The sequence below is a fragment of the Mercenaria mercenaria genome, chromosome 8, assembly GCF_021730395.1.
Source record: "Mercenaria mercenaria strain notata chromosome 8, MADL_Memer_1, whole genome shotgun sequence".
Classification (NCBI taxonomy): Eukaryota; Metazoa; Mollusca; class Bivalvia; order Venerida; family Veneridae; genus Mercenaria; species Mercenaria mercenaria.
In genome coordinates, this window is record NC_069368.1 from 64340888 (window position 1) to 64412976 (window position 72089).

Genomic DNA, 72089 nt, shown 5'->3' on the forward strand with positions numbered 1-72089 from the left:
TATTTATGCTCTTTTTTTAGTTTATGGACATTGATCATTGTCTACCTCTGCCTTCTAGTATCCTTTTCAAATCTCGTTAGTTGGCAATATAAACCATTAAAATTTGAATGTTTCATGACAGGATTTTATTCTTTTCTAAAGTAAAAGATGTTCAGTTAAACGTTACCTGGGTCTAAGCTTCTCTGCAATTAGGTATTTCAGTGAAGACAGAAATTGGTATAAATTCATATACACTTTAAAAATTGCAATTAAAGTGCACTATTTGTGACTTTTTTCTGCTCGGCTCTTGTTCTTGTTTTCAGGGACTTAGATGCTCTGTAATCTTATGGACCATTAGATGTAAGAGATGTCTTCTTTGGAGCCCTGAGTAACGTTGCACTTGTCTTTACCTTTCATGAACAGAAAGTAAAACAGAATCTGCGACTATTCTGCTAGGAAGTATTCTTTGCCTACAAATGATTTAAAATAGATTTTGTTTTAAATTTTATTTTACAATTGAAATAATTAAATTCTAAGACATTTTAGAATTAAATGGATTTATTATTGGCATATATTATTTTATGCATTACAAATGTTTAATTAATTTGGTATTGCAAATTGTTTTTGCAAGACGTCGGCATTTTAAAACATACTTGATAGATTTTATTAGTTGTTTGTACTGGTATAAAAATTCTAATTTCAAAGGTCATTCAACTCATTCATATATCAAGATCAATCTTAAAGTAGCCGAATATAGGACCTTTAATTTAGATTTTATCAAAGTAGCCGATATCAGACCTTTAATTTAAATCGTATCAAGAGTAAATTGTTTTCTAAACTACATAGTCGTTGTCAGTGGGTTAGGAAATGTCATCTTTATGTGGTAGTAATAAGGTAAGGTGACCACAACTGGTTGATAGTATCTATTTCATTAGCTGAAATGTCAAAACCCTGAAATTATACACAAATAGCAATCACATGTATTGAATATAGTAGAGATTAATGGGCTATACACATGACAATAAAATATACATTATCTCTCTTCATTGTTTCTTAAACTTTTTACCATACGAGGGAGTAATTTCGGTTTTCATTAACAAATTTATTATCTTCGATAAAAAGACTTAATGCAGATACTAGTTTTGATTAATTTATTTTGCCATAACTAATTACGTTTACATTATTTCGGTTCTATCTGTTCATTTTGAAGACCATGTTAGCGTTTGATATTTAGAATGTATTACATTAGGATTTTTATTAATATACTACCAACTATTGTTCCTTATGTCTTTTCAGTCACTGTATTTAATTGTGTATTTTAAACGAAATGCTTTTAAAAGTTTTGCTGAACAATTTGGCATTCCGATACAAGGTGTTATTTACAAAATTATAGCTTGCCATATAAGAATGGATGTCGACCTGTATTGACAACATTTTACCTCGAATGCCTAAACATTTTAATTTATAGAAAATAGCGTCTAAACTGCATGAAATGCCTGTCTTTTGTCAAGCATTGGAATATATACTATACTGTTAAGATCTAGATTGTGATAAATTGTTTCTTCGAAGTTATTGGAAACTGTTATCCAAATATGTTTCTGGTAAGCATTTTATTGTTTATTTGGAAATGATATGTAGGTACTCGAAGTCCGATCTTGTAAGTTATCATGTAAAATCTTGTCATTTTTTTAGATTACTGAATGTAATGATATCAGCCTCTGATTGCTTGGGTCGGATCGTTGATTTACCATTGCCTTTATATATAAGTAAGATGAAATGGTAAAATTCGTATTTTCCTTGATATATTTTAACCGCTAGCTGATCGTAGCTGGCAATATCACGGTTGAGAGGATGGGATTTCCCATCACAATGCCATTCTTTCAAAAGTCATTTAGCTCTTATATTCACATACTTCTATATCATTTTGCTCTTGCCATGCTCCTTATAACCAAAGATGGCACATTGAGATATCAATTTTATCAAAAGAAATATATACATGATACTTATGTTTTCAATTCTTTTGAATACAAGTTATTTCAGTATTTTTATCGGACATTACGATTGAGAACTATAAACGCGTTCACTAGAATTTATTAATTGCGGAGTTCTTTCAAGTTAACTGTTGTCAAATTGTGGTTCATAGTAGAGAATATTTTTTATATATAATGTTAATAAATAGATTTACATATGCAAAGAAGAATTCAAAGGTAGATATCATGTTGTTCAGAATATTAGATATGTTATATTTTATACAGATCACAGATAAAAGAACATGTTTAACTTGCGGTCACTACCTGCAGCTTTGAAATGCAACATCTCCTATACAGAATGTATCCGGGCACATTTTTGTTGTTAATATATTCAGTTTAGGACTTATAATATAGCAAATGAGATTAGATATCGAAAATTATAAAGCGGTATTGTTGAATTGAATATTTTAATGTGTATCATATGAAATGAAGCGAAAATTCCTTCGAACTTGCATTTAATTTTCGGTAGCATAAATAACTCTGTCGGGAGTGTATTTTGTTTAAAAAGAAGTATTTGTAGAGGTAAAATGTTCCTAAAACGCACACAATAACTTAATATCTTCCTTTCTATTTCCATTATTGAATATTTTAAGCATTTTCTAAATTTCAAACAAATTGGCAAGAACTGTGACGCGTGCACAACAATGTCTGATGCTATGTTACTTTATAAATCTTGATACAATTAATTGATGTTGCTTATGTATTTCATTTCATATTTAATACTAACACGTTCCATTTGCAGTTGACAGTTTCCAGACTGTCAAGTTATGTCAAAAACATGCCAATATGGTATACAAATCGTTTTATCCTGACATTTTGGAATAATGTTTTCTTTACTTTTACAACATCGTTAAGCGGTATTATCAATTTGCCATAAAAATGCAGAACTTAACCATTAAAATCGAGACTGTTGCTACTTTATTTAGAGTTCTAATGTATGTACGTATCGAAGGAATTCGTTACTTTCTTCTTAGACAAGAATAATCATCAACGTTTATACAATGTTCCTCGCAAACAATACTATAAAGTTTATGGTTCATCCAATCTATAGATAGCGTAATTTCGCTAAGGCATTCTGAGGAAAGAGTATATTTGCAGTGTAACGTCCTCCTCTTAACGAAATTTCGCTAAGAGCGAATAGGATTTAAATCCTTGGAATAAAGTGTAAATAGCACACGTTTGCTAGTTAGGGAATAATTGTATGTTAAAATAATTCGCTTACTCCAACACATGAAAAGCGGATTGGACAAGTATAACATTTTGAATGAGGAAATTATTTTCAAATTTGAGAATAGCGTAATTCCGCTGAAACGCTGCAAAAAAAAAAAAAAAAAAAAAAAAAAAAAAACCTTAGTTCACGTCATCCTTGAAAGAAAATTAATTGACAGGGAATATTTGGAGTTATTAACTGTTTACTTTCTTGCGATAAAATCACCATTTAAATTCTGTTTTTTTTTTCCCCAGTTAATTCTTTGTTTGGTCACATCGCAGAAATTAAGTTCATATGGCAATTTTTCAGCCTTCTTTGGTGGAGTAAGACTTCGCGTGCCCCTCTCTGCTTTTCAACAGTTATATCACACCGAATAGTTTTCGAGTTCTGGAATGTATTGTAACCATACTCTTATTATGATATTATATCCACTGCACTGCCAGGGTACAATTACATTGCTTATAACATCTGTTTTAGTAGATTATGAAAGTAAATGGATGAAATATGTCTGCTCAGTAATGCTTTTCAATGGTACAGGTCTGCACTTGAATTGTGGATAAATATATATTATTATTAAATAAAAGTGTATATTTATTACCTTTACTTCATCAGCGAAAAAATGTACATGATAACTACAAGAATAAAGAGATTTCGCAGCTTGGTATAAACACGTGCTAGTATATAGATATCGCTTAAAATGAGCTTGCCAATACGGGGTAAGATATGACAAATTAAGGGCCATAACTCCAATGAAAATTATAGGCACTGGCCAGTCATGTAAAGTTTGGTAAAAGCGGGCCCATTAGAATATAAAGTATTATAAAACTCTGATCACAAAACAATGAACTGGTGTGAATCCGCATTGCTGTTTCACATGATATGCACATTTAAACTTTGTGACATACAGAGAGACAAACGGACAGACCAAAATTTATGGGTCAGTCACTGCATTAATGCTAGATAAAACTTCGAGTGTACTTTTACATATACTTTCAAACCTGTCTATAAAGACAAGACTAGGTAGAGCCAAAATGTGGTCTTTATTTGGAGGTAGTCACAGGCTAAATAAATGTTAAAACTGGAAACAAAACATGTGGTCTTTAGAGTCAGGTGGCCTCTGTTCAGAGGTGGTCTTTAACACAGGTTTGTCTGCATCTCTTTTTAAGGTTATGCTTACTTGCACTACAAAAAAACATCCGTTGAATATAAAGAAAGAACAACATTTTGATTAAAAGCTCAAACTATATTTCATGTAAACTGCTTTTACAAACAATCACATTTTTTCTTCGAATACGAGCCATAATCCGGACTTACTAGGAACCATCTTCATGAAATCTCACTTTATACATTTCACCTGAAAAAATAATGCTGCTTTATTGTAAAATATAAAGAATGTAGATAAAATGACAACCCGTGTTTGTTCGTTTGTTTTTGTGTATAAACCACTTTTTGAACAATAATTATGTTAAACAAAACTGCGTTGGTTTTCTCCGTAAATGATAAGCACAAGAAACAATTTTAAAAGAAAGTAACACGAAAGTACTAGTTTAATATAGTACAGCCTGGACAGAATCAGCATGATTATAGGAAGTATGGTCTATCAATCGTGATGACCAAGGTTAATTGAAAAAAAAATCTTAGTAGTTTCCTATGGAAAATATAACACGATTAACAAATATTCTAGAAATATTTTTGTAATAAAATATCGGCGATGTATCATTTTCTCGGTACGGATTTACTTTACGTTACGTTACGTTTAGAGAGAATATGTGTTAAGTAGCCAGTTAGCCCAGTCGGTAGGTCCAAAGTTCGAGTCCCTAACTGAAGTCATACTTTTTGACAATTTGCTCAGAAAGTGGGTCTTTAGCATGTTTGCTTGGACAGTCTTGCAACGTTTGCAATATTGTATTATTTTGGAATTCGAGGACGAATTTACAATTTCTTGGAGGAGGTGGGGGGGGGGGGGGGGGCGGGGACGGCGGGGAGTGTCGAGGTACGGACTTAGTCACGTTAAAGAGAGTATGTCTCAGGCAGCCGGTCAGCTCAGGTTCGCGATCCGGGCAGACTTCACATTTCTGTCATCCTGGATTTATCACAGCATTTTTTATTAAACAAGGATTTTCTATTATTGAACCTAATGACCTAGTTTTTGAAGGCACATGAACCAGTCTGGAACCTGACCTAGATATTATCAAGGAGAACATTCTCACCAACTTTCATGAAGATCTCATGAAAGTATGGCCTCTAGAGAGGTCACAATATTTTTCTATTTTTATACCTACTGACCTAGTTTTGACTACACGTGATCCAGTTTCAAACTTTATCTGGATATCATCAAGGTGATCATTCAGACAAATTTTCATGAAGCTCAATTGAAAAATATGGCCTCTAGAGTGGTCAAAAGGTTTTTCTACTATTAGACCTACTGACCTAGTTTTTGACCAGAGTTGTCCCAGTTTCGAACTTGACCTAGATATCATAAAGATGAATATTCAGACCAACTTTTATGAAGATCCATTGAAAAGAGAGGTCACAAGGTTTTTCTATTTTTAGACCTACTGACCTAGTTTTTGACCGCAGTTGATCCAGTTTCAAATTTGATCTAGATATTATTACGATGAACATTTTGATCAACTTTCATAAAGATCCCATGAAAAATATGGCCTCTAGAGAGGTCACAAGGTTTTTATATTATTTGACCTACTGACCTAGTTTTTAAAGGCACGTGACCCAGTTTCAAAGTTGACCTAGATATCATCAAGGTAAACATTCTGACCAATTTTCATGAAGATCCATTGAAAAGTACGGCCTCTAGGGAGGTCACAAGGTTTTTCTACTTTTAGACCTACTGACCTAGTTTTTGACCGCAGCTGACCCAGTTTCAAACTTGACTTAGATATCATTGAGTTGAACATTCAAACCAAATTTCATTACATACAGATCCCATGAAAAATATGACCTCTATAGAGGTCAAAAGGTTTTTCTACTATTAGACCTACTGACCTAGTTTTTGACCGCAGTTGTCCCAGTTTCGAACTTGACCTAGATATCATAAAGATGAATATTCAGACCAACTTTTATGAAGATCAATTGAAAAGAGAGGTCACAAGGTTTTTCTATTTTTAGACCTAATGACCTAGCTTCTGACCGCAGTTGACCCAGTTTCAAACTTGACTTAGATATCATTAAAATGAACATTCAACCAAATTTTATTTCATACAGATCCCATGAAAAATATGGCCTCTAGAGAGGTCACAAGGTTTTTATATTATTTAACCTACTGACCTAGTTTTTGATGGCACGTGACCCAGTTTCAAACGTGACCTAGATATTATCAAGGTGAACATTTTGACCAACTTTCATGGAGATCCATTTAAAAGTATGGCCTCTAGAGAAGTCAAAACGTTTTCCTGTTTTTAGACCTACTGACCTAGTTTTTTATCCCAGTTGACCCAGTTTCAAACTTGACCTAGATATCACCAAGATGAACATTTTGACCAACTTTCATGAAGATCCATTGAAAAATGTAACCTCTAGAGTGGTCACAAGCACAGTTTACGCACGGACGGACGGACTGACGGACGCCGGACGCCAGGCGACCACAAAAGCTCACCTTGTCACTTCGTGACAGGTGAGCTAAAATGCGGATATTTCACAGATTCAAGCAATAAGAAATGAATTAATGCAATAACAATTACCAACCTTTCTTAACTTTCAAAATACTCTCAGCGCTGTACCATTTCCTGAACTGGTGACTCTTTGTTTATCGATAAGGCCTCCACTTCATCCCTATCACTGAATGTCTGTAAATACATTTATGTAACATTTGTTATAAGGTTACTATTAACAACTAAAAGATATAGTTTCCGATCTATATAGAGCTGCAGGAGACAGATTTCACATTTTACCAACCCTACTGTCTTTTATCGAATTACTCCGATGAACATATACCCCTCTCACCTTGGGATCGAACGGACTACCCTGCTTATCCTGAATCTGCGCTCTACCTACTGAAAGAGCCAGCTAACAGCAAAACATTTAGATCAAGTCATAAGACGGACGGGGGTGGTTAGCGGAAGCAGTAACCATATTATTTCATATTACATATCACTAATTAATGTTACATTAATGTTTACAACTTTGATCACCTCTTATTTTTTTCTGCCTTTATAAGCTCCCCATAATTAAAACCAGGTATTACAACAAGGAATGCACCAAACATAATGTCAATTCCCAATAAGCGTACCTAATCCTGTTATCGAAATTACATTGAAAAACAAATTAACTACTTATTTCCAGGTGAATTAAGATAAAAAATGTCTTATTTATAAGAAAATAATATTAAAAGTATCTGGCATTTGAATTCGCTTAAAAGTTGCAGTAAGTTCATTGTGAGTTGTTAGATTTTAATCAACATTCTAGTCATTCTTTCTTTTTTTTTCTTTTTTTTTCCCATTTCTAACATAAATTAACCGCTAAGTTTTAAACTTGTTTTATCCCTTTAAACTGCTTTCATTTTCCTCTCGTATCTAGACAAATCTCATCAAATGTTTATACAATATCATTATGAATTAGGGTTTCATGATATTAACGTACATGTAGTAACAAGTTGTAATAATGTAATTTAGAATCATCTATCGTTATATCCGTACCTTTTAACTTTTTCATCAATATTCCTGCGATCAACTAGTACAAACATTTTGTTTCCATTGACGTCAATATCCTATGATGTGCACATAATTCTTAGTTTAGTTGTTCGTTCTCTAAAAACATTATAAAAATACACACGCATGAAAATCAGCACTTCTGAGGAGTGCATATTTAAACATACCGATATTTTAAATACTAACGTTTTCGTTAAATTTACGTGCATTGCTAAACAAGTATTAAGTATGTCAGTTGTGCTATAGAATTTTCTTTGTATTATCAAAAGAAAAGGTCTTACATCATATGGTGCGCTTCTACTAACATATAATACTCTAAAAAGAAATGTAAATTTCACTCATGAGAATTCTTTTTTTGACAGGTAAAATACATTTTGTCAGCAAAAAAAAAAAACAAAAAAAAAAAACAAAAAAAAAAACGACGGTCTTTATAGAGCCTGTTAGTGTTCATATGTTGTCTTTAAGACATAATTGATTGTATCTAGAATTTATGTACATTTCTACACGCCAAGGTAATAACTTAAAGTATTATGAAATTATATAACCTTTTGTCCAAACATTCCAACTATTTAAAAAAAAAAGAAATAAAGATATATAACATATTTTACTTACTTTCAAGGTTTCCTCTTGCTTTAAATATGTACATGTCTACCATGTTACTTTCTGTATCTGAATCCAGACGTTCCTGAAAAAAAAACGCGCAACCTTTTAAAAAATAAACGGAAAACAGACATTGGCGCAACATTTCCTATTTGAACAGATGCAGCCATTCAGAATAATCAATTAAATGTCTACAAAGTGGCGGGTTTTTTTTTTCAAATAGAAACTTGACTAGGAAAGTTTTAAAAATAAAATTAAACTTGTATGTGAAGTTCTACTTTTATGAAATACTGTTGAAAACGGCAAAAAAAATCAAACAAATATTCAGTGCAGACTGCAAATAACAAATTTGAAAAATACATATTTCGCAGAAAAAATAAATGACCATGTAATATTAATTAAAATAATTTTCAGACTCAAGTAAAATATGTGTGGGAAACGCAATAGATGATTTATGAGCTGGAAATAAAGTTAGGTGTTTTGTGATAAGTATTAATAATGTGTGTATTTAGTAAAGTAATCGCTTTAGGTATAATATTGTTCAAAACCAGAAATAAAAAAAATGTAAGCAGCGAGAATTAATAAGTTTCAGAACTACTAAATTTACTCGTTAAGCACATGTCATAAAAATCTGTAGAAAATGAAATATTTGTAATTTATTTTTAAAAGTGCAATGAAACAGAATCAATATACTTCTCCATCAATCCATTAGCATATCCTAGGGCATGACAATCACAACTGAACTTCAACACTTAAGCCTCAGAAAAGTTCTTCTTGCTTCGTTTCTGATTTTGAAAACCTAGACAACATAATATAAATGTACAGTATTGTCAAACGTCTCTACAGAATACATGTATTAATTATAAGTGGTACAATGGACTCATATTACTGGGAAATTCTAGAATACTGAATAATATGTCTTAATACTTGTTCAACAAAAATTAAGTTGATTTGCTTTTATACTAACCAGATTTGAATGACGTTAATTCACAGTTGCACGACACAAAATAAAACGTAGTTTAATACATTAACATTTCAAACTCAAAATATTTTAGAAAAATTACATGAATTTTTAACATTTTTATACCTCACCTTGTATCCAGATTATTTCATTTTCACACTATTACGTTGAAGTTTGAGTGCGCGTTACTTATTTCCATTAATCTAGTATATAAGTGTGTAACTTTGATCCTAAATCACCGCCGGAAGCAGGCTGTAAATTGCAGGATATTGACCAAAGAAGCCACGGTATAGTCAACCTTGCCGTCTTTCCCAGGTTTGTGTACATAAATACTCTTCAATTGACATGATTTATGACGGTTAGAGCTCACTTTGTCCCAGGACGGCTAAAATGTAGCTACTCCTATAGACTGGCTCCTGTCCCTATGTTTGTTCTTATTTACATATATATGTTTATTCATTAAGAGGAAAGTAACTTCAGCAGGTTGTTTTTACATTGACATTTTTATTGCCCCTGGCTCCAAACATAGGTATGGTTCAGCCTTCAGATAAAAATGTGCTATTTTAGAGGCTTAAGATTTTCTTATTTTGCTTGCAGTATTTATATAAAAAATAACCATGCAGCCAGGGAGCCAGACTACTACTCCTACTGAAATGTCTCTCACAGAATTTCAGATCAGAGCGCGAAGTTATAACAACATGGAATTCCAGAGAGTTACAGATAGCATCTGTAGATTGGCCCTATCAAATTACCAGCATCCTTCTCCATGGTCAGCTTTTGACATTGAGATGAACATTAGGTCAGTTTATTTGTGAATTGGTTTAATTGCACGAGAATAACAGATTGCTCCAGGAAAAAAATACAACTGATGTATTACTTAAAATGTATTTTGAATGAAATGCTAAGGAAATTTAACACACTTGAAATTTAAGTATAGCATGTGAATCAATGAAAGTTAAACACAGTTAGCAGTCCATTTTGGAGTAACAGTAATAAATAGTTTAAAGGTCCAGTAGCACTTCGGATGTAATGATCACAAGTAGCATTTCTTTTAACAAGAAACTTAATCTTTCTGACGAATTTGGCCGATAAGATAATTGTAGTGCTGCCTTTTTAAGTTGAAATTATACAACAGAAATATAGCATAGTATTTTTATTCAATGATATTGCAAAAAAGAGAAATGTCTTCTATTCACTGTTTTCCGTGTAGAAACAACTAAAATGTCACAAAAATATATTGTAACATGTTTTAGAGTAAAGTAGTTTTTTTAACTGAAATGTATTAACAAAAAATAATCTTTTGTAAGTTATTTATAAGTGTTACTGGACCTTTAAAAAAGAAAACAATCATGTCATGATAATATGAAAACAAAGCACTGCGTTAATCGGGAATCAATCGGACTTCAACTCACCCCGTAACATTTGAAAAGAACTGCCTGATGATGGCAAGGACCGTGGTACACAATTTTCAAGTCGATAGTAAATGTCTCATTCGGTATATCGCATGTTACCGTAGAGGGATCGATCTCGATTTTCGTAGTTTCGCCCAGGATCGGTTCTCTATCAATTTAAAGGAAGATTTTGGAATAAAAAAAACCAACACTGCCCGTATTTGTAATAATAAGCAAGACATTGCGGTTCAGACAAGTTATGCGGACACTTATTCGGCACAAGGAAAAAGCGTATTCTTCCAAAAAAGTCCATAGACGCTCTGTACACATTTTTTAATTCGATAGACTAAGTATAAATCTCGATCTGTACATCGCATTGTACGGTAGAAGGATCGGTATGATCATTTCCCGTTTATTTTGTAGTATTGATCAACCAAAAAGCATGTTGTAAGGAAGTGGAGAAGAAAGATTTATAGATAAATTAGAAACTACAGCAGTAGAATACGTTCTTGTATGCGTTCAATACCAATATAATTTGATTAGGCACTAAGTTAAAAACGAGGATATGATACCATTTGCTTTTCCAGTATTTTCTTTTGAAAGCTGCATTAAAAATAATCTTGTCATAAAATTGGTGGATATTGGAACATACTCTCATCAGTATGTAAATATCGCGATACTATAAGTATATCTTGTAGTTACAGAGACATGTGCTTGCAGGCAACACTTTTACCAGAATATTCTAAGTACAAACAAGGGCAAAATACATGTACTGCTAAAATGTAGGTCAGAGTTATAAAACATAGTCAGTGGTCTTACATAAATCTAATGGCATTGAAGACAGGTGTGAAGTTTCAATTAAATATCGTTATTAGTTACAGAGATATGTACTCACACGCAAAACTTTAACTTAATTTATTTTCTAAGTATAACAAGAGTGCCAGAATGTCACGATATACGCCCGTCACAGCAAATATTATTTTTAGAAATTATTGTTATTCTTTTATTTTTCTAAGTCAACAAAAAAAATCCTAACCAGGTACAGATACCTTAAAATACACCCAAAATTTGAAAGTAACATCAATGTTGTACCACAGAAAAGTGGTCTTGGTTTTTCCCTACGATCAATTATAAAAAAGTTACAATGTAATTTATTTATAGTAACAGCTAAGGGAAGTTAATCGTTAAAGAGAGAAAAAAAATCCAAAAAAAAAAAAAAAAATTACAAGTCCACACAAAAATCCTTACCAGGTAGAGATAGCTCAAAATACACCTCAGAATTGGATCAAACATGCATGTTGTACTACAGAAAAGTGGTCTTGATTTTTCCCTACGACTTGTAATGAAAAAGTTACAATATAAGCTATTTATAGTAACAGCAAAGGGAAGTAATTCAAAAGAAGGGACCAGTGCATGACACTCCGTCTCATGATGGTGTACAATTGTGCCAAGTTACATCAAAATCCCTCCATGCATGAAGTAAAAATGCTCCGGACAAAGTCATTCTTGTATCTGACCTTTGGCCTCTAAGTGTGGCCTTGACCTTAGATCTAGGGACCTGGTTCTTGCGCACGACACTCCGTCTCATGCTTGTGAACATGTGTGCCAAGTTGTATCAAAATCCCTCAATGCATGAAGAAGAAATGCTCCGGACAAAGTTTTCAGTCTTGTATCCTTGACCTCTAAGTGTGACCTTGACCTTACCCCTAGGGACCTGGTTCTTGCGCATGATACTCCGTCTTATGATGGTGAACAATTGTGCCAAGCTACATCAAAGTCCTTTCATGCTAAAAAGAAGATATGCTCCGGACAAAGTTTCCATTCTTGTATCATTTGACCTCTAAGTGTGACCTTGAACTTAGACCTAGGGACTGGTTCTTGCGCATGACACTCCCTCTCATTATGGTGAACAACTGTGCCAAGCTACATCAAAATCCTTCCATGCATGAAGAAGATATGCTCCGGACAAAGTCATTCTTGAATTTTTCATTCTTGTATCATTTGGCCTCTAAGTGTGACCTTGACCTTAGACCTAGGGACCTGGTTTTTGCGCCTGACACTCCATTTTATGATGATGAACAATTGTGCCAAGTTTCATCAAAATCCCTCCATGCATGAAGAAGATATGCTCCGGACAAAGTCATTCTTGAATTTGACCTTTGACCTCTAAGTGTGACCTTGACCTTAGACCTAGGGACCTGGTTCTTGCGCATGACACTCTGTCTCATGATGGTGAACAACTGTGCCAAATTTCATAAAAATCCCTCTATGCATGTAGAAGATATGCTCCGGACAAAGTCTACGGACGCCGCCCACCCGCTCGCCCGCCCATCCGCCCGCCCGCCAGGGGCGTTCCCATAATACGTCCCGTTTTTCAAACGGGCGTATAAAAAGGAGCATAAATCTGCTAATATACAGGTAACAGTTATGGTACTTGGCCAGTGACCTCACATAATGACATAAAAGACATGTGTGAACTTTCCACCAAATGCATGCAGCAGCATCGGAGATATGAACTTTCAAGCAAAACTTTTACCAAAACATTAATGACGCGATTTTGACGCACGGAAGCTTTTTCTCTTATTCTTTTCTTCCAAAGGTGGAGCTCCTTGCCTACCTAATTGGGAAAGTGTAGATTTGATTGAGCATGCGCCAGGGATGAATATTCCTGTTTTTCCATAGGGGTTTTAAAAACGTTGTCTAAAACAGCGTGCACTTTGGTGACGTCAAACAGTACTGGCACTATTATGACGTCATAAACTATTAAAGTAGTGTAAGGAAATACCGAAATTTACTTGTCACCACGATCTATTTTGAACGTGATAGGCAAGGAAAATGATCTTACATGTCTGAATATGAAAGGCAGCTGTTTTCCTTACCCTTCGCATAGTTTTGATAAAAAAACTCGCTAACGCTCGGTTATTCATTCAACACTGTCTCTTGGGTAGGGAAAAACTGGTCTCACTCAGACATGTAAGGGTTTATAGTCACTATCTTCTAAATATCCCCTATCTGTATAAAACCAAAATACTTTGTCGTATGACCCTTTATCAAAATTTCATAATTTTTGCACAGAAAATTTAAAATGCCTTACGTGTGTACCAATCTGTAACAAAGGTTCCTTCAATGATCTCCCTCAAATGCTTTACACTTTATTACCAGAGCTGTTTTATTAAAGTTTTCTCACGACAAGGCACACAAGTTACAAAAATTAAGTTACGTGCCTTCTATCAGTATACCAAGTTGTACTAACTTTACCATATACTTTTTTAAGTTTTTTCGGGATATATAGTTTCTTACATTCTCATATCTAGGCAAAAATCAAAGTGGCATGCATTTGCACCTGATGTTGTTGTTTTATATATATAGAAAGTTTCATCAAACAAGTTCAACCCAATGCATTATCTATTTTTGTACACTTATTGAAACAATTAGACGGATATTCTGGCCCACGGACTTTAAGCCACCTGACGCAAGTTTTAGTCACATAATAAGAATCTGGGAATAAATTAATTTACCGTTTCATGTATCGCCTCCTGTATCAACATAAGTACCGATTCGTATTAAAAGTAAGACTATAAAACCCTCTGGTGAAACAGGTAAATATTTAAACTAATTTTCTTAGTTTTATTGTAAATTAATTTTTAAAAAGTACTTCCTCGAAAATAACAGTACTGCCATTTGTTTAGCACGATACATTTTGTTTCAAGAATATAACTGATAAATACAAAATAAAAATATATAATTACTCACCTGTTAGAAATAACAAACTTATTTTTTAGCATTTTAGAAATAATTTTAAAAATAGAAAAAATAGCATTTCCTTTATAAGAATTCTATAAAGTTCTGGATCCTGTTTCTGCTATGATTAGTAAAAACGCATAAAACATGTAATCAAAATAAGGTCAAACAGCAGGCATTTAACAAGGTGATGTCGGTCAGCACAGCAGGCCATGGAGATTTATGAGATAATAAAAGTTACAGCTATTTGCCCAGTTGATAAGCCCCTGGTAGATTTTGGTAACCTTCTCTAACATTTTAGCAGAACTGCAACGACAAATGGGTGGGAAGGGGGAGATTTAGAGTTATGTAAATGCGCCGATTCTCCTTAATTTCAATAGCAAATTTCATTAGAATTATCATTGAAGCTGAGGTCGGTTATTTGGCATCTACGCAACGCTGAAATAGGGGTTTCTCACATCATATTATGTATTTAAGAAACAAATTCGCCACGTTTTGGACAGCTGTTTAGTTTAGATATTGTTTTACTGGGTGTTAATAATCGACATTTCAGTGATTCTTTCAATCAGTTATTTGACTAATTATATTGATTTTCCAGTAAATATTTTTACCATTTTTTCGGCATAATGAAATAAATACTGTATTTCTTAGAAAGTTATATGAAAAATGTCCAACATTCGAAATATGTGCATACAGGTCTCAACTGACGCCTCATATTCATATATCTCGAGCTGATATTTATTCTTATTACATACACGTTTCTATTCCCCGTTAAGTTACACTGGTACCGGAAACGTCAATATGTTTCCACTGAAGCCTGAATTTCATATCAGGTGTGTGACGTAATTCAGTGTTTGTTCTTGCACTATTTATTTCTATTTACTTCAGTATTGTCAATCCTATTCAGGCTATTATACAAATGTATGATATTTACATTATATTTATACGTGTAGATGTGCATGTAAGAAAAAGGTTATTATCTTTGCATCGGGAAATATGCAGTCGTTCTTTAGCGGAAGAATATTGCGCTCCTAAAGTCGTGCAATATTTCCGCTGAGAACTCGTGCATATTCCCGATACAAAGCTAATAACCTATAAATATCAACCTCTCAGAAATGCAATATTTATATGATATCGACTAAGTATCATGAAAAGTATCCGACGCACATCTTGATGTTTATTTTTGATTGGGGTCAGCCAAAGATATGGAAAAAACATCTCGGAGAATCATAAGGATAACAGTAACGTACAAGTGTATGACCAATTCGTAACAGATCGCATCTGTAACAAGTGTTACAAATGAGATCGCATATGTCACAGAAATCAAGTACAGTTTTTAGACGAATGTGATCGGTGTTATCTGATCACATTTGTCACATGTCGTATTCGATCGGAAAAAAGGAACAAAAGCTGCATTTTTACATCTGGAAAACATTTGTAACATGTTTAGCTCACTTCTACGAAGTGACAAAGTAAGCTATTGTGATCAAGCTCTGTACGTCGTCCGTCGTCCGGCCGTCCGTCCGTTCACATTTTTCTTGTGAATACGATAGAGACTACATTTATTATTTGATTTGACAAAGCGTACACAGAACTTATATTTATCACATTTTTGATGTCGCAGGAGTGAAATAAAGTCATTACATAAAAAGATAATACACTGGTCACTAGTGTAATAAAGCTTTGACATCGACGTCGTTTAAAGTATAGGAGACGTCGGTCAAACTGACTTGTTTATATAGTAAAAGAACGTAGAACGTTTCATGTATGGACAGGAAAAGAAAACATGTGATAAAAAGAATATAACATTTGTGACTTTCCACATTGAATTTAATAAACTCGTTGAATAAAATTTATAGAATGCTCGACAGAGCCTCGCATTTTATCATTTCATTCAACTCGTTGTATATATTCAATATGAAAAGATACTCATGTTACATCCTCTATGTACATGTTATTAAATCTGTAATTTTTCGGGGCCATAACTCTATGCCATATAGCGTGATATGGCTACTTTGTGAGGGAAAAAAACTAGATTTTTTTTTATGATTTATAACTTCAATGCAAGTCTGGTCAAAATCAAATAATAAATGTGATCTCTGTCATGTTCATTATGTTACAATCAGCAAAATTTCAAAATTTGCCTTTTTAGAGGCCATAACTCAAGAACAAATGATGCTATATAGCTGTTGTTATAGTTAAATTTTAGCTATGATGGGTGTTCACATGACTAACATAAGCAAACTGCCATTTCAGCTATAACTCCGAGACAAATGGCAAGATATAGCTGTTTTAAAAAGAAGTGAGATCCTATATTAGTTTAATAAAAATCAAATAATAAATGTAGTCTCCATTGTGTTGAAAAGGATAAAATCAGCATGTGTGACCAGTTCAGGGGCCGTAACTCCAAGTGAAATGGTGTAATACGGGTTTTGTTTTCAAAGGAACCGGGATCTTATAGATATATAAGTTGTGTGCAAGTTTAGTCAAAATAAACAAAAGTATTGTCTCTATCGCGTTCAAAAGGCCAAAATCAGTACTAATTGCCAACTCAGGGGCAATTCGTAATAAGATATGTTTTTCGTTTTCGTTTTGTTTATCTTTGTCAATTCGCATTGCTTTAAACATCAAAATACTTATACTGACAACAACGGATGCATCAAATGAAATATGTCCCATTGAACTTTATTGGGCAAGTTATACCAAGGACAAGAACCTATATATATAACTGCACGAACGCACAAACTCCACATTTTACGGATATAGCTACAAATGTATGTCGCCACCGGGTTCGAACCAGTAACCTGAGCATGTGGGTCTACATTTCAGCTAGTCGAGGTACAGTAGATTTGGCTGAAGTTGTAGTCATATTATAGTGGTTGTGACATTTTCGTGAATTTCCCGAAAGTGTACATAAAGGCTGACCTGTGCATTTATGCATCTGAATTAGGGTAAGAAAATTTCATAATCAGGTAGAATAAGTCGTCTTTGAAATAACAGCGAACGGTTTGGGCCCTGATCAAACTGCGCGGATGCGAAGGCTGATCTGGGCCGACACTGGTCGCAAAGCCTCAAAGATTCCCGAGGGCCAATTTTCTCATGATGCGGCTCAATTATTTTTGTGACGTCATTGACGTCGATGACGACGGCGCTAACTTGTGATGGTGCTGATGGCAGTTATTTGTTAATGTTGCGATGACAATCAGCGGATTAAACATTTGCAGTATTAAAACTCAACATGATACATTTGTGCTTCTCATGTCAACCCCCATGATGGACAAACACATTCGTAACACATTTTACCTGTTACGAATGCGATCGCGTGCGTAGGAAATCTGTTACAAATGCGATCTGTAACGAAAGTGGTCTACGAATGTGTCCTGCATTTGTATATACCTTTGATGAAAGGACCCTGTCAACAGCTGCAAAGCAGAATATGAATAGATATGGAAAGAACCTTATACAAATAGTATAATATCAAGTACGTCGGACTCGCGTTTAGTGTAGTTTTACCTTCGCCCACACACTATCGGGTTTGACTCATGTGCTGAAAAGGACGGCTTATAAACAATTTATATAGTAGATTAGTGCATATTTTTAACTTACTACAAGTCAGTTAAATTGTAGGACGGCCTCCATGATTGACTTCAATATTTTTGCCCCTCACCGATGTAGGTCCGAGCCTTATTCGGGCCGTTGAATTCTTCAAGTGAGGAAGCCATCCAGCTGATTTACGTAAGGACGGTGGTTCTAGGACGTGCTAATCCGTAGTGAAATCATTCGTTGTAAAGCAGCTGGGCTCTTCCTTCTCAATGAAAGCTAGAAAGTAGCCATATGACCTGTATTGTGTCGGTTCGACGTTAAACCCAGAAAAACAACAACAACAACAAAACAATAATATTGTACGTATAACGCATTTTTTTTGCGTTATAACATTGGTTTCTTCGTGTTATAACATCTGCAGAATCCTAAAGGGTGTTTCGGTTACCGAGCCTGTTGAGCGAGGGTACTTAAATATCGTGAAGAATTCTGAGGATGTTATAACACGATGCGCTTACATTATTCTTGCAAAAAAATCTGGAAAAATGATTACATTATCTCTCAACGTCATTAAATTTTCATGAAATGCGCTGCAGCTGTTCTTTCATGTCGACGTCATTTTCTTTTGAGTTATCCGTTTTGGGGCCGTATTTTTTCATCTTGACGTCATTTTCTTTTGAGATATCCGTTTTGAGGCCGTATTATGTTTACGCTTTGCCACGGGGCGCGCATATATAAAAATGGTGTTTAATCAGCACGTGTGCGCAAGAATCTCTCTGTTAACACACGTTCTACCTCCTGTTCAAACTTCCTCGAAAATTGACAGAAACAGCATTGCATTTTTATGCTCGAATGAAAGTTGCCATCCTTATAGAATATGAATTTTCTCGATTAAAATCGTTGTTTTACGGGATTACATAAACGTGCAAAATACATAACCTAACTCAACGCAATTGAATGCCGTTATAACACTGACAACTGTATAAAGTCAACATTATACAATTATCGACTTTTTCATAGGTTGATATCAGGATTTATCAACCTGAAAAGAGTGAACTATAACTCTTTTAGGGTTGATAAATCCTGATATCAACCTATGAAAAAGTCAGTAATTGGTTTATTACATGAATAAATGTATAGTCAGTCTTGTTATTACAATTGTATATTTAATAAAGAAATAAGGAATAAATTTAGGCCAAATAAGGTTGATATTGGTTTTCCAAGCACCTACTTTGATCTTTTTTATTTTCGTCATTTATAACTCAAGATAAATTGATATGATATGTTCTCATTACTTTTCGAACCGTTTCCAGCCAATCAGAGAAGTCATGTAATAAACTAATGTATCATGTCCCGTAAATCTCATCTCATTGTCCGTAACTGGTGACATAGAGGTCCGTAGAAAGTGATATTCACCTAAAAAAGATATTTAACTGAACAAACCTAACCATTATATTGTTAAACTTATTTCATAGGGAAATCGTGTTTGCAAATGTTGTCGTTTGTAGTGTTAACATACACCTCTTAGTGTTGTGATATCTATTTTTCCGACAACATTATTTGCATTTTTAGTGCATTATGGACTTATTTATAGAACAGGATTGCCTGTGATATTTTTTCCGTGTGAATATTATTTGTTGTACAACCTAAAGTAATCTTAATGATATTAAACAGCGTATGAATATATGTTCAGTGCGCATATAACTGGTAAAACACATTCTTGTTTATGTTTTAGCTCGATGAAGTAAAATAGATTATGATACTTGTAGAGTAAGTTGTGCAAGAAAAAATATTGTCGGAAAATTGACGCCTGGTATACAGTACAGAGTCTCGATAGTTTATTTACATCTGTTGTTCATTAGTCTTAATACTGGCTCGATGTCTAAATTGCCATTTTACAGCAGAAATGATCGTTTTATTGAGATAAATGATAAGATCAGCATCAAGACAAGGTCAGATGGTCTGACGGTCAGTTTAACTGGTTTATTATCGTTTCTAACCTCCTTTCTTGCTGTTTCAGACGATGTATTATAGCCAATAACCATTTATAACGGAAAAGTTATTGTCTCAAATTTCCTGAATTCATTTAAAAAATGGGGACTTCATATACATGTATATATCATCTCGGATTTAACAAGATTTAGGTTTAGCAAACGTTTCCTTAGTGCATATGCAAAAGTTGAGTGTTTTATGAAAATCTGTTTTTAGCTTCGTGGTACAGATGTTTATTATAACAGCACTGATGTTTTAAGAATTTACTGAAGTTTTCATTTTTCTAAACTTCGTTTCCTGTAAACTTCAGAATTGTATTTTGGTCTCTGATATAGTCAAATACGGTTCAGATATAAATGAAAAAGTCAACATTGAAGACGCATAACGGGCAAAAACAAACTTTTAAATAACAGAGTTAGTTAAACTTTTACATTTCTTTTTCATTACATCACATTTCTTTTTCATTACATTTGGGTTTGAATATCATCTTTTCTGGTCCTGAAGTCTGAGACTTAAATGACTTCATTGCTAATGCACTCTGTATTACATTTGGCCGGGAAAACAATGCACGTGCGTTTCATGTCGTAAGTATTTATTATCAAATGTGTGCATGTTTTTCACGTATTATTTGCAAACAGATTTCAAAAGTTCTAGGCTTAAGTACAGTTTTAGAAATGTAGTTAGAACTTTTGACATGGCAGTAAGGATTTTTTTCAATTGACGTACGGAGATTGGGAGTGCCGCCTTCCACTAAATTAGCTTTATAAGTGTTAATTGGCATTGATACAGTAACAGGGCAAATATAAGAGAACGCGCGCGTTTTTTTATTGTGTTGCTATGTTTAAAGTGTGACCATAGCAAAAAAATAATTAAAGTCTCTAAAGTCGGCTCTTTCATAACATACAAGCTACTGACGGTTTTATTATGAACATTGATACATCATCATATTGAAAATATCTATGTTAAATATTTTTCTCTGTTAGTACGGTCATTCGCATGTCTGTCTGTCCTTAAGTCGTCAAATAATGGTAACTCCTGAGGTAATTTTAAAAACATATTTTACGTGAAACCTGGTACATCAGTAAGGGCCAAGAATTTGAATTCGAGAATTAAACGGATAGCGCTTGATTGGTTCAGTTCATTCATCCGCTCTTTTTAAACGTGATTAGAATTTGAATTACATAAACACCAACCGTAAATTCAATTATATCATATCAACCGTTTAAACAATGAAAAGAGACATGTTAATACATGGTTTTCTATTGTTGATATTTATTAGAAAATTGCAAAAAGAAACTAATTAGTACGTGTTATATTCTTACCATAATTTGCAGAAGTACTGCAAATAGTGAATTTTGCGGGCAGCAGTACCTGACATACTGCTACAAACATACGTAAATACATGCATTTCGCCAAGACAGGTAAAACTTCGTGATTTCGTTAAAAAATCATAAAATATGGAACGAAGAATTGTTGGGTTTTTTTTAAACAAAGAAAATGATTTGATTCATTTTTTATCAATCCTGATTGTAATTTGTAGAAGTATTTAAGTCCACAAAAGTGCGCATATGAACTTAAATCCGTGATAATCTGTATCAGCAGTATTTTAATATTTCAAATCATGAAATGTTATTTCTTGAACATTCATGTCAGTGGAGAAAATTATACTTATGTAAACCTTAGATATATAAGCAATAGTTTAATTTTATTACAAATTTTGTTTCAAGTGTGTAGAAGTGTTTACTATATTACAATAGTTTTACAACGCGAAAAGTATTTTCATATGATTATCTATTAGAAAAGAAAGTTTTGTTGTTAATTAAGAAGATATATTGATTTAATGTTGTCGAAAGAAGTCTCTAATAAATAGATCCTTAGTTTTCCAATTGTCGTGCATTTGTGCGTAAATCGGGGCCAAATTGTCATTATTTCGCTCGTGGAATGAATTGTACATAAATTAGGACAGTTTACTTGAAAACGAAAGTTGGGTGTTTATTCTGCGGACCGCTTTCTGAAATGCGGAAATATGGGGGTACTTGAGTTCAGTTGGCTTGCATTCAAAAAAAGTCACTGCATACTATTAAACACCCCTTTTCCTTTTCGTTTTCTTGAAGCAAATTTATGGATATCTTGTGGAATGTATGGGTATCTTGTGGAAAATAAGCTACGACCGAGTGAAAATCTAGAAACTGTAACAAAATTGTTTTGAAGTAGCTGAATTAATAAGAAACAAAGAAGAATTTCTTTTATTGGTATATAGCCTTTTGTATATCATGGGAATGGTTCAGTGATTTTCCCTTGAGTTATGGGCCTTAATTTGTGGCATATTATTATTTCTGCATAAGTGATGGGAGAAATATGTTTTTACCGTGTGTGAATGACAACACATTATTTTCATGTGTATGTTTTTATACTAATGTATTTTAGCTCGACTATGATGTAAGCTTTAAGCTTATTTGAACTAACTCGAGTCTGCTTCCAATATAAGCCAGTACTGGTGTCATATGAGAAGTCATGGTCGTGACCCCAGTGGAACCCAATAGGGCTCGAACCCATGAACCCTGAATTGAGCGGCCGACACCTTATCCAATAAAAAAAACACCACTTCAAGTGTATGGTGATACCACCGCATAACATTTACAACATTTACTCTAACCTTGGAATCCAGACTGAAATATGTTTTACTTTTTTCTATCTTAAAATATCAGGAGCTAAGTGAATGCATATTAATACCATTTAGCGCAAATTTAGTGGGACTGGAACTGCATAGATATTAGATATGAGCACGAACTATCAATGACCTCATAATTGGAAAAAAAGTTTATTTTCTGCTCATAGTGGGTGTTATAATTCCCTTTAATTGACTATAGATTTACAGGCCGTTGTGGCAAGTAAAGAATAGGACGTATACATGCCCTTGTTCCAAACGCCCTGTATTCCTATTTTATATTATTTAAGAAATGAAATTATTTTTTCGGAGATTATGCGAAATGAACGTAAGAATATGATTCACATATCAACAAATTACGCTACTGTTTTTAAAAACATTGTTCACTTGAAAGATACATGTTATATTTAACGTGTGTCAGTATGTATCAAGCCTTTTCACGTATCTACATGACATTGTATAAATTATATTATAAAACAAACCATGTTCGTTTTCAAAAGAACGTAGCAATATGGACGTCAAATCACATAGTTATAATTTGCCGATTTGCAGGCGCTTGTAGAAGGCTTCCATATTTAATCTATAATATATATAACGCTCTTCTAAATAATTCACGAGACGTGCAAACCCTCGCCGAGCTCTTATAATGATTATCAAAACATGATAACGTAACTTCAATCGTCCAACTATTTAGCGTGTGCAAAGTATAAGTCACTGTAGTGCTTCATCCGCTTTTATAATATGCAAAAAGAAATGATAGAAGCGATACAGCATATATCACTAAATCCGTTATACGCCTCATAAGATTATTTCATAAATGCTCTTATATCAGCATTAGCCTGGAATAATTTGAAACATCTGCTTCTCCGATTTGAGCCCGCCTCGGCGGGACGACGCTACAAAAGGAATCATGTATGGAAAACTACGACAAAGTCCGAAAATCTCCGTTGTGGAGGAAAGAAACTTGATTATAAGGTTCTTTCCAAGGGACACATTCTCAGCATTTTGACAAGCAGCTGAAATATGAAATAATTCTTTCAAGAATAACAAGTAAAATTTTGATGCAGAGCATCAAGTCGCCGGAGAGCTGTTGGCTAATATTTTGAACATTGGATTTGAAAACAGACTGAAAAAGCTATAACTGATATTGCGGTGCATTGCACACCGTTGAAAGGCTGAAAAACGGCGTATCCTTGATGAAAGTTACTTTTACACCGTAACTTTCTTACCATCTTAAAGTTTTTTCTTTGTATATAAAAACCCAGGCGCCAGCATCCTCAAAGTTAATAACGTAAATCTACGACGTCAAATATTTTTCACATTTCCAAACAATGAATACAAAAGATTTCTTGTAAGCGAAACATTTCAACAGATTGCATTATATATCTTTTAATAAAAGGCCCATAGTCTGACAATAAATTTAAAAAAAATCACGAAATTCACAGACTGTTCTTAAAGGTTAAGGTCAGTAATTTTGTCTCGTATAAAAACAACTTCAGGTCGTCTTTGCGTATCTTTATAGAACGTCATTTTTTCCCACACCTTATTTTAATGAAATTTTTATCATAAATTAACGACAAAAATGAAAAGAAAATAGGGGTTTGAATAGTTCCTTGTGAAATGCCAGTCAGTTGTGGTCTGCTACCCTAAAAAAGCACATAATTATTTGCTCTTTTTGATCTGCAAAACTTGCCATGTGGGGTTTATAAACATGAAAACCGTCTCATTTAATGCGGAATGTATTCGAGTAGTAAAAAAGTGCAAGTAAAGCAATAGGCTTTGAAAGAGAACAGCATGAATCCTGACCAGAGTGCGCGGATGCGCAGACTGGTCTGGATCCATGCTGGTCGCAAAGCCACTATGTTGATTTTCTCATGGCACGGCTCATATTTACAGAAAAACTGCCAATTAAGTAAAGTTGAGGATGAGAAATGTTGTTAAGGTAGTGGGCCCGGAAACACAATTGGCAAACTATAAACTCACTAAATAATCTGCACCTAAATAATGCCAAGTCGCTTAAGAACAAGAAAACACTCGGTTATTACCAAGTTTGAATACGGGCCCATCACCTCAAAATTAGCAAATTATCTAAAGCAAGACATTAGACATTATGTTTTTACAAAACACTGCCAATTAACTTCATTCTATCTTCACAATTCATAAGTTTGAAAAATTTAAAAGCATTAGGACGTTTAAAATAGTAGCCATCAATATATTTTTTTTCTAACTTTATTAAAGAATGTACAATTAAAGAGGTAATGAAATTCATCGCCTAACAGGCTATTATCACATAATTGACAGATTCTTTGTTCTCTGGCAATATTGTAAAATCTTCCTTTTTCTATAGGTAATTTATGATTCATGCACCTAAATTTACATAGTGTAACAGCAAGATCATTTTAGTGAATTAATTTTGTCTAATGTAAGATCGCCCGCTTTCGGTGCGGAAGGTCGCGGATTCGATCCCTGGTCGCGTACCAAAGATGTGATCCAATAATATGCTCAGCATTATTTGGATAGAACAGGCTCTTCGCTCAACTCGCGATCTCGTATAAATGAGATCTGGAGACTGATGTCTAAATTGGTATAGTGTGTTTCAGGATTCACCTTTAAATTAATTAGTGTAAAATAGTAATTTCAGATAAAAGGATCCGATATACTATTTTCATGCTGTTTATATATTTAAAGGAAAGTGTTGTAATCGTCGAGCGTCGACAAATATATCTGGTAAAATCAAGCAAATCATTTTATCAGAAAATTACATTTGAACGAACTGTCTTCAAGTTTTACAGTTTAATATTTTTCGAATGTAAATCGACAACGGATCGCATACCGGCAATCGTTACAAAGTTAGGCTTGTGATAAAAATACATTTGTACCATTATTTCATAGCCAGTAAGAAAGCGTTAATGCCCAAATAGACTAAAGAAAATAAGAGAGAATTAATATATATGACATTAAGGACAGACGGGGTCAACTGACATTTTTGGACAGTTTAAAAAATCAAATATAAAACCTTTTATTTGATGAATTTCCAGAATTAACAGTAGTTATTTGAGATGCTCTGAAAAGAACAGCCAGGATATAAATTTAGTCGGGGTATTTCTGTACCATTGCCTTAAAATGGAGTCATTGAAGGCTCTAGTGGGAGCGTTAATGGTAGTTATATTGCCATGGTGTAATCGAAATTTTATGGGTGATTTTAAGTAAATATAACGGAGTCGACTGGCTGTCTTAGTGAATAATTATTACTAATGTTTATGTTGCAAACCTATCAATACTTGACAGAATGAAGCAGTTGGCAGAAAAATAAGGGAAGTTAAGCTTTGGTGTAGACGGGGCCTAAGGATTTAGTTCTCATCATACATTTTCATCTTACGGTACCTACTTTTTAATGGGAAACTGAAGTGAGAAAAAAAATTCTCGGATGAAAAAGTCATCAATCTTTGACACGTTGAACAACATTTCTCACTATGTATTTTTATAAAAGTGTGTCTCATATTGTCATGTATGCCATGAAACGAGAGAAAAAAAGTATTGTAAGAATACATTTTCATCTTACGGTACCTACTTTTTTAATGAGAAACTGAAGTGAGAAAAAAAAATCCTCGGATGAAAAAGTCACCAATCTTTGACACGTTGAACAACATACCTCACTATGTATTTTTATAATAGTGTGCCTCATATTGTCATGTATGCCATGGAATGAGAGAAAAATGTATTGTAAGAATATATTTGTTTGGATATCTACCTTGCCCTTTTCATTTGCTCCTCCATTAACCGTTTCTGTCTAAATGTCCTACGGACCAATATCATGACATTATTTACACCCGAAAATATGTCTTCGCAAATGTCAATTTAGACTAACTCCTAGACCGTTGTATAATATTTTTCAAAACGTTTGTTTTAAAATTGTGAATATAGCCAGTCTAAAGCATATTTCTAATATCATATTACAATCCGTTCCTTCAGAATTTTTTTTTTTAAAATAGACTGGCATTTTTCTCTGTTACACAGAATCAAAGAAAAAATATTTAAAACTAAAATTTAATGACGAATTCTTTATCATCGGTCAAATGGCCAGTCTATCGCCGAATTTAACCCTACTCGAAATCCTTTAAAGGGCGCTGGTTGAAACAACTTTCGCTGCTTCAATAATGGAAAACATAAATATTTGTCCACGTAAAAGTAGAACAGTATTTCATAAGCTAGTCTGGTGTAGGCCCTACACATGAATTGTAGGAGGAGCTTCCTTAAAATACATGAATGCGAGTGAGGTCAAGAAACGGTCAGTTTGTTCCATCCAGGTGAATCACCTGACTGAACCTAGTAGAGTATTTGATCCCTGTGGAATCTTAGCTACACAAGTACATAAGGTCAGAGGAAGTATTATAAATTACTGCTAGAATTGAGTTGATTGAAGAAAAACGGAAGATAATAAGTACATTGTGTTATTCTAAAACTCATTGCGTAACAGTTGAATTCTAAACAGGCACTATTAAATCATCAATGTTTTTAGTTTTAGTCTACAAAGAATCATTTTCAGGATTTTCTATAGTGGAATATATTATGGATTTAATTTGTACTATTTGATTTAACCTGACCACATTTTGAAGTGTTTATATGTAAAACTTTACAGATAAGATATAGAAGACAGTGTATCAATAAGAATTTGTATGGTTTCAAATGATACCAACGTCTGGAAATGCACCAGTTAATCGTTTATTCAACTCTTTTAATTCATGACTCATATTTTGTGTTAAACATATTTCGGTGGTGCTGTATAATTTATGTAATTTCTGGATTTTATCTTTATTTACAGACACTGTTTCTTGTGCGTAAATATTTCTTTTGTGTACATGGATATATGCTAAGAATTATGTTTCATGTATTAACGAGAGTTTCATTGTAAAGCTTACTAATCTGTCCATCCATAATCAAACGCTGTAGATAGAGCGCCTACTTCATCCGATTTATAATTACATTCCGAACATTTTCACGCGATTCGGGTTTTATCGTATGTTTAACATGGAAATATTGAACCGTCCAAATACTGGAAAAATACAGCGTTTTTGGTACGTTCGTGCATTCAATATGTCATATATTGTAAGGATGTTGTTTGTTGCAAATAAACGTAAAAGAATGGATAAATAAAACAGATATATGATAAATAGTTATACTCCAATTTGTCTGTGTACAAATAAAAATATTGTATCTATCTTTATGCATATAATTTGTAGAAAATAAACGTATTCAGTGCAGCTTAGGCACTTATAATTGTTCCGTTTACATTTAATACATTATATACCAGCATGTAAATATTGCATTAATATACTATTGACTGGGCTTTGGAAGACAATGTAATCGACAGGAGTAAATTTCCATATTTTTAAAAAAACATGTTGGACTTTGTTCATCGGAATGTAGACGATTGCACAATGCAATATCTTTTTTTTTTTAAATCACAACTAGAAATAAAAGACATTGTAGATTCTTTGTTGATAGCAAATTATTTAGAAGTAATTTTGCATTTATTATCCCGACTTTTTATAGTTACACATGTTATCTAAAGAAAAGAACATAATAGTTCCTAGCACTGAACGTTTTCATAAAAATGTCAGCTTATCAAAATTTCAAATGTCTACTTTTTAGATAGCCGAAAATAATATCCAGTTCATTTAACTGGTTCGTAACGTTTCATTTAGTTTGATTTGCTCCACACCTGAGCGTAATGCGGGGTAGATACAGGTATTCGTAATGTTTTCAGTATGCTATCGCTACGTTATCTGTCTAGCGATACAAATACGTGTAATAAAATTATGTAGTATAAACGAGTGGAAGAGTTCAATCATTGCTACAGTATTTATATTGAAACAGTAAACCTTAACTTCTATTTTTATAATGTTTGACCAGCTTAGCATTGTCTTAGAAAATTCCGTTAACTCATATAATCTATGTAAAATGTTCGTTAGCGGAATTATCAAATAAACTGTTTCGTCTGCTTCCAAGTCAAGTGATGTATAAGCAGAAGTCTACGCCTTAGCGGAATTCCGCTATAACAATTTCATTCCAAAGGTTCCACTATCTTATCTCAAACTCGATACACCAAAATGTCCGATATGCTTAAAGAAATTTCGCTAGCTGACACAGAACTTGTTGACCTACAAGTTTCGTTTTGTATAATTATGGAATAGCACCAGTCCCCTTTTCATGAACAAACTCGCAATACTTCATTCCCATTGTAACAGACTGGTAAGAAATTGATATATCCTCAGAATGATGTCACAGGTAAAGAAAATACTAATTCAAAATTTCATGACAAAACGTATTTGATTCCCAATTGGGCTAGTTTATGTCACAACTTGACAGTATGGAAACTGTCAACTGCAAATGGAACGTGTTTACTGCTTTTCTACGATGACAACTGGTGATTCTTGATTTTCATGAAACCTTTTCCTAGCATGTATATCATGTAACCCTCTTCCTCACTTCAATTATATAACAAATGCGTCATAAATCAGAGGATATATGATGTTAAATATACAGTTTTCAACAGGAGCTATTTTTCTTCATTACATAATCGTGCTCAACCGTTCCTAAAATATCGACTATTTATTTTATCTTCTAATTTAATGTGACCGTATAGTGAATATCTATTTGTATGTCGCAATTGTGTCGAAATTCTAATTAAACTAGAAATTCGGTATGCATCAGTACACTGTATATCTATGAGCTATTATAATATCAATGGAATTAACAATTATCTTCCTTAAATGTTTCTTGACATATCATCGTACTTTATTATTACTGTCTTTCAAATGGGAATAAAATGTCAGTGACCATGGTTCATAAAATATGTAAATATTAATTTTAAACAATAAAAAAATAACTGTTATTGGACTATTGTAAAATGTATTGATGTGTGTATAGGAAATGTAAAATGCTTTACAAAAAAAAATGTGGTGATACACGGTAACTGATATGTGAAACTTCCTTTTTTTGTACAAAAAGGAAAAATTACTTGAGGGGCACAGGGGGGGTCCCGTTCCGTTTGATGAAAGCGGAAATCTGATTCAAATACTCTAAAAACTCAAATTTTATAACAAACAAAGCTTTTTTTTAAAAGAACTCAATAGCATTTAAAAAAAGTTCTTAACCCTTTTTAAAATACGCCGTAACTTTGTACCGAAATCACATCAATGAAAATAAGGAAATATTTTGCCTTATAGGACCACCAAAAACCCTTTCTTTTTTTTTTTTTGTTGCTTTTAAATTTTCGTGTAAAAACTCAACGATTTGTTAAAACTATATCCCCTTTTAATAAACATTGCATTAAAAATTTCTTTGCTTATCTTTTTTGAGGGTTGCATTTTTGCTGTCGGTGGTTTTGGTGAAGTTTTTGTTTAGGTTCCCTTATTGTGTAAGTTATGAAGCTAGAGCTGAAAAAACTGTACAATTATTTGTAACCATATTTTACAAAGCATTTTTTTTTCTTTTGTCATGGCCCCGGAAACCCCAAAGTGACAATGAATCATGGAGATATAGAGATGTGCAGGTGGACGTGTGATGAAACTAAAAGTAAGTTGTTTTTGTCAAATCATTTTAAACGGTCCCTAATATTTAAACGGATGATGCTTAGTAAGTTTGTTTGTTTGTTTTTGGTTTAACGCCTTTTTTTCAACAGTTTTTCAGTCATGTAACGGCGGGAGTTAACCAACCATATTCCCTGGTTCTGACCAGTACAAACCGTCCTCCGCAAGACTCCAAAACTTCCCCCTGTATCAAGGGGAGGCAATGTTTTCAACACAATGCGTTATCAAATAGTCAGGGAGAACATCGCCCCGCCCGGGGATCGAACCCGCGCCCCCCGAATCCGTAGACCAACCCCTTTTTACCTATGAGCTAAGGGGGCGGGATACTTATAAGAGAAAATTATGCAAATTTTGTTGCATTAATGACTTGAAAATACACGCTATGGTTTGCGACTCATACCGATTCTGACGTTGTAAATACCGTCTAAGTATGCCCTAGGTGGCTTACTTAAAATAACTCTTGAAAAAAAGCTATTTTGTTCAAATTTTCAGATCTGAACGGTGAAAAAGGTTCTTAATGGACATTGTGCTATCTTAATTATGATTTTTTTCACAAATACATTTTTTCCAGGAATGACCCAAATTTATTTTTGAATTTTAATTCGGGATCACAAAAAACCGTTGGCAGGGTGTTTAGCAAATATTTGCATTCAACAATTGAACCACAAAATTGAATATTTTTCCTTGTACATTGGCCAGCTTTTTTTGATGAAAAAGTTTGCTTCAAATGGTCAGACAGCTTTGAGAGTTAATAGATTCGCAAAAAATTTTTAAAATAGTTTGAAATTATGAAATGAAAAGTCATATACAGGTTGGGTCCAAAAAGATGTAATTACCCGTGAAAAGGTATGATAAAAAGAAAAAAAACAAAAACTCCTGCCATTACCCTAAAATTTTTAAAATACTTTTGAATTTTTTCATATTTAAACGAAAACTTAAAAAAAATGACGAAATCATGAAAACGATGTCACCACAAGTCACGACGTTGTGTTGTTAACATCGGATATTGTATTTTGCAAAAGTAAGAACAATTTTTTGTACTACAAGCGAGTTTTAACCCACAATGTTTTACTGTTTCTTTTTTTTTATTCCTCTTTTTTAACAGCCGATTTGATTTACGGGGTTTCACACATTTTTTATTTAAAAAAGGTTTATGTGCCCCTTTTGGTGAGATTGCATTTTGTGTTTGTTGGGTTTTTCTGATTATGGAAAAAAACATATATCTTGGTGAGATAAAAATAATCAAGGGAAATTTTAAAAGGCCTGTGCTTTTAAAACGGGACAACCAAAATTTTTAAATTTTTTAATTGTGTAATCATTACTGAATAAGATAACATAATTTGTACGAATAAACGCGCAATGGACGCAATGACACAACGTTTTGAAAACCCCTAACATAACGCTTTTTAAAAAATGTGGCTAAAAAAAATCATTTTTTAATATTCATATGAAAACGAAACCCGATTTTGCAAAAAAAGTAAATTTTTGATACATCATTTATTTTTCTATATGTGCCATAAAGCACAAACACCCATATGTAAAACAACAAAAAAATTTGGGACTTCCGTTTCAATTTCGTTAAAAAAGGGGCTTTTTTTTACAGCTTTTTTTGTATTTTTTTTTTTGAAAAGAAAAGTTTTCAACTTGTTTCGGGGAAAAAGTGAGTGAGGAGAAATTTAAAAGCAAATTTGGGTTTTCTAAACGAAAAAAGGAAAATACAATATGGTAAATGGTTTATATTGTCTTAATAAAGACGATATACTTTGTGCGACATATTTTAACAGACTCAGTATAAAAGGGTAAAATTATATTAGAATGCCATTACTTAATTTCAAAAAAGTAAGAGCTTATTTCTAAACTTTCTTTTTATACTACCTAAGCGAGAAAAAGTAGCACATTTAGATGTGAATTAAAAAATGATGTTACACTCAAATTTAGCAGTTCTTACCATTGACCAGTGCCCTTTAAATATTTATAACTGAGTTCTTCCCCAAGTTTTTCCTTACTAAGAAAGTTGATTTAATTTTATTTTAGAATTATGTAGAAAAATTTACGTTAAAAGTTAAAAAAATACATCATTATAAATACAGATATATCAAATAGGCAAAATGCACGTTTTACATGACTGCCGAAGTGGCTAGAAATAGTATGTATTGCAGAAAAACATCTCATTTTGATTATATTTTCCGGCATTTCTTGTGTCAAATTTTAAATATTCCACCATCAAGTGAAATTTTGTTATTGAATTATATATATTTTCGTTATGAATCAGTATTGCTAAAAAAATACTGCTCAAAAATGAATTCCAGAAAAAAAATTGTCTTGGACATTGGGAAGTTATTGTTTATTTAAAGAAAGGGAAACTAGCATGCGCATTCTTTAAATTAGTCATGGAACAAAGGAATATAGACTGATGTACGTTTTCGCCGAAAAAACCCAAACTTCATTTCTTAACTCAATTGATTTTTTCAACACTGGAATCTTTTTTTTAAGCATATCCAGAAAGCGTTTTTTAAACCTTTATCAGTTTAATATTATATATTTTAAAAAAAAAAAGGTAAAAAGGTTTTAATTTTTGGGAATTAAACCCCAGCTGTTTTAAAAAGATTCACCGCTTATGTACCTTGACACTTAAATATTTATCATATTCAAGTATTTAGACTTTTTAAAATAAATTTTAAAAGCGTTAAAACAATGAAAACGATCGTTTCGAAAAAAAAAGCGATAACTCTGTCGGCATATGCATAAAAAATCCCTATTTTTTTTCCTTTGTTTAAAAATTTTAGAGACATTTTAAATTACACATAAAAAAAAGTTTGCTTAAAGGCAAAGAAAATCCCTATATAAGGGACCCCCCGCCCCACCCCCCCCGCCCCCCCCCAATGTCAGACTCAAAATCCCCAAAAAACGGACCCTGTCTAGTCCATTTGATGGGGCCCCATACAACCCCTGAACTTGAATGTAATCCATTAAAGGGGTTGAAATTACAGATTTTGGGTTTTTTTTCCTGTGTTTGAAATTTGATTGATTAAAATGCGGCTTTTTTATTTACACAAAAATTATTTTAGTTGAATAACAAATTGTATTAGTAAGTCCAGCATTAAATTTAAAACCTTTTAAAGCTAATCCATTCTCACCTTTTAGAAATCTTACCTTTATTTAATAAAAATAAAAAAATTAGACAAGTTTTTTTTTTTATTCAGTATTACGGACTTTTTTATCAAAGAACAAAATAAAAAAGAAATTGCATTGCGGATTTTTTTAAATTAAAAAAGCATTCTTGCATTTTTAAAAAATAAAAAAAAGAAATATAAACAGAAGGTTTTTATCATTAAAAAAATTCTGGCAACACCACAGGAAAAATACTGCGTACTTACACTTTGCTAGTTTACCAAACCCTTATCAGGCCCCCCCCAAAACTCGTTAAAAAAGGGAGAACGGTTTCCTAAAAAGGGTTTTAAAATACAATGCAATTTTTTACTGCACAGTAGCTTTACGTAGCTTTTTTATGAAAACTGAAGTAGTTTATCGATGGCCAAGTCTTGTTATTGGCATATTGGCCCTTATCGCCAATATGCAGACCTTATCATCCCCATAGGCCACATACCTCGCATACCAGAATCAGTGTCTTTAAAAACAAAAGTAATAACAATAAATGAAAATAGTTATTTTAAGAAAACAAGTATATCATGTCAAGACTGAAATTGTTCATGCAGACAATTTATGTATTTTTCACAATCATTGAAAAAAAAAAATATCCTGTTCAGTTTTGCTACGTAAAAAAAATTTTAACAGAAAACTTCTTTTCACTTTCCCTTTACTGTGTTGTTTCAAAATCGGGTTTCCCAAAATTCTTATGTGAGAAAGTCATCCGTTGGCTTTGGGGAAGTGGGTGGTTTTTAACCCAAAAAAGACCAGGGACACCGGGTCTTTCTCTATCATCTGAAGTTTGCAAAATCGAAATATAACCTAAATTGTTTCTTTGTGTCCCCTTGTTAACGGACAGACAACACTTAAGTATTTTAATTTTAAGTCCATATAAAAAGCCCTTTAAACAAGTTAAAAGCGCGGTAACGACCCCTCGGTCAAAAGAGTACAGAAGTTTTCTTCGGTTCAAGTTTGGAATTTGGAACAAAATTCGGCTTTCCCTGAGTATCAGCGGCCCATAGTATTGCACACAGTGATTAAATTTCGATTATTAAAAAACGATGTGTTATTAAATTAAAATATTTGACACACGTTTGTCGCATAGGTCATTTTAATGTTACAATTTCTTTTTAAATCAATCGTATTAGTTTTTGAAACCCGAAAAGAAATTCATATAACATTAGTGTCTTTTTTATTCATTTCAATCATGGGGTATACGTTATCCTTTAAAGGGGTCCCCCGCGTTTGAGGGGTTGAAACCGTTTTTCATTTTCACGTGTTACTTGATTCCCTTTCCCCTTTTTTTTCCCAAAACCCCAAAATAGTTCTTTAATAATTTTCTGTCCCTTTCTTTTCATTTTTTTTTTGTTGTTATATATTTTGGGCAATTTGCAGGGGAATTTTTTTTATGCCTGAGTACACGTCTAGTTTCCTTGTCAGCATTTACCCAACTTTTTTATCTAACGTCCACCGACAATATGGGTTTTCAAAATGGCGACTTTTCCCTTTTATGGCGGAGGAAAAACCCCATTGCCCCTCCGTGTATTATTTCATCAAGAGGGGGCCCTGGGTAGAACCACCGACCTTCCGTAAGCCATTTAGATGGTTTCCTCACAGAAAATTTCAAAAACCCCGAGTGAGGCGCAAACCAATGATGGGGGCAATTATTTGAAGTCACGACCTTAACCAATTCGGAGGGAGGCCCCCGATCTCAACTGTCTTCAGCTTTTGGGGAAACTTTCTCTGTTGATGGAATTTTAGTAGTGTTTAAAAAAAATCCTTTTTAGCCGCGTAATATATTACACTGGTAGACGTGTATGCATCTGAATTTTATTTCTGAACCTGACCTTGGTGCTTGTGGCCCGAGTCGTGTTTGTTACACACAATCTTACATTTGTCAATAACATGTAACCTTATCATAGACATATAACGAAACATATTGCCTTATACTATGTGAAAAGGGCGATTACATTAAAAGTCAAGTTTATCTTCTGAATAGGGCTTCCAATGCCAAGCCACTGCAGTCTATGAAAAGAGGTAAGTTCTACTCCCTATGAATCTGTTCAGCAGATCTATAAATAAATGAGAAAAATGAATAGAAAATGTTGAAGTGCTTTAAAAAATATAACAAACCTTTGCAAAAAAGGGACTCAATCTTAAATAAATGAAAAAAAATAAATAGAAAATTTTGATGTTTTTAAATAAAATATATCAAACCTTTTTGCAACAAGGACATAAAGCCCCTTGTTGCAAAACGAAGTATGGTTGTACGTTATTTTTAAAATTTTTCCGACATATCACTCTGCATTTTCATGATGTACACACATTTATTTACATGAATTATACTCTAAAAGGTTCTGTTCAGTTTGACCTGATTTACTTTTGCTTAATTGTAATGAAAGCCTGTGGCTCTTTTTATTCAAACTCCAATCCATTTCTTGGAAAGCTTGTACGGGTATCATACCAGAATATGTATCCCCTGACCCAAGAGCGAATTAAAAAACCTTTTTTAACTATGAAACACTTTTGTGGTAATTTATTGTAGACAACTTTTTCACAAGATCTATCTGTGCGGTACCTCACATACGTGTGCCTTTGTACCATAGACATGTATGATTATGTAAGAGTTTTTATTTTAGGATTATTTTCATATAGCGAGAAAAAAACTATAACAAGTTTTAATTACCTGATGACATAGTTCTAACCTAAGAAAACAGTATCTAAGTTTGCCTAGCTCTTGTTAAACAAACATTCTGAGCATGTTTTGATCACTAACAAGATCAATAATTTGACCTAATGACCTAGTTTTTTACCCAAGAAACACAGTTACAAATCTATCACAGACAAGCAGACAAACATTTCTGACAATTTTGTCTCATTAAACTCAGGTAGGAAATGTGGTCTCTTGATTGTTAAACAAGTTTTACTATGATTGGACCTAATGACCTAGTTTTTGACCTTATATAACCTTGTTTCAGACTAAACCTAAATTTCAAACTTGACCTATATTTCAATGAGGCAAATATTCTGGCAACATTTTAGGAAGCTCGGGAACAATACGGGGCCTCTAAAGTATTTATTAGTTTTTAAACCATGCCCAAAGTCTTGATTTTATATACCTGTTTCAAAACAACCTTTGTTTTTGTAGAGACAAACTTTTGACACTGAACAAACCACTGAATCGGGGCCCCGTTTCCTAGCTTATTTGAATTAAATTTAAGTATCGGAATGTATAATTATTTGCAATTTTGAAATGAACGTTCAAGTGGAAAAAAAGTGTCTATAGCGCCCTTGTAAAAGAAAGATTTGAGGTCCGTTATTAAATTTATTTCTTTTTATTTTTTGATCATTCTATTTTACTTTTATTTGCACAGACGCACTCCGTAATACACACTTTATTCAAAGCAAATGGAGGTGCGGTAGAAAAGCTTCATATTACTGGAAATAACAAATTAAACAACAATAAAAAGATTCTCGACAGGGAAGCAACATTTTATCTAAAAAAGATTGCGAAATCGTAATTTTTCCCTTTCCCCTTTTAAAAACCCGTTTCCGAGTCGGTAAGAAAACGGCGATAAGGACAACCTGTAAATAGTCCTACAGCATGGGGTGTGTAAAAAAATACTTTTCATGTGAGAGCACTATCAGGTCTTGCCCCGTGAGATCATCTTTTTTTTGAAAAAAATTTTTGACAAACACAAAAAATAATTATTATTTTTACCACAAACTTGAAACCTCAAGACTGCTATCTTAGTTATTTTTAAATTTTTTTTTTGAAAAGGGGGAAAATTTCACGAGCCTATTAACATAAAAACTATTAATTGTCAAAAAATTTAAATTTTGAGAAAGTAACCCCTTTGGGAGACTTTTAAAAACTGATAGATCTAGCGAACAATCCCCAAATTCAAATGTCCCCCCAATAGGGCCCTTAAATTTAAAAATGTGTAAATTGACAGTGTCTGTTATGAGAGGTTCTTATCCAGTGTTCATCAAACTTGGTCACAATATTTAAGCACATAATATCTGGGTCAAGTTTTAAAATCAGCTGGATTGTCCAAGTGGAGTTATAGCCCTTGTATTTATTGGTTTTTAGATTTGTACCGAGAGATATGCACGAGTTCTGCAGCGAAAATATTGCGCGACTTTAGGAGCGCAATATTATTCCGCCAAAGAACGAGATAAAATAGTATTTCAACAATAGTTTTAAAGGGAACGGCAGTGTTGTTCTTATGTTAATTTCGTCTGCTAGGATTATTTATTGCATTTAAAATAGTGAAAGAATTTTCAAAATCGGCTTAAAATTGAGAAAGTTATCAGCAATTTAATTTTTGATCAAAATGGCGGCTATTTTATTTCCATGGCAACAAAAACAAAATTGCGGATGTCTTTAATTTATAGATACATATCTGAACTGTATTTATTTTTTTCTGAAACAAATCCGCTTTTAAACTATAATGAAAGTGATTCCCAAAGTTTTACATTTACACTCAAAAAAACATATGATTTTAGTTATTTAATAGGTTATTGCAAAATAAAGCTTCAGCATTGTGCAAATGTGTCTAAACACCACCACTAAATTTTGGGTCTCATTTGCTGTTTTTACTTTTGTGTTTTTGACTGAAAATATTTTTCTTGCAAACATACCCCCATTTTTTTTATTTTGATTTTTATTTACATTGCAATATTTTCAAAAAAATGAATTTACAGCGGAAGGGTCTTACGTATCAGTTGTTCCAGTTGAGACTTTTAAAAGGGGTCCTGATGTGTGCTGCGGTCATTGGAAATAGTAAAATTTTATTAAAAAAAAAAAAACATATTAGTGTTTATAACCTAACGCAGTTTTCCTTAAAAGAAATGGGTAAAATTGAAAGTCGTTAAATTGTCGGCTCTTTTTTTCAATCTTGTAACACTTAAAACATATTTTCTTTTTTTATTATGTGATTCTTTTTGAATAGCACACCCCAAAACTTTTATTTGCTAAAATTTAAGTTTTTCCTAAACTCACGGGTTTTCCCCGATGTTTACATGTATAGACGCTCCTTTTAAACCTAAGCCCTAGAAGAAACACCATGATTTTAGTCAGAAAATGGTAAAAATTGATAACAAAAATATAATAAAATTTTATGCAGAATTTTTTCTAACAAAGAGGTAGGGTAGCAGTGATAACTGAAAGGGGTTGTCAAACCCACACATATGGCAAACTTCTTATTCAAAATGTAATAAAAAAAAGTTTTTGTCGACACAAAAAATTATTTAGTTCACAATTGCGCCACATCAAAAAGAAACAGGAAAACATTAAAAATAAAAAAAGTTATCAATTTTAGTATAAATTATACTTTTGAATGAATTACGAACGTCATCGAACGCGCGGATAAAGTTCAATCAATTAAACATGTACAGTAGTCGAAATCTAGAGCAACGCGCCCGGGTTGTTTAATTTACAACAAAATTTTAAAATCGGTCACTTCAATTAAATTTTACTTTTGTCAAATTTCGCCCCAAAAAACGCGATGGTAATAACCAACGGCGAAGGTTTTTTTTTAAAAGGAAATACGGTTTTAAAAAAGGGAAAAACCACAAAGTAACGCTACCACAAATTTTCAAAATTCTTTTGAGATTGCAAAAAAAAATTACACACGGCGTAAATGCGTCCCCGGCGCAACATTCCGACAGCTCGATCGTGTTGCTCTTGTTCAATTTCCCATGAAGTGTTTTCCTGTAACTTTCGCAGTAATGTCAAAGTGTAAACGAACACGGCATTTGGTGCCTGTCCGTCGGCAAAATATGCAAATTTTGTAACGCCTAATCGGTTACTTTGGCTGTGACCGCCAAAAATAAATTTTAAAAGTTGCGCAGTCCGATTCAAAAAAAAAAAAAGACAAAACAAACCCCGCACGGGAAACAGTAATTTTGATAATGGACGTTCATTTTTTATGAGCAAAATTACTAACATGAATGCAATGCGGGGGAAAGAAAAAACTAAAAGAACGTTTTTTAAAAATTTATTCAATTGAACATATCAAATAGCCGTTAAAACCCAAACCCATATGCAAGGAAAGTTCGAATCAGTCAAAGCAAATTTTAATTTGTAACCTAATACATTTAATTGTATTGTTTACCAAATCCAAAAAAATTGTGTAGTCTAAATAAAATTAAAAAAAATCCTCCTTTAAAAAAAACATGTTTTTCCACAATTTTAAAAACCTTTAAATGTTTAGTATCAAATCTGGTAAATATGTCTCCAGACAGCTTCTTATTTAAAGCATCATAGAAGGTTCAAGAACTTCATGTATCACGAAGAATAGCAATGCTTAAATGGAAATGACATTAAAACATAACAATTCACAAAGATATATACAGAGCGTTGATCATTGACAAAGAGGGGTTTTTTATTTTTTTAGTTTCAACTTTTGAATTTTTGTTTAGGGACACAAGTTTACACGAGTGGTTAATTTAATTATTAACAAATATTATTAAATATTCTTCGCGGACGATACTACATTGTAAGCTCATTGAACGAAAAGTCGTGGTTCAGTTGTACATAAACGTTCTACAATTAAGGTTTTTATACAACTTCTCATTTTTGTAAATAAAGGTCGAAAAAATGTATTGAATGTCAGACGTTGACAAATTTGTTTTATGATTAACCCGCAATTTTACCTTTTTCTGAAAAAACCCTTTCAAAAATTTAAATTGTTAATGAGGGTTGTTTAATAAACACAAGACAATGTGTCTCAAATTTTTTAAAGATGACTTTTTTAGGTCAAATTACATTGGGATCTTTCTTTCTTGTGAATTTCTATTTTAAAATTTATTATAGTTGTACAATTTATTAGGAGGTTATACTCAAATATTTAACATTAGTTTATCATTATTAAATATTCTATCAAGGTCTCTGTTTTGTTTCATTGATAAAATTTATAATCGGATGGATAAATGTCTTTTAAAAGTTACAAGTACGTCTTTCTTAAAGATTCGCTCGCAATCCTATTATCTTACTAAAAAAGAGGCCATACTTAAAGACAAATCACCTATTTTTAGATTTTAAAAATTAAAATATAACGCCATTTTAGAAAGTAAGAGAGCAGTGGATAACCTTTTTTCATAAATTGTTGTTTGTTGCTTTTGTTTAAAACTTTTCTTTAATTCAACCGATGTAATTATCAGTAAGTCTTTTTCTTACCTGTTCAAAAGGAATATTATTACGCAAAAAAAACAACAACAAAAACTCCTGAACTGGGACATTTGTTTTATTTGGTTATATTGCTTTGATGTTTGAATTCAGATACTCTATTTGCTTTAACAATTAAATGTTTAATACGTATTTTTTTTTAAAAATACTTATTTTTTATAATTATTGTTTATGTTCATTATGATTGTTAATTTTTGTCTGAAAACACGATTTTTTCTAAAGACAGTTTTATAGGGAAAAAAATACCCTCCATTTTCGATTTCATATTTAAATCTTTTTCGCTTCATTTGGACATGAAAAAGGTTTTTTAACGTTAAGAAACTATCTTTATTTTTACAGAAAAAATCTTAGATATAAAATATATATCTATTTATTAATTTCCAGAACATTTGTTTTCTGTTTGGGATGAAAAGTTTTTCCCAACGGAAGATTCATCTGTTAAGTGGGGGATAAATTTCCCCCATTTGTACAAAAGGGGAGCCGAATTTGAAAAAAATGATTTTGCAATCTTAGATACATATTTATTAGCAAACCCGTATAAGCAAATGCCCCATTTCAAATCCATACAGTGCTTTCTCCTTTAATGAGACGCGACTTTATTAATAGCCAAAGGGAAAATAATATTTTATTTTTTCTCAAAAAGCGTTTTTTTATAATAACTAAGGATTTATTTTAAAATTTGATGTTTTAAATTTATAACAATACGGAATTACCTGTCATATATTTCGCAATTTCGTTGTGTTGGGATGCCCCTTTTAGCATTTTTTCTCCCTTAGGACCTGGTTTCCCTTTTTTTTTAATGTAGAAATAATTTAACAAGCACAAAAAACCATAAAAAAGTCAAAGGACTAATGTAATGTTTTTTTTCTTTTTATCTGTTTTTTTTCAAATACTGAACTTACTCAACTAATCTTTTCTATGTTAAAGAGTGCAATTAAATTTAGTGTTTTCAAGGACTTTAAAAAAACTGCAATACCTATGCATTTTTTGCAAACTTTTTTTTCAACAATAAATAAAAAAATATAATCCTTATTACATGATATGAAAAAATTTAGTCTGTTAAAGAAATGTTAAATTGCAAAACCCAAACAGCCCCTAGCACCGACTTTGCGGCTTCTTTTTATTGTCCGGCATTACTGAGCAAACAATTCATAAGAAAATTGACAATTTACTATTAAATTTTCAAATTTAATGAAGCTTTTTATTCACCGTTCCACCTCTTTTCTTTTAAAATGTTTTCAAAGCTGAGATTTTGTTGAGCATTAATTTCAAATGTATAAAAGTGATTTATTCTGTAACATTCATATTCAAACAATAAGAAAAGGGGAAATATTTGAAATATGAAAAAAAAAGGGACCGTATACAAAATTCTACTTTTAAATATATCAAATATCGTTTATTTTGCACTAGTATCTAATATTTTACCGCTGCCTTCCCCCAATGCAATTCTTTGGGAAAAAAAAGTTTTTCCAAGACAGAAAAAATATTACACAACCATTTCAACTCAATCAAATCTTTTTTTCTTTTTTCAACTACAAATTTTCTATTTCATTTGCTTTTTGTTTGGTTTTTCTCCCAAATTGCTTTTATCTTTGTCTGTAAACAAGGAAAATTCTACTTTTTTTTTTAATTTTTTATGGTTTTTAAAAAACATATCAAAATTGAAGTATGGGGGTAACGAAAATTTTTTTCACACTGGGGCGCGTTGAGAGACGGAAATAGAAAAGGGACATACGCACTCTATGAACTCACATATTTTGTACTTTTGGCAAAAAACAAACTGAAAATAAAAATAATTAATACGTTCTAAAAAACAGTTCATAAAAACCTTTTGAATTAAATCATAAAATTTGTACTAAAATTACTTCTAGTAAATGAAACAGAATTAATTCTGCCACCTGAAAACCGTTGACATAAGGAGACCTATACCAACCTTTTAACCTTTTATTTTATTTTTAGGGCCTTTGAAATTGCTACGAAATTATTCGACATGATTTAGTTTAACTCAAATCAACATTTTTGAATATTACTTAAATTTTTAGCTTTTTTAATTAAAAAAAAAGTATCTGCGTGTAAGTCGTTTCCTTTCGTCGGGGTTCGAGTTGGTAAAATTTTTTTATAGGTATTTTTTATATAAAAAAATCTATTACGCTATACTGTATAACTCTTAGTCATGGGTTTAAAGGGAATTAGGAAGTAAGTATGACTTTTTCTTGGTTTTAACGTTGGGGAAAACAAAATATATTTTCTGTATTCAGGGGGTTTTTTTCAATGCTACATGTCAAAAAAGCCAGGAAACCGGGAAAAGAAAAAAAACAGTTTCAAAATTTTAATAATAAAGGGGTTAAAAAAATTCTTGTCATTCTGTGTACAAAACTCCCTAAGTTTTTTTTCTCATTGGGGCGTTTAAAAATAGCGCGCAATATACACCTCTTTTGCTTTTTAAAGATAAATGTTTTAACTACAAGAATGGTTAAAATTTTGGAGGGGGAATTTTTTCAAAATGGTTTTTGTTCGATTTCCACTTTGGAAAAAGGGAAATATCATACGTAAAACAGAAACAAATTTTTTTATAGTAAGAATATTTAATGCTTTGTGCAACTTTTAATTAAATAGACATAATAGAAAAACAAAAAAAAATACAATAAAACTTCCATAAACTTAGATTTTCTAGAGCGTAGGATTCGTGTTTTAAATATGCATATTCTAAGCGTCCAATTCAAAAGAAGTAACACAGATTTTGAGGCGTACTAGGTCGACGTTCGTTCTTATAATTCGTAGTTAAACGCAACGGTGGCATTAACACTTTTAAAAATGTAGGGAGTTATTGCCCTTAAACATCCAGTTTTTCTTTTGAACAGTATAAAACTAAAACATTGTATATGTTTACACTAAAATATAAATTTTAAAACTATTTACAACAATAAATTATCCCCGAAAAATTTAAAAAAGCACAAGTTAAATTAAGGTAGTTTTTTCTTGTAAAAAAAAAAAAACTATCAGGGCAAGTCATGGGAAATAAATTTTTTCCTAAAATTTTTAGGATTGCTGCACAGAAATTTCATTTCGTCAGATTTTATCTAAACAATGTCACAAAATTTTAGAATATTATTGTTTTCCCTCTGTAATTTAACAAAAAAAACGATTTTTTTTTCCATTTTTACTTGCCCCCATAAAAAAAATTTGAATCCGAGTAAATTAATCTGTTTTGAAAAATTCGAGTGTGTTAACAGGAAGTTAAGTGTGTAACACGCATCACCCAACTACACCGACTTTGCAGACAAGTTTCAAAATGGCTTTGTATGCTCAAAACCTAAAAATTAAAAACCCTTTGGGCATTTTGAATTTAATACTAATATCGAAATTTTTATTAGAGCAAGAAAAAAGTTAAAACCAAACCGCGAAGATATACAACTAATGACACTCAAAAAAACCCTTTATATTTCATAATTTCAACCACAAAAAAATTTTTTCATATTTGGTTATCTCTGATTATTTTCCTTTAAAAAGTTAAAGGAAATTTTTTTTTCCCCTCTTTGGGGGGGTAATGTACGTGTCCCCTTTGCATACATTTGTAGATCCTCCTAAGTGTGACCCTTTTTCTTTGCGCAATCTTTGTTTGTTTTTCAAATATTTGAATCAATTCAGCAATATGAATTTTCAGAGATATTCGATTTTCAAACTTTCACACCTTTTACGAAAATGATCCTTTTTTGCAGACAAAGAAAATTTTAAATGCTTTTTCGAATTCAGAAATAACGGGGGTAGTTACCCGCTTTTGTTACGTCTGTAGCTGTAAGGGCAAAAAAGCCACACAATATTTTTTTTCAACTATTTTTAGCGCCTAAAAATATATCTATGTTATATTCATCAATTTCAAAAGTCCAAAAATTTTTAAATGATACTGTTTGTCAGTTTGAGAAAGCCCAAAACACACTGCATGAAATTTTTTCAAGATTAAATGGGAAATTTAAACAATTAAATTTTTAAAAGCAATTTCCCTAAAATGAATGTAATAAAATTAAAATTTTAAAATTTTTGTTCCAATTTTACTTTAGTTTTTATTTTATATTTTTTTTTTATTTTTTTTTATTTTTATTTTCAATGAAAAATTCCCAAAATTTTCCCTTTTAATTTTAAAAAAAAACTTAAAAAGTTTTGAAATTAATTTATTTTAAAATTTTAAAGAAAATAAAATAATGATTTATTTTTAATTTTGAGGATCTTATGCAAGTATATTTTTAATTTACGGGTTGAATTTCAAAAAAACCAATAAACAAAATATAAATTTACCCAAAAATTTTTAAAAAATCCCAAATTTAACGATATTTCGGGAAAAAATCTGACGTTTTTTTTTTTAGTAGTGGAAATTCCCGAGGTAAATTTTTTACCATTTCCCAAAATTAACCAAAGTCAAAAAAAGAAATTTAATTGACCAAAATTTTTTTTAATCCCGAATTAAAAAAATAATTTTAAATAATTTTCCCATATTTCATAACGAAGAGTCTTCACACAAGAAATGTGAAGGCCCTGGGTTAAATGTTCGCCTAATGTTAACCGTAAAGTTTTAAGCCATGAGTTAAGCCGGGTCTAGGGTTGCAGATGGTTCAGAATGCCTCACAAAGGCCCGTCCCAATTTGAGGGTTTCCCAATGGGTTAAACTTATCCAATCTCTTACTGTGGTTTAGGTTGAATTCCCAAATTTACGCTACAGCCACACGAGGGAGGTTTTGTATTGTATGCGTACAGAGGTAGCGGTAAAGCGATTTTTTTTGTTCATCAAATATACATATATTTAAATTATTTTATCCAAAATTTTTTTTAGAAGTAAAAAGCCCTTTTAATCTGGGTAGTGAACATCTAACATATATAAAAACTGGAGTGATTTCTTCAAGTCTTGGGGATAAAATAACTTACCAAAATAAATTAACCAAGTCTATTAATTAGAGATGATAGATAGCATTTCAAGACATCCCTAAATATGCAAAATTTTTTTTTCAATCCCAAATACCCTTTTTCTATGGCACAAAAGGTAACCCCAGTTAAAAATTATTAAGTGTTTAAATTATTGTTTTTTAAATATCAAATGGCAATATATTTTTGCAGTAATCGGAAATATTGAGCAAATTTGGGTTTTTTTTTGATTTTTAAAAAACGCTATTTTGCTTTAACATCGTCAAAAATAAATTTTTTTGCTTTTCCCTGTTTTATTCGATTGAAAATTATAAATTTTAAAAGGGTTTTTTTATTTTTGATTATCATTATTTTATCACATTTCCTGTTTGTTTCCCCCTAAAAGCTTTCTTATTTTACATTCATTTACTCATTTTTTTCGATTGATTTGTAAAGTTTTTTAACCAGTATTAATTCCTTCATCTTTGATTGAACAAAAATCAATCACCCAAAATATTAATCAACCGTGGTTTTAATTTTTATTCATTTTTCTCAAGTGTCTCTTTTTTTGAAATGTAGTAAAAATTTTTTGTATAAATAAGACAATTTTTTTAAATCAATTTTCCACCGTATTAAACATTTTTGGTCAATGTTACAACATTTCATTTTCCCACATTTTGAGATGCATCATCGGTTTTCAAAAATTAAATTTTCGATTTTTTAAATTTCGTATAATCAATCATTCACTCAAACAAAAAGCATCCTTCAACCATCGTCTTATAATAAATTTAAACATTCCCTCGTTTTTTTCATATTTTCATTTAAAATTTAAAAGCACAGTTTCAGAGAAAATCAAAAATAAAACGCTCCATTTTTGTATTTAATTTTTCATTTTTTTATCAGCGCTATTGGGATTCATGATTCGTAGATTTGAAAAGAAAGCTTTGGGGCCATTAACCCCCGCGGTGCCCACCATTGGGGTAATTGGGTACCTTATACTGATATTAAAGGGAGTGTAGGGTGGCCGACCAGATGGTTCAAATGCCTCACAATGAGCAACCTTCCCAGTTTGAGGTTACACATTTGGGTAATGTCCCCATTTTTTTCTAATCAATCTACTTTATATTCAATTTCTTCCCTTTTAATGATCAAATATCAAAAAATCTAGTCATCACGCCAACATTCCCATAAACCCTGTTGGAGTTTTTGCATGATCATTTTAAACAAATTTTTTTTCCAGGAAAATTGAGAAAGAAACGATACTGGAATTTATATATAGAAATTTACCGTATTTGAATATACTTTTAAATGCTTACTTTAAAATTTTCTTGCATAAAAAAAGGAATTATAATTTTCACGAAATCTAAGAGAAAATAATTTAAGGAAATTCGAAATTTCTTGTAGTGAAAATCGCTTTATTTGTTTTTTTTTTTTATTTTTTTTTCATGTGCATTTTACAATTTGTTTTTTTTTGAAAATGAAAATTAAAATGTTGATCTTTTTTCGATATTGCTTGTCGAAAACAAACAAATGACGAACTAAAAAAGCAATAAAAATTTACACGGGGTTTTAGATTTTTTTTCTCTTTGGCCCTACCAAATTTTTTTGTCGTTTGTCGGAACTACCGCACAATGATTTCATTCCCCAGAAAAAGAAAAAAAAATTCAAACCCCCCGCACGTACTTTAAAACCCCGAAAAAATATTTTTTTTTTTTGTTTTGCGTCCGGAATGAAAAACGGTAAACAGGTTTTATCGCTGTTTTAATTCGTCAAAGGATATTGACGGGAAACCCCGCTTTGAAACATGTAGCTGATGACACAAAACCAAAAAATCAGGAATTATGGTGTTTTCACATTTCTTTAAACCGGAGTGTCTGTGCTATGCCACACTGACCTTCGTTGCCGGTAGGTGATGAAAATATGCCGTTCTCGAAATTTTTCAAATTATACAGTGAAAAAACAAGCCCGACTTTTTAGACTCCGGCCACGGGATTCAAATTGAAAATATTTGGATTAAACATAGAAATATTGTTTAATAATTTTCAAACCCTTGTTATCATGTGTTTTGTTAAATATTTTAGATTTAAACCAAAGCCCCTGCTTTCTTTAAAAAAATTTTTTTACAGACCTGATGATCCCAATTAAATTTTTCGGGCCCCCCAAAGTTTGAATAACTTCTTTAGTCGGCAGTCGATATTTATCAAAAAACTATATTCATTTTTAAAAAAAAGTTTTTGCTTTTTAAAAAAGTTTTGTGAATAAAAAAAAAATTTTTTTGTCGTATTGTAACCCCAATTTTCCCTGTTTTTATATTAATTGGCTGTGAAATTTATTGAAAGAAAGAATCTGAAAAAAAACCTTCCCAACTCAAAATTTTTTTGGTCAATCAAAAAAACACAACAAAAAAACACTTTTTTTAAAAAGTGGCCATTTGGGTATTTTTGTCCTCTGTTTTTCATTTTTTTACTGAAATGAACCTCTACCCCCAAAACTTACTAACTTTTCTGTTAAGAAATTTTTCCAATGGTTCGAGCAATGTCGGAGCATTTTTGGGGCCCAATCCGTTTTGGGTTTATTGTCAAGTGATTTTTTTACTTTCCCCTCCCTCTACCGTTTTGGGTTTCACTAGGGCACAAAGTTGCTCATGTGTCGAAGCCATTAACGGGTTTCAGAAGAAATTTTTTTTTCCCTTGGGTGCCTTTTTGTCTTTAAAAATTTCCCCTCCCTGCCTTTAAAGGGGACCCCTTTAGATTAAGAAAACAATCAAAATTAAAAATAAGACCTGTCCTCTAATTAAAAATACAAAAAAAAACAAAGTGATTCAGTGAGTTTTAGCAAGAATTTATTTGCAAAACCATTCATTTGGGCTTCAAAAAATACAGAAAAGCTATCTACTGTCTTAGTCACACTGTAAATGTTAAAGTTCTGTGTTATTCTTAAAGAAATGTTAACTTCATGTATAATCATAACTGCAAAAAAAAAAAAAAAAATACCCGCTCGCTCCATGTAAAAGCAACCCGCCTCTGAAAAAATCAAAACTGAGGAAAAAAAAAAAAAAAAATTTCGCTCGCTCGCTCCTATTTTTTTTGAAAATTTTCCGAAGAACTACTAATCAATTTGGTATGGCCTTTATATTACTTATCAAAATAACTGAATGATATATAATGCTAGAGTTTATACTTTTTTCTTAAAGATCTGACATAACTTTACATATGTTAAATATTGCCATAAGTGAGCTTCATGTAACGGGTCCCGGAGCGGAATAGATATATTTAGTTATATGCTTCTTCTCTTTGGCTATGTCATAGAAAAATGTGTTTCCAGATCTTTGTAAATACTTTAAATAACTATAGAAGGGCATGTTTCATATCAAACATGTTGGTATTGTGAAGTTTATAATCAACATTTTCTTCAATATAAAAAGGAGTAAAACATGTCTATGAAGAAATATCATTATCATGCTTATTTCTGTTGATCAGTTAATCAGAAATATTAATGTCACTCTGATTTTTTAACCAAAAAAAATGTCTTTTTGATGGGTGTTTGCAACACCCCCACTTCAATAAAAGCAAAACAAAAAATAAGGTAAAACTAAAGTATAATTACACAAAGTACTCTGTAGTCGGAGGAACAAGAGCCTAACTTTTAAGGGCATGAAAGAAAACTGTAGGACAAAATTCAACTCCCTCCGTCCTTGAGAGCGAAAACTAGAATGGCTACATACGCACTCTGTGAACTCAAATATTATCAATATTATCGCAAACAAAATCAGTGAAATAAAAATGAATTCAATAGCATTCAAAGAACAGTTCAATGATTCCTTTAGAATTAAGTCGTAACATTTGTACCAAAGTTATTTCAAAAGTAATGAAGTAGAATCTGTCACCTAAAATCCGTTGACATAAGGAGACCTGTACAAACCTGTTAACATTTTATTTATTTTAGGGCCTTTCAAATTACTACGAAATTATTCGACTTGATTTAGTTTAACCCAAATCAACATTTTTGAATATGACTTAACTTTATGTTTGATTTAAAAAAAGACGTATCTACGTTCTACATGTAATACTTCTTAATCATCGTTTAAAAGTATTTAAGGAAGTAAGTATAACATTCTCTTGGATTTTGTCAGAATCAAGGGACTTTAGTACTAAGAAAATGAGATTTGTTTTGTGGAAAGTTTTATTTCTGTCCGCATTTTTCTTGAATACTACATATAACATACTTTTGTAACGTTGTACACTTGTAGATTATTAACATTAAGTCCCGTTTCTTGTGTCTTGTAGAATTGTGAAACTTTTCAACTTGATATTTCTTTGTATTTTCTTGAATAAACTGAGTACTATGTCTTTAAAACTTGCCATGACGGTGTGTATTTAATATATCGTTACCGCCTAACGTAAATAAATGCGTATGTACATGGACGTAATATTGTTTTAACTTCAATGTATTCGTAATTATGAACGTCATAAGTATTCATTGCAGTAAGACAGTCGTTAAGCTTTGTACATGGTCATAGATTCTGCGAGGAAATGTAGTTTTAAAATCACATTATGCTGTAACAAGCCATACATACCGCATTTTTAAACGGGTAACGTGAATAACATAAGAAATTTTAAACGTTGGCAACACCAAATTTATTCTTATGTATTCACGGATATATTGTCAGATGCTAAAATGTCAAAAAAAAAAAACAAAAAACATGGAAATCCCGGATAGAGAAAAAAACTAGTTTCAAAATTTCAAGGCGTATAGACGTTATTTGTCATTCTGTGTACTAAAACTCCCAAAAATTGGTTTTCTTTTTCAGATTCGTTAAAATAAAGCGCGCAAGCATACATCATCTTTTGCTTTTGAAAGATAAATGTTTCAACATATAACTAATATTTGAATAATTACGAGATGATGGGCTCTCTTCAAGTGGTTTTTGTTCGATTTCCATATATGTAATTCAAAAACGATTTATTTATTTGTAACGAATATTTTAATGCTTTGTGCAACATTTGAATTAGGTAAGACATCAAAAGAAAACAAAAAAATATATATATTATATCTTGCAATAAACTTTAGAATGTTCTGAAACATGGAAGACGTTTTTTTGTAAGTATGCATATTCAAAGTACCCAATTAAAAAATAAGTAAAACAGATTTTGAGGCGTACTAGGTCGACTTTTATTCTTATAATCCGTAGTTAAACTCAATAGTGGTCTTAAGACTTTAGATTTGTAGTAGTTATTTCACGTTAAGCTTCCAGTTTTCTCTGTGAACAGTATAAAATCTAACACATTGTATAACTTAGCAGCATAATATATAAATGTCAATACCTATTTGCGAACGTCAATATTTTACCATTTATTAACATTGTGATATATCTTAATCTTTACTATGAACCTGTTTGATAACAATTAACTCTAATCAAATCATACTTCAGATGAACGACATAAAAATAAAGGCAGTTTTCGGCTTCATTCATTATGATCAATAGAACTACTGAAATAAAATTATTTTCAATGAAACGAAAACGGTGCATTTACTGTGTTGAATGAAGTTATAAAACGTGTACCGAAGTTTAATGTAGTGCAACAAACTGGGAAGCATTTTCGATCTAACAGAAAAGTTGAATCGGTGCACCACACACACCAGAAAGTATCACGAATATAGTTTATATTGTGTTTAAATTTGGTCACACATTTTAAATTTTGACACTGTTGAAAGCTTTTGGTGACATTTTCAGGGAGTAATATAACCTATATACTAAAACCGCAAAAAAAAAAAAGAAAAAAAAAGTAAAACAGAAAGAAAGAGGGCGATGCAGCATATACCTAGATATAGTATGCAACAAAAAACCCGTTTAATCATCTTCATTGTCTGTTTTAAAGCTTCATGGGTAATTGAGTAACAGGTTTATTTCAAATCGATTCAGTATAATGAATTGTTCTTCGTGTATTAGCTTTATCATACTTCTGATAAAGGTAAATATTAACGACTATAATAAATGTATGTTAGTTACACATTTACGCACATCCCTTTACAACTGCTTTTTAAAGGCGACGGATATATTATGTAAAATTAAGATTTTATCAGTATCGAATTTTCTTCTACATTTCATAGCTAAATTATACTGCTCCTTTAATGTGTACTATTTAACATAACATAACATAACATAACTTTATTGGCATTAAATGACATAAATACATTTATAGCCTCTTACATGTGTATAATACAATAAACCTGTAGTGAAGACATGAATTTACATAGAAGAACAAAACTTCACATTGTAAAGAAACATTGTGAAACAAGCTGTCTCATTGAAAATTGTAGTTTTGCTTAACAACGCTAGTGTATGGCAAACAACACTAATAGACTATACGGTAAATAATGTTTATGACTGCACGGTAAACGATACTATAAATTGTACGGTAAACCAAAAATACTAGAGATTGCAGTGTGACCAATTCTAGAGTTTGTACAGTAAACTATTTGTTATAATTACGAAGTGTTACGACCATAGCTTACTGATAACATCTACTTAATCATTAACGCTCAAATTCAAATAACAGCCAAGGGCTAAGTACACAATCAGTACATACGATATTAATGGCCCAGGAATGACAATGACTATTGTTCATTCAATGTTGCTAATCCTTTAAAATATTTACAAGGGGCCCTTTGATCTTTTTCCGGTGCATACACTATTTAACTTTTAACATTTCTGTTACCATGTTTTGTAATACAAGCTGTTGAATATTTATATATATATAATATAAAAATCTGTGCCGGAGCAAGTAAATTATAAAGATACAAGAAATAGCATTACATGGGTTACTTAATTTTACCAACCGGTTTCGTTTAACCAAAACTTAATCAAAATTGATGACGTAACAATATTTACGTTGTGCACACATGTGAATGCATAAAATGACGTTGTTTAGCTATAAAATATGTAATGATGCCATATTGTATTATTGGTCATGATGAGTAGATAAACGAAACCGGTTGGCAAATATTAAGCTATGTAATGTTACTTATTTTTTCTGTATATATATTAATTTTGCGTCTTAATTTCGTGTCTACTTTGATTCTACATGTATAAGGAAATGAAAGTATAATCTGACTTCGAGTAAGGTTGATCCCGTTAGTTTTATCTCGTTTTTGTTTTATATAAACATAATAATGAAATGACAGTGATCTTACTTTGACCTAGGTTAACTTCGTAAGTAAAAAAAGGGATTCTAAAACAAAGACTCATTTATATTATAGGTTGTACACGACACTGAGTCATGTAATGGTCGCTTGCGCGGTTTTACCCATAACATTATAATTGAAAAATACTAAAACATAACCCGATCATGATAAGACAAATGTTGACACAGGACGATGGGCGCCGGACCATCCTCTTATCCTAAAAACTCACAAAGGTCAGGTGAGCTAAAAAGACATGAATATAACATTGGTTGTGTTTTGTTAAGAATATGCGTATAACTGAGAAAGTTTGATGCAGTAAACAGTTGCATGCAGAATATTGCGAGTTATATAAAAAATGACTGTTTTGTGAAAAAGAATATTTATAACTGAAAATATTAAGTTACAAAGTCAATGTTATTAGGTATCATTATAATGCTTAGTACTATGTTAAATTTAAAGTTACTTACTTACTTAGCGCAATGAGAAATAGAATAGATATGACTAAAAAGATTTTAAGATTTGTTGTTTTTTGTTGACAATCATTACTACCTTGATTGAGTAATTAAAGTTCAAAATCTTTTTGTTGTTGGGCAGCATGGTAAAGAAATTGGCAAATAAATCTACTGTTCGAAACCTCGCTTTGTGCAATGAATTGTTTCATGTAAGGAAGCCATCAAGTTGACAAGTCGAAAGTCCGGTTCCACTAGTGCCAAAAAATAATGCAACTAGGGTCTTTCTCCACCATGAATATGGCCTATATTTGTGTCAGTTTGACGATATCCCAAGTAAAAGCAAAACCAATCCTCCTGGAAATTCAAAATGAGAACAGTGACTGTCATTATTGTTTAAAAGATCATTCGAAATTCATTGCCCTGATTTCAATATGATCAATATTATTTTGCGCTATGTCCAATTTTGTTATTTCACAGTGCTCCATCTCCTGGTAGAGCAATACACCTTTGACATTTTTTGTTACTTTTGTCAAATTTGCTCTATCTCCAGAGTGAAAAATGTATAACTGCAGTAAAATTAAAATGAATAGTATTTAAAAACATTTATAGTCAGAATAAACTAAACGCAAGTAACAAGCAGATATATTTATTCTCATTTTCGCCCAGAAATAAAGAAACTAGACACGAGTTAAACTGTGGAAGCGATTTTCTCCACGTCCAAATAAATGGTAGTTAGAGCATCGTTCCACTCAGGCGAGGCATTGATAATATGAACTACTTATATGACTGAAGAAAATGTGAAATCGAACAAAATTGTCAATTGTCATAACACAATGCAATGACCAGGTTCCAATAATACTTGTCAGAGACTTTATCGATACGGAATACTACTTATTCAGTAAATCTATGCACCCAAAAAAAGTATGATTTTGAAGGCTTCTATTCAATGAATTTACCAACCAGCAGAAATTGCAGGAACATAATTCCAGAACTCGCAGATGATGAAAGAAGTGAACACAGTTGCTAAAAGAAAAGAAAATCACATTTGTTTTATTGCTATATTTTCATTTTTCACTTCGTTTCATTTTTCGTAGGCGTATGCTATGATAGAAATATTTGCTAAATATAATCTTTTCACTTTGGTAAAAGGGCGTATCTGCAATATGGATAGTATTGATTTAAAAATTGATTTTTCTAAAACATATCTCTACATATTCAAAGCTTTTGATATAACTTGTATTAGAACAAAAGTTTATTTGTGTTTATTGTTTCCCTTATTTTATAAAGAAGTTAAAAACTTTCAAAGTATGTTTTCTCAAAAGTATAAAAATGTCAGATAGAAGCTTTTTATTCTAATGTTGCGATATATGAAGTTTGAATGCATTTGGCCAAGCATCGTTCAAGGGGTTATAGGTCTTATAGTATCCAGCAAAAGGGCGTGTCCAATAAATTATTTGTTTTCGCTTACCTGAAATTGTTTGCTTGATATTGAATATGTATTTGACATACTGAAGCATGAATGGCAACAACTGTGATCTGTAGATGAAACGTTAAACAGGCAATTTGCCCACATTTGAACAAACTTGAATGGTCATCACAAGGATGCTAAGGACCAAATTTAGTAAAAATCTACATGACAATTTTTTTTTAAGATATTTCTATCATTAACTGATCCCATGTGAACAAAGTGCTCCAATTAAATAAAAATTAGGAGAACACCGTATAATGGTGCTACAGACCAAGCTCCATGATAATCAATCAAGTGGTTCAAAGTATTTTTTTTTCTTTGTTTTTGTTTTAGTTCTAATGGCCTTAAAAGGTGCAAAGTACCCCCATTTTAGCAAATCTGGAAGAGGGCCTTACAATAATACAACATCTTAAGTCTGATGAAGAGTTTATGACAGTCGTTTAAACTCACACAAACACATATTTAAGAAATCAGACACACACAAAAAATATTAGAGGGTATCTCCAAACAAAAAGGGAACAGATGGACACACATGATCAAATCTATCTACATCCAGCAGGTCAAGTACATAGACTAGAGACATATTAACCTGTTGTGTAGGAGTGTTTTTTTTTTTAATCAGTCTTCATTGTAAGTTTTAACTTACACACTCTTTTGTACCATAATTGGTAAGCCAAAATGCATAATATCAATTTTACTTTTATATAGATACTAGAAAGACCTTGCACAAAAACTTTATAAATCACTAAAAAATCAACGCTCCATGACTGGTTTTTGGACTTGCATTTATTTATGTCAAATAGAGAATATTAGTTCTCGATCAGATTTCGCTTTCGAAGATACCTGAATAAGCAATATCTGGATCAAGAGTCAGTCACGATCTTAAAGGACACACGCCATATAAACAGCAAAATTAGAAAAATAAAACATGTTCTAGAAACCGATAAAATGTTAAACAAATATTGTTTGAATACATATTTCAAAGAGAGTAATATAAAGTATAACTAAATCCTACTCCTTTTTATCAAATTTTAATAGCGTGACATAAGACAAAGATTCATATTTTCTATCGACTGATGGTACTGTTTTCTTGTGCGCCTTGTACTAATTTGCATATGACCATGACATTCTTACGTTATTCGTTTCATAGGTCACAAATTTGCTTCGGGATCATCCTGCAATTACATCCGACAAACGATAAGGGGAATATTTTTATTAAAAACTGATGTTGCAAAAGCAATTGGATATGTGGCGGACTGGAAATACTTCAAATAGGATACTAAAAAAAAGTTTGAACCATGCTTTTGGAAATGATGTTTAATTTAGCAAATCATCGTTTCGAGGGCATGGAGCGATTGGTACCTAAATTTCATCATTGTTTGTAAAGCTTGTTTGATTACAACTTATTTATCGAGGATTTTATTTATCGGTATGAATAGAGCTACTGGAGACTTGGAATAACTTTGGAGAAATTACAACTTTGCGGTTAACAGGGAGTCAATTTAGATTTCACATTTTTTTTTTGTTAAATAACTTGCTCATTGATGTTTTTCTTTCAATTACAAATTGATGTTGAATCAGGCACTCGCATGTAAACATAATGAGTTTTAAGTCGCTCCCAATAAAGTTGACGTGTCCCGTAATACTTCAAATTTAGAGAGCAAAGTACAAAGGCGAGAAGAAATTAAAATATGAGACTACCGTTGAAAATATAAAATTTGCCGTTTAGTTGGATATTCGGCAGAGCAGAAATAAACATCGTTAAATTTATCGAGAGTGACTTTTTTAGATTATCAAACCATGTTCACTTTGCCAAAAAGTGTCGTAGTTTTGTCAAATATCACCGAAGTTGGGGGCAAACCTCCCGGATTGAACAGACTAAATTAAAAGCAATTTTAACCATATAATAGTAAACAATTTTGATCGAAGTCATATATTACGATGAAAAAACATATGGTTCAAAATCTGTTTTTAATGTACGCATACAATGTATATACATCAATTATATGATTTATATCTTAGAAATACATAATAAGTGAGTCTCCAGGGGCATACTTGGATGCTCAGAGACATATTAGGGAGTTGGGGTAAGGGGTTAGGAACAATGCTCCCGCGAGAAAAATAAAAAAGAAAAAAAAAATATAGAACAGCTTTTGTGAACTTTAATGTATATTTGGAAATATATTCCCCCACATTTGAAATCAATACAATTAATTTTACATGTGGAAACCATTTGCCTAAACGAACCTTTGGACCTAATAGGCATCCGTGCTAATGGCTACCAAATACACACCTGTATGACTTACATTATGTAAATACAAATTTGCGGGTTTAGAGTGGAGAATAATATGGGAGTGCCAGCAGGTGCAGGTTCAGGGGTATAACCTCGGAAAGGTTTTATGTTTTAAACGCTAAATCTGCATTCTGCTTAGTATTGACAGAAAAAACAAATCATTTTTGGTTGGGTTTAACGCCACACCGACACAGGTGACATTTCATCTTTTGATTATGGAGGAAGACCCAAGGAACCCCTTCGTACATAATTTCATCACGGGCGTGCACCTGGTTAGAACAACCTCAATTCTACGCCCAGAAGTTTTAAAAGTAAATTGTCTCTATTTGAATAAATTTGTATTAAATTTCTTTATTATAAGGAGTGAAAAGTTAAAGAATATCATTTTTTACAACTTTTCTGTGTTTGCGAGCTGTAAGTGTTTCATACATTGACCATCTTATTTTTCAGATATTTCTGTGGCGGGCAACGAGTCCAGTACAGAAAATGTTTAAAATATGTGAATGTTAAATCCTGAATTATACAGGATTTCAACACAGAAAGTATGGCTGTGTGGTTACTCTAGCTTTAAGTTGTATGACGACACATTTGTCTTAGGAAAGAAAAAAGGAATAAATAAATACAAAATTCCAGAAAGGGCCTAATTTTGAAAAGATGCTGACAAGCATTGAAGCCTGTGCATCTTATGAATAGTTAGTCAATACTACAAACAAATGCACTGAAAAATACGATGTATTTAAACTGTTATATACACTTTACCTCAGTATGAGAATATGTTTAATATATTAAATATATTAAAACCCTTTACCAAGTTGCGATAACTTATGTTTCAGAAATATTACGACAATCAGATACACCATAACAACAACGAAATGCATACAATAACAGTATAATTTTACAAGTGATAAAAAGATGTTTTTTTTGGAAACAGAATACGTTCGTAATACATACACAAATACATATATAAATACATAACATTATACATAGACACGTGCCTGCAAAGTTTGATAAACGTCAATGGTATATTGATGTTTACACGTTGAAACATCATGAATTTCTTTCTGATATTGTTTTGGTTTAAGTATTTGGATTTAAGTTGACGATACTTTAAATATCAATTACAACAATACTAATTATAATGGTATAAACAATACTACTAGAGATATAAAGTACATGTAGTAATGTAATGAACGATTAAAATGTTAATTTTTATGGACCCCTGAAAAAAATATTAATCTTAAATATCATTTTAGGGCTAAGGGTCTCAGATAACAGTATACTTAGATGACTATTTCAAAATAGTTAAAACTTGCACCGTACGAGCTTTTTTATCATGTCACAATTTATAGGGAGAGATAATTGATATAAATATAATTGACTTATTGCTGTATCAATTACTATTAAATGTTGATTGCTTGCTACTCGTATTTTATATTGTTATAACTTTATAAATGAATGTGCGTAAACAGAATTTAAATTGATTTGATATTTAACAATATGACAGCTTTAGTGCTTCTCGGATACGTTTCTGTGACAAAGCACCATGTTTTGTTTTTGTTAAAATATAGATTTAAATCACAATAATATCTTCAGTATTTACCAGCATACATAAAAACGCACATATATCACCGTACTACTAGTTTAAATTGGTTGTCATATCAGTTTTTAGACATGGTTGGTTGCAGGGTTAGAAAATCAAGTGTTTTAGCATCGTTTCAATAATACTAAAGCAGTGTTATTCTGGTTTTACATGTATGGCTACATCTTGTGCACGCTAGAATGGTCTGATCTAAGGTGCGGTGGTATTGAATAACCAGATAATGATTATATTTATAACAAACTTTCCGTTTAATACTTTGTGTCACAATGTAAGCATGATTATTTGATCTCCCAGTTATACGAAAATAACGAAAACTTAAGTCCATGGTTTCAAAGAGTATCTGAGTGATCTGTAAGGATTTCTACAAAAGGAAGGTGAATGAAGACGTATATGGTTTGATTTAGTCAAACTTATTGATACAAACTGAAAAATTAAATCATGAACATCAACTCTTAAAATCTGGAAATATAATAGAAGTTGTTACGATTGCCAACGTAAGTATACATGTGTTTGTACTAATGTGGTGGGTGGGGTACATCAATCCCTACTTTTTAAATTTTATTCAGTATATAATATATAACATAGCATTAATTGACAACCAAAGTAAATTATTGATTATTTCAGGTATTAAATGGTAAGACTAATTATAAGAAATATCACATGAATTTCTTTTTCACCATCCAAATCAGCGTTATCGCTATGCAATGCTGAATTGTATTCATTAGACACCAACGTTTTTAAAATCGTCATTAAATTTTACTGACTTGTTTCTCAGACAGACCGACATCCACCCTTAAAAGTTTCCTAAATGATAGTATACATCATGGTATAGCTCAACCTTTGTCTACTTTCTGGGTTACGACTTTCATTATTTTTTTTGGCCTTAGTCTACGGACCATTATCCTTCTTTGCTGATTGTAGCGTAAAGGCTGTAAATTTCAAAATAACAGCTAACGTGATCATATTATTTGGCAAAATATGATTGAAATCATAAATTAAATGTATAAACAATTAAAAAAAATTGTTACAAGAAATGTAGTTAACATTATTTTTCTTGAATTGACATCTTAGCTATTGTTTACAGAGGAAGGTAACCCTCCGTGCACTTCTTCATTTCTTCATCAAATGATAATAGGTAAGGGCAGATCCCCCGTAAGCACAGAACACCAAAACACAGCCCCAGAGCCACGCACCTAAACAGCAGGGCTACAACAAGAAGAAGCTGTAATGGAAAAATATTTCAGACGGGTTGCTTTAAACATCCCACAAGTACATATTAAATTATGCTAAATATTGATGAAGGGGAAGGAAACGGCAAGGGGAAAAATTGGGACGGGGGTGTTCAGGGGGAATCCGAAGGGGAAAATTGAACTAGGACGAACACACAAGGGAATGCCATGTATAACATAGACAAACGAGCAAGTAACACATAAAAATAGACTCACAAGCATACAAACGCACCGACACACAATGGAAAAAATCAAGTACCGTCTTGTGATTCGGCTGCCAAGACAAAGGGGAGCCACGAAAACTTTCTAAAAGTAACGGGGGAGGGGATGCAAAAAGTACCGTGAGTGCAAGGTAAAAGAGAGGGAAGTATGGGGAGTGGGGCGGAGGAAAAACAATTAATTTAGAAAAAGATATGTGTAACATTTGTAAAAGGCAGAGTAATTCTTAAACGATTTTTTATTTTTAAAAACAAAACAAAAAGTAGACATATATTTATGACAGAGCTCTGTAATATGTGTAAAACGATTTAATGTAAATATTTAATATTTAAACACAGAAGGGCCAACAGCCATAATATAAGTAAACGCTAATCAAAATTTTATCAGTTGATTCTAGTTTCATATGTGTCAGAAACCCCACCTAACACACATAGATACTTGTGGTTTTCGAAACAGACCGCTTCTGGCAATTAAGTGATGGAAGAAATTTAATAAAAATACTTAAAACCATAATAGTTGCAATATTGGTGAATTTTTTCTTGCTCGGCTATTGTTCTTGTTTTTATGGGCTTAGACATAGATGCATTTACGTAGTCAAAGGGTTCATTTAAGTTTATAGATGTCTGCCTAAGCTGGCGCTTGGAGCCCTGAGTAATGTTGCACTTACCTATCAAGAACAGAAAGTAAATCAGAATTAAAATGATTAAATTCTAAGACTTTTTAAGTGCTAATAAAATCACAAATTCGATATGGATTTATTACTGGCATAAGTTTTTGTATGCATTACAAATTTTTAATAAATTTGAATTTGCAAGTTGTTGTTGCAAGACGTTGGCATTTTCATACATACTTGATATATTTCAGTTAATATATGTCTTGCTTCAAATTTCGATTCTAATTTCAAAGGTCATTCAGGTCATTCATATATCAAGATCAATCTGAAAGTAACTGATATATGGCATTTAATGTAGATCTTATCAAGAGTAAATAGTTTTCTAATTTGCATAGTCGTGGTCAGCGGGTTAGGAAATGTCATCTTTATGTGGAATAACAAAGTAAGATGACAATAACTTGTTGATAGTATCTATTTAATTAGTTCCAAACCCTAAATTATACTCAAGTAACAATCAGTTTTATCAAATATAGCAGAGATCAATAGGCTATACACATGCTAATAAAATATACATCATCCCAATGTTTCGTACCTTTTACCAGGCAAAGGAGTAAATTTGGTTTTCATTAAGAAATGGGTAAATTCAGAAATAGTCAAATTCGGCCTAACTTATCTTTGAAAATCAAGTAAATCAAGCATAGATATGTCCTTATCCATATTTCATTACTGTAATTACCTTTTTTGCACGTTTGTCGCGTTCTCCGAGCTTTTTATCAAGTCCACCCAAACACACTTTTGACGTCATTACGATTGATTTTATTTAACGTCATGTCGGTGTGCAAAACACGTATAGTCTTATCCATTTTATTTGTAGTTTGCGCATGAAATCTTAATATCCAACGGACAGAGACTGTTATTCACATTTTTCTTGCTTTTAATTACATGTCAGTCGTATTACAATATGATTAGTCGCGAAAACACGTGACAGATTGACAATTCGAGAACCACTCATCAAAGTCTAATTATTATACTTTACCCGTGGCTAAAATCAGTGAAGTTGAAATGGAAAGCGGAATATGATACCTTAAATCCCAATGCTTATTTTTACTAAAATACTCATTTTATTTTTTTTCAAAAATATGACCATTTGTAACAAACTGTTCGAATTACAAGAAAACGAATATGAAATAAAACTATTTTTGTAACAGTTTGATAGGAATATAACTTATTTATCAGTATTTGGAGCCATTATATAAAACTATCAGCTACTGAAGTCAAGAAATAGCATTGAACTTAGGGCAAAATCCCTAGCATAATGTCCGATGTGCTTGTGTTTTGTTGAAACAGTGCGATATACATTATCTACAATAACCCCATTCAGTTTGTTATTATTAAGAGTGACACATTTTATGAATGTATTGTATAGCAGAAGCTAGTTTATACGTATTTTGGCGCAAACGTTACACGTGCTTCCCATGATGTGTCTTCAGTATATTTATACTACGTATACATACAAAATGTTTAATGTTGACATTATAGTTTCGTGTAAACAGGCATGTTGAACAATTATCTTAAATTAGGAACTAAAATATTATTTAAAACAGACAACTATTTCTTGATTGGCCAATACGCTGGTCATTGTAAGAGGAAACGACAGCTGGTGACTGTGACTTAACGGGTAGTAGATTACATTTTAAATGATGTAATGAACAAGTTATGAAATGGACACTGTCAATTTTTACATTTTCATGTAAACTAAGGGTCATAACACTAGACTTGCAACTGATATGCTTGCAATCAAACGTGAAATAGATATTACGACCATAGATATTCTGACTGAATCTCATGAACATTTGATAAGAAATGTTTCATGTTTTGAGAAGACACTATTTTAGGATCACGACCTCTTTAGGTCTTTTCAAGAGTGTATAAAGTAAAGCGCTACTATAGAATCATTGGAAAATTGCAGTGTATTTTTCCATAGGCGTTATTTCTGTTTGACAAATTATTACACTTACTAATCTTCTAATTACCATAAATCAGTAACTAGCACCGTGACCCTTTGACAACAATTTAAATTGACTTCATACGCACTGCACTGATATTGTCACAGTGCGATAGCCTGAATTACTTTTAACTTCATCTCTCTTTATGGTTTTGTAAACGGAAATTACAAATATCTATCTGTCTTTTCGATTGTTCCTGTCGAAAATAACTGAAATCGACAGATTTAAAAAAGCAATATATCTGTTCCACTTGTTTAGGGTTTAGATATGTTGTATATCGCGTTATAATACATATCGAAACAAGAGTTAGAATTTATCACTTTCTACACTGAAATTAAGAAACTGAGACCTTTTACATCTGTCAATCATTGTCATAAGTAAGCTTTATAAAACGTTTTCCTGTGACGGATTTAATATTTTATTAACTGCTTATGATTTTTCTCATTTGGGAATTTCAGATTCGTTTTCTGCTAATATCTTTACCATTTAGCCTGCTGGCGACAAGGTTATTCGCTTCTCGACCATTACAGACAATCATGGTCTGCACACTTTGTTTTTGTCAGCCGTCAATGTCGCATTCAGTTCAGTAAATTGTCTGTAAACACATATTTCAAAAGAAAATGTTAAGTTCAAAATTTAATGAGTGGAGTAAAGTCCATTTATATAAATCTAAGTAAAGTTTTACAACAACAACTGTAAAATATTATTGCTCATAAATAAATTCCTCTGGACTGTCAAATTTACAAGGGTAATGACGAAAATTGATACTAAGCTGATTTTTTTTGTTTATAAAATACAGTGGCATAATACTTTTTATTTATTGAAGAAAAAGAAAGCTTTGTTCTCATGGACTATCATTGTAACTGAAGCAATAGCAAATTTGCCAGAAGTTGATGCCATAGATCATCAGGAATATTTCTTAACAATATGTATGATTCGGAATTGTTCTCATTTAATAACAGTGGGGGATTTTGATACAATCTATTGCACATCTAATCACACTTACGTCAAAGTTAAAAGAAAATCATGCTCTTTTGATAACAAAGCACAATCGAAACGAAGAAACATATACAATGGAATATTTTTTAAAGAGAATACATTTTAAAGATTTTTTATACATAATCTAAAGAAGAATGACGAAATAAGTAGGTACATACCAAAATCCCATTCCAAACTATTTCACTACACTTCCGATTCATATAACAGCAAAGTATACTGATATGTTTTACCGGTCCGAACAAGGGGGAGTACCTGCCCCAAGTCAGGTCTAAAGGTGCAGATAAACAAAAGAATAGAAAACGACAATTCACCAGTCATACGAAACCCGTGCGTGCCAATATACTTTATGTCACAGGGGCCCACGTTTAATTTGAGGCGTACACTATGAACTCTGATATTTCATCGAACAAAACAGTGAAATAAATAGAACTCAATGATCATTCAATAGATTTCATAAGGTCCTTTACAAGTAATCACTTGGTAATTCAACGAAATTCTGAGGAATATGTACGATTATCTAAGTCTATTAAATTAATTCGAAAAATTAAGAGTCAGTCTGTATGTTTTTTGAGATTTTGCAATAACTAAATTCTTAAATTTGCAAAGGCAGTTTTATTGGTTATCTAATTGGTAGATAAAGGGATGAATTTTGGTCTGTTTCGGATATAAACGAAATTAGCTTTTCTTCCTTTTATTCCTTATATCACTTCGTATAATTACGAAATCCTTGAACGATAAGAAGTATTGTTTAATAGTATAAAATTATTTTGGTAAAATCTAACGAGTCTAATTCCCTGGTATTGTTTTCAGATCCTTTTCCAATAATTAACAGTGTTTATGAATTTGAGCTAATTTCGTAAATTCTCGAAATCTTGAATTTACACAAAGAGCTGTTAAATTAATTTAGTTGGTATATTAAAGAAAGTCCAACTTGTTTCCACTGTTTAGATATTCTCCACACAAGTTCCTAAATATACGAGCTTCAAATCGAAGTATTTTTCGAATAATACAATTTTTGTTATAAAAGAATGAATACAAGCTCTGATTGTTCTCATAATATTGCGAATCAGACATTTTGATCAATTATAAGTAATTTGTATATTTGCGAAGGACTAAAGAATGTCTTTTCATATTTTCGAATGCATCTTCTATTTATTTATATAAAGCCAAAATAATTTGCAAAATGAAATATAATATCACTGAGAGCTAATCGTCAAAAATTAGTCTATAAAGGTATATTGATTTAAAAAATCCGGACATTAAGTAACAAATAATTCGAACATTGAATTCCATGTCTGTGGTGGCTCCCCCTGCTTTACTAAAATTTTCGTAATTATATATCATTATGTTTAGCATAGGTTTCGAACGAACAAGTACAACGTTTCGTAAATTTCTGAACTTTGTATGATTTATATTTCATATCATTCGGCAATGTTTCAAGATGTTCGTTAATTTAAGAACTGTGTCAGATTTACATTCCTTATTGGAAAACATTGTATGAAATAAATGGCAAAGTACTAATCGAAACAACTATTCTGGTATTTATATATTAGGTTCGCCACCACAGAAAACCGAACTTAGTGAAACCACGCAGTTTGGTCACAGTTACCTATAGTTCCATTTACATAACTGTGTTTTATATTGAACTTGTACTAAATTTAGGAAAAGATTTGGGATCGAATATAATGTTTACCTGAATATAACTGGTGAAGCAGTAACCAAAGTACATAATCAATGAACATTTGGAAATGCAAGAAGCATAGGCTTGTGTCATCAATTCTGTTGTTTTTTTTTTTAAATATTTTTGCCATCGGCTCCATAAATGCATATGCACATAACTGAATTGATATAGAGTTTTTAGTTGGATTTAAGGTCCACTGAGGTGTAATAATCACCGACATATGATAGGTCATATGGTCTACTTGCATCTTTTAATGTGGAGGAAGACCCAGAGGCCCGTCTTCACTACTAAGCGATTCTCAAGAGCTGAGAAAATTCATCAAGCTTCAACATTTTCTCAAAACTTGTCTAGAATGTGCTCAGCTGAGAAAATTCCTCAAGTTGGCTTTCAGCTAAACTTTTTATCATGGTCTGAGATTTTTCTCATCTGAGCCAAATTTTTTAATACGATAAGGCGCCAAACATCCATGAACCGCTTAACTTTCCCACGAACACGAGTGCATAGTTGGGGCAGTGGATTTTTCATTTATTAGACACGAAATGACAGCGTTGAAGAAATGTTCATTTTAACATCATGTACATTCGATAGATCCAAATTGAATGTGTTGTACAAAGGTATTGAATGGTTTGGCAATATTATAATAATCAGCTTCGATCCTGTCACTTTTGAAACAATCAAACACACATTCTATGTTACTACTTCATATTGCATGTGTTTTCTTTACCAAATATGGGATTAGGTAAACACAGCCATATGTTGTTACACTACGTGTGACAGTTTTATGTTATCGGGCATATGTTTATGGGAATCAGATATGCAGCCGTAAGTATACATTGTTTTGTGATTCACATATTAATTACTGCAATTAGTGTATTCATGTCAATGATTGCAGGGACATAAATAGCTATGCATTCTCTATTGTAGGCATTTCAAACTTTGAACAACACAATTTGTTCACAATACTCGCATTCTATTTTGTAAAAGATATCAAGCTTCTTTTTCAAAAGCATTTTGTCATTTCTGTCATGATTATAAATTAATTCTGTGTCTAACGTTTTTCGCCAGGTACTCTGTGAGTTGAAAGTGCTGCAAACCATGTACTGTACATTGTTTTGAAAATGCAAAATGAAAGTGAAAGTAGGTAGAGCTGTCAAAATGAAAAAAAAATGCAATATTTCAAAAAATATAAAAGTTAATTAGATTTCATTAACCAGAGTAGTCTACCTAGATAAGTATGTTAGACACACAACTAAAACAAATTTAGAGAAAAAATGTGTTTGAAAAAAAAATGATTGACATTTCTACAAGGTAGAATGTGGACAGTTAGAGGTACATGTGTTTAAGACAAAATACAAAGTATAACCAAACAAGGTGACCTTTATAGAAAGTATCTGCTACTTGTGTATATGTGCTATGAATATTACTGGTCTGTCAGGTATAATTTCCATTTATGAAAATTTACATGAGGGGTCTCAAGGCTTTACATGATCCTAGTTCTACATTTCATTTCTACTTAAAGTTTCACTTTCAGTTTGAAATGTGTTCCATTTTTTTTTAATTACATTTTTGAAGCACTTTTACCCCCAGACTTCCTGAATAACCAATATGTTATGTTAGACAATAATATAAACATCAGTCTCACTTGAGATGCAAACTACAGGTGTCATATATATATATAGGCCTAGCTTATTCCTGTTTTTAAATGTTGCAGGTTTGTAATATATCATACTTGAGACAGGACTATATAAAAACTATTTTTGACACAAGCATGGTAACACAATATATTTTTGAAACAGAAGTTTGAAAATCTGTATGACAGTATACTAGCATTTTATGAAGGGAAATTTCCAATCAGTAGAATATATATTTGTATATTAAAGCTTTATACGGAATCCTGTTCGTGCCACTTAAATTGTCGCCTCGCCAACACGCGACAACGCGATAATTATCGCGATGTCGCCCTGTCCAAAAACATATGTACATGCGACATTTAACAATCCTCGCGAGGTTAAGAGGACGATAATTATCGTCTTAATTGTCGCATGTCTTTCTTAATTCTCGCGTCGTGAAATTGAAATCCAATAGACATAGTTGCGAGAATTAGTAAAACCTCGCATTGTCGCATTGTCGCACGGTCGTGGGATAAATTTCGTACATAATTAATCGATGTAATTACCCGGGTAATTACAATACACGGTGAATATAGTCAGAAATTATCTCCTACGACCGGCGACAATGCGACAATGCGAGGTTTTACTAATTCTCGCAACTATGTCTATTGGATTTCAATTTCACGACGCGAGAATTAAGAAAGACATGCGACAATTAAGACGATAATTATCGTCCTCTTAACCTCGCGAGGATTGTTAAATGTCGCATGTACATATGTTTTTGGACAGGGCGACAACGCGATAATTATCGCGTTGTCGCGTGTTGGCGAGGCGACAATTAAGTGGTACGAACAGATTCCGTATAAAGCTTTAAATACAAAATATTTTCCGCTGTTTGGGAAATTTCCCTTCATAAAATGCTAGTATACTGTCATACAGATTTTCAAACTTCTGTTTCAAAAAATATATTGTGTTTACCATGCTTGTGTCAAAAATAGTTTTTATATAGTCCTGTCTCAAGTATGATATATTAAAAACCTGCAACATTTAAAACAGGAAAAGCGGGCCTATATATATTATAAACACCTGTAGTTTGCATCTCAAGTGAGACTGATGTTTATATTATTGTCAAACATAACATTTTGGGTTTATTCAGGAAGTCTGGGGTAAAAGTGCTTCAAAAATGTAATTAAAAAAAATGGAACACATTTCAAACTGAAAGTGAAACTTAAGTAGAAATGAAATGTAGAACTAGGATAAAGTAAAGCCTTGAGACCCCCTCATGTAAATTTTCATAAAGGGAAATTATACCTGACAGACCAGTAAATTTTCATACACATATACACAAGTAGCAGATACTTTCTATAAAGGTCACCTTGTTTGGTTATACTTTGTATTTGTCTTAAACACATGTACCTCTAACTTCCCAATTCTACCTTGTAGAAATGTCAATCATTTTTTTTCAAACACATTTTTTCTCTAAATTTTTTTAGTTGTGTGTCTAACATACTTATCTAGGTAGACTACTCTGGTTAATGAAATCTAATTAACTTTTATATTTTTTAAAAATATGCATTTTTTTTCATTTTGACAGCTCTACCTACTTTCACTTTCATTTGCATTTTAAAAACAAAAATACAGTACATGGTTTGCAGCACTTTCAACCACAAAAGAAACCTGGCGAAAAACGTAGACACAGAATTAATTTATAATCATGACAGAAATGACAAAATGCTTTTGAAAAAGAAGCTTGATATCTTTTACAAAATAGAATGCAGTATTGTGAACAAATTGTGTTTGTTCAAAGTTTGAAATGCCTACAAAAAGAGAATGCATGCTATTTATGTCCCTGCAATCATTGACATGAATACACTAATTGCAGTAATTAATATGTGAATCACAAAACAATGTATACTTACGGCTGCATATCTGATTCCCATAAACATATGCCCGATAACATAAAACTGTCACACGTAGTGTAACAACATATGGCTGTGTTTACCTAATCCCATATTTGGTAAAGAAAACACATGCAATATGACGTAGTACCCTCGACTGTGTATTTGATTGGTTCAAAAGTGACAGGTTCGAAGCTGATTAATTATAATATTGAAAACACACTGCCATACCTTTGTACAAACATACAATTTGGATATATCCCGAAACTGTACATGATGTTAATGAACATTTCTCAACGCTTCATTTCGTCTCAATAAATGAAAAATCCACTGCCCCAACTATGCACTCGTGTTCGTGGGAAAGTTCACGCGGCTCCTTGGATGTTTGGCCGCTTATGTATTAAAAAATTACGGCTCAGCTGAGAAAAATCTCAAGACATGATAAAAAGTTTAGTGAAAGCCAACTTGAGAAATTTCTCAGCTGAGACAATTCTCAGACAGTTCTGAGAAAATCTTGAGCTGAGAATTTTCTCAGTTTGAGAACGTTAGTGAAAGCAGGGCCTGGGGTCTTCCTCCACCATTAAAGCTGGAAAGTCGCCATATGACCTATCATATGTCGGTGCGACGTTAAATCCAACTAAAAATCTATATCAATTCAGTATGTGCATATGCATTTTTGGAGAAGAGGCAAAAATATTTAAAAAAAAAAACAACAGAAATGATGACAAAGCCTATGCTTTTGCATTTCCAAATGTTCCTTGATTATGTACTTCTGGTTATCTGCTTACCAGTTATATCAGGTAAACATTATATACGATCTTTTCCTAAATTTAGTACAAGTTCAATATAAAACACATTTATGTAATTTAAAATGGAACTATAGGTAACCTGTAACCTGTGAATAAAACTGTTTATCATAGCATATTGAAATTTGTATGCAAGAAATCATGATAAATAACAATTCATACCTCGTTGTTTAACATTGGCATCCATCCTTTTGATCTGTTCCATAGTCCTAGTACAATGGGAAATTACAGAAATGAACTGTGACAGAACATTAATTTTGATTACATTAGAGATACAAGTGTTGACGGTCTGTGAACAGCAATATAATGAATACATATGAGCCGCAACATAGTGCATTTGCGACCAGCATGTCTCCAGACCAGCCTTAGCATCCGCGCATTCTTGTCAGTATCAATGCTATTCACTAACGGTTTCACTTATTATAATAGGCTTTAAAGGCGAACAGCGAGGACCTGACCAAACGCGTGGATTCACTATGTTGGTTTTCTCGTGGTGCGGCTCATATATAATCACCAGAAATGTTTTTCCTTGTTTTTGCATTTTTCTACAATGTTTAAAATTTAAAGAAAATGAAATTAAGAATGTCATTCCAATGGCCTTTGAATTTACAATAATTTTTAGGCTAACAGAATATAATTAGTTTTGTAATTATCAATGTACGAATAAATGTTATAATATCCAGTATTTTTAAATAAAATATTACCATTCTAGACTAATTTTGAGTTCGCTCTCAGTGATATATATATTTATTTTGCTATTATTTAGGCAAATACCTAAACAAACTAGAAGATGAATTCGAAAATATGAAATGACATTCTTTAGACTTCGCAAATTTACAAATTACTTATAATTGATCAAAATGTCTGATATCGCATATATATGAGAACAATTCAGAAGCTTGTATTCATAAATTTATAAACAAAATTGTATTTATTGAAAAATACTTTGATTAGAAGCTCGTAAATTTAGGAACTTGTGTGAGAATATATAAAGTGGAAAAAAGTTGGATTTCTTTAATCTACCAAATAAATTAATTTAAACAGTCCTTTGTTTCAAGATTTCGTGAATTTACGAAGTAGCTCAGATTCATAAACACTGTTAATTATTGGAAAGATCTGAAAACAATACAGAATTGACTTCGTAATTTTACCAAATAATTTTATATACTTACACAATAATTCATACTCGTTCCAGATGTTCGTAAATTTACGAAGTGATCTAAGGAATTAAAGGAAAGAAAAGCTAATTTCGTTTATTTACGAACACAGACCAAAATTCTATCCTTTTTCTACAATACGAACAACCCATTTTCAAGAATTTGCAAATTTAGGAATTTAGATTATTGCAAACATCTAAAAAACATACAGACTTGACCTTCTTAATTTTTACGAACATAATTTCATAGACTTAGATAATGTACATATTTCTCAGAATTTCGTTTGATTTACCAAGTGATTTACGAATATAAAAAGTTGAGAGAAGGTAACGCTTAAAATTACGAACGCCCCAAAAATGCAACAAACCATTGCTTTCTTTTAACACGCAAACCTATTCTTTCTGTCTTCTTTAATTTAAACGAACATAATAATACATAAACAAAAATCCTATTTTAAACGCAATAAAAAAACATTTGCAGACTTTGCAATACTGTAGGCTTACTTATTTAAGCGGTGTACTAATAAAAAGCGCTTTAGCGCTATACACGTGCACAATCATTTCCGCCATATATTGTCCAAACAATTCATGTACATTTCATTTGATGATGTTTTCTTCTAACTTTTGCAAATAAAAATTTCTTGAGAGTTGCACTAGTTACACTGCTTGCTGATATTTAAGGTTCTTATGATATTCATTTTTATTGTTCATATTTTTAAATTTAAAAAATATTTCATGCAAAATAAAATATTTAACTTGAAGTTCGTGTTTTATTCTCTTTTGACAAATTGTTAACCAATTCCGTGTCACCTTTGGGCATGTCCTTGTTCAGTCGCTCGTTTACGGAAAGGTGTGAACTTTGTATTAAGGCACAATGCATGTAGGACAATGGAGATGCAATGTTTAAAAATTTGACACCGTTTATTTCAGCAATTATAACTATATACAAAATATAAAACACCCGATTATAAATTAAATACAAGAGCAATACAAGTTACGTAAGGCAAAAAAATTTATACTTATAACTGTACTAAACATAACGCTACATCACCCGTTGAAAGTATCATTGAACAAAAACAAGTACCATCGCGGCACACTGTCTTAAAGTCATACTAGTACATGTTTTAAAGTTTTAGCAAACGGATTTTTTTATGCGTCCATTAGACCTGTAAGGCGCCACCCTGTCATGACTGGATCTTTTTTTCACATTTCTGTGTGCATCAACCAGCCAGGTAGCATTGATAGGAAAATAATCAACTCAATTTTTAAGTTTA

At 32.0% G+C, this 72089-nt stretch overlaps 1 long non-coding RNA gene across 2 annotated transcripts; it reads right to left on the reverse strand.

The window, feature by feature from the left end:
- Positions 1-6919: 6919 nt before the first annotated feature.
- On the reverse strand, positions 6920-11207 carry LOC123556265 (uncharacterized). 2 transcript variants are annotated; one of them, XR_008372253.1, is made up of 5 exons: positions 10857-11207; positions 9177-9282; positions 8496-8568; positions 7872-7982; positions 6920-7022 (listed from the first exon to the last, which is right to left on the reverse strand). It is a non-coding gene; the product is annotated as an uncharacterized LOC123556265 (long non-coding RNA). The 2 variants fall into 2 exon arrangements; XR_008372252.1 differs by lacking the exon at positions 10857-11207 and having other exon boundaries at positions 9177-9386.
- Positions 11208-72089: the final 60882 nt, after the last annotated feature.